This window comes from Daphnia pulicaria, chromosome 1, assembly GCF_021234035.1.
Source record: "Daphnia pulicaria isolate SC F1-1A chromosome 1, SC_F0-13Bv2, whole genome shotgun sequence".
NCBI classification, from domain to species: Eukaryota; Metazoa; Arthropoda; class Branchiopoda; order Diplostraca; family Daphniidae; genus Daphnia; species Daphnia pulicaria.
Window position 1 is genome coordinate 16,773,676 of NC_060913.1, and position 66,803 is coordinate 16,840,478.

At 39.6% G+C, this 66,803-nt stretch overlaps 11 protein-coding genes and 3 long non-coding RNA genes across 20 annotated transcripts; 8 read left to right on the forward strand and 6 right to left on the reverse strand.

Annotated features, from left to right (window-relative positions):
• Positions 1-3,148: 3,148 nt before the first annotated feature.
• On the reverse strand, positions 3,149-3,908 carry LOC124344385 (cytochrome c oxidase assembly factor 7 homolog). Its single transcript, XM_046797956.1, has 2 exons — positions 3,806-3,908; positions 3,149-3,738 (listed from the first exon to the last, which is right to left on the reverse strand). The coding sequence occupies exons 1-2, from the start codon at positions 3,906-3,908 to the stop codon at positions 3,149-3,151; spliced, it is 693 nt and encodes a 230-aa protein (XP_046653912.1).
• Positions 3,909-4,012: 104 nt separating this feature from the next.
• Positions 4,013-7,466, forward strand: LOC124320700 (pre-mRNA-splicing factor ATP-dependent RNA helicase DHX16-like). Its single transcript, XM_046783565.1, has 6 exons — positions 4,013-4,429; positions 4,489-5,019; positions 5,101-5,369; positions 5,433-5,642; positions 5,712-6,068; positions 6,125-7,466. The coding sequence occupies exons 1-6, from the start codon at positions 4,255-4,257 to the stop codon at positions 7,295-7,297; spliced, it is 2,715 nt and encodes a 904-aa protein (XP_046639521.1). The 5' UTR covers positions 4,013-4,254; the 3' UTR covers positions 7,298-7,466.
• A 686-nt stretch (positions 7,467-8,152) lies between these two features.
• On the forward strand, positions 8,153-8,497 carry LOC124320720. Its single transcript, XR_006914025.1, has 3 exons — positions 8,153-8,185; positions 8,258-8,364; positions 8,440-8,497. It is a non-coding gene; the product is annotated as an uncharacterized LOC124320720 (long non-coding RNA).
• Positions 8,498-9,452: 955 nt separating this feature from the next.
• On the forward strand, positions 9,453-10,839 carry LOC124320710 (GATOR complex protein WDR24-like). The gene is made up of 3 exons (XM_046783581.1): positions 9,453-9,912; positions 9,974-10,498; positions 10,582-10,839. The coding sequence occupies exons 2-3, from the start codon at positions 9,977-9,979 to the stop codon at positions 10,720-10,722; spliced, it is 663 nt and encodes a 220-aa protein (XP_046639537.1). The 5' UTR covers positions 9,453-9,912; positions 9,974-9,976; the 3' UTR covers positions 10,723-10,839.
• Positions 10,840-18,919: 8,080 nt separating this feature from the next.
• Positions 18,920-22,351, reverse strand: LOC124320699 (pre-mRNA-splicing factor ATP-dependent RNA helicase DHX16-like). The gene is made up of 6 exons (XM_046783564.1): positions 21,933-22,351; positions 21,343-21,873; positions 20,993-21,261; positions 20,720-20,929; positions 20,294-20,650; positions 18,920-20,237 (listed from the first exon to the last, which is right to left on the reverse strand). Exons 1-6 carry the CDS (start codon positions 22,105-22,107, stop codon positions 18,933-18,935), a joined length of 2,847 nt encoding a protein of 948 aa, XP_046639520.1. The 5' UTR covers positions 22,108-22,351; the 3' UTR covers positions 18,920-18,932.
• A 2,692-nt stretch (positions 22,352-25,043) lies between these two features.
• On the forward strand, positions 25,044-26,919 carry LOC124320715. 2 transcript variants are annotated; one of them, XR_006914018.1, is made up of 7 exons: positions 25,044-25,202; positions 25,266-25,307; positions 25,383-25,587; positions 25,646-25,732; positions 25,801-26,026; positions 26,098-26,246; positions 26,315-26,919. It is a non-coding gene; the product is annotated as an uncharacterized LOC124320715 (long non-coding RNA). The 2 variants fall into 2 exon arrangements; XR_006914017.1 differs by having other exon boundaries at positions 25,045-25,202; positions 26,093-26,246.
• A 233-nt stretch (positions 26,920-27,152) lies between these two features.
• On the reverse strand, positions 27,153-28,434 carry LOC124320708 (cytochrome c oxidase assembly factor 7 homolog). The gene is made up of 3 exons (XM_046783578.1): positions 28,358-28,434; positions 28,174-28,296; positions 27,153-28,106 (listed from the first exon to the last, which is right to left on the reverse strand). Exons 2-3 carry the CDS (start codon positions 28,271-28,273, stop codon positions 27,517-27,519), a joined length of 690 nt encoding a protein of 229 aa, XP_046639534.1. The 5' UTR covers positions 28,274-28,296; positions 28,358-28,434; the 3' UTR covers positions 27,153-27,516.
• A 75-nt stretch (positions 28,435-28,509) lies between these two features.
• LOC124320709 (cytochrome c oxidase assembly factor 7 homolog) lies at positions 28,510-30,534 on the reverse strand. 2 transcript variants are annotated; one of them, XM_046783579.1, is made up of 4 exons: positions 30,430-30,534; positions 30,351-30,364; positions 29,268-30,257; positions 28,510-29,196 (listed from the first exon to the last, which is right to left on the reverse strand). In XM_046783579.1, exons 3-4 carry the CDS (start codon positions 29,365-29,367, stop codon positions 28,607-28,609), a joined length of 690 nt encoding a protein of 229 aa, XP_046639535.1. In that variant the 5' UTR covers positions 29,368-30,257; positions 30,351-30,364; positions 30,430-30,534; the 3' UTR covers positions 28,510-28,606. The 2 variants fall into 2 exon arrangements, with proteins under 2 accessions (XP_046639535.1, XP_046639536.1); XM_046783580.1 differs by lacking the exon at positions 30,351-30,364 and having other exon boundaries at positions 29,268-29,485; positions 30,430-30,516.
• Positions 30,535-30,620: 86 nt separating this feature from the next.
• Positions 30,621-34,907, forward strand: LOC124320701. Of its 4 annotated transcripts, none has more exons than XM_046783566.1 (11): positions 30,621-30,762; positions 31,143-31,567; positions 31,636-31,805; positions 31,956-32,033; positions 32,109-32,420; positions 32,482-32,921; positions 32,990-33,289; positions 33,359-33,641; positions 33,704-33,973; positions 34,040-34,303; positions 34,475-34,907. In XM_046783566.1, the coding sequence occupies exons 2-11, from the start codon at positions 31,276-31,278 to the stop codon at positions 34,658-34,660; spliced, it is 2,595 nt and encodes an 864-aa protein (XP_046639522.1). In that variant the 5' UTR covers positions 30,621-30,762; positions 31,143-31,275; the 3' UTR covers positions 34,661-34,907. The 4 variants fall into 4 exon arrangements, with proteins under 4 accessions (XP_046639522.1, XP_046639523.1, XP_046639524.1 ...); XM_046783567.1 differs by having other exon boundaries at positions 30,624-30,762; positions 31,109-31,567; XM_046783568.1 differs by lacking the exon at positions 30,621-30,762 and adding an exon at positions 30,879-31,008 and having other exon boundaries at positions 31,109-31,567.
• A 476-nt stretch (positions 34,908-35,383) lies between these two features.
• On the reverse strand, positions 35,384-35,744 carry LOC124320719. The gene is made up of 3 exons (XR_006914024.1): positions 35,679-35,744; positions 35,473-35,558; positions 35,384-35,395 (listed from the first exon to the last, which is right to left on the reverse strand). It is a non-coding gene; the product is annotated as an uncharacterized LOC124320719 (long non-coding RNA).
• A 24-nt stretch (positions 35,745-35,768) lies between these two features.
• On the forward strand, positions 35,769-36,973 carry LOC124320711 (nuclear transcription factor Y subunit beta-like). The gene is made up of 4 exons (XM_046783582.1): positions 35,769-35,997; positions 36,068-36,219; positions 36,322-36,580; positions 36,647-36,973. Exons 1-4 carry the CDS (start codon positions 35,910-35,912, stop codon positions 36,772-36,774), a joined length of 627 nt encoding a protein of 208 aa, XP_046639538.1. The 5' UTR covers positions 35,769-35,909; the 3' UTR covers positions 36,775-36,973.
• Positions 36,974-37,048: 75 nt separating this feature from the next.
• LOC124320703 (hepatocyte nuclear factor 3-gamma-like) lies at positions 37,049-40,058 on the reverse strand. 2 transcript variants are annotated; one of them, XM_046783572.1, is made up of 6 exons: positions 39,878-40,058; positions 38,856-39,252; positions 38,358-38,782; positions 38,123-38,286; positions 37,956-38,063; positions 37,049-37,887 (listed from the first exon to the last, which is right to left on the reverse strand). In XM_046783572.1, exons 2-6 carry the CDS (start codon positions 39,210-39,212, stop codon positions 37,514-37,516), a joined length of 1,428 nt encoding a protein of 475 aa, XP_046639528.1. In that variant the 5' UTR covers positions 39,213-39,252; positions 39,878-40,058; the 3' UTR covers positions 37,049-37,513. The 2 variants fall into 2 exon arrangements, with proteins under 2 accessions (XP_046639528.1, XP_046639529.1); XM_046783573.1 differs by lacking the exon at positions 39,878-40,058 and adding an exon at positions 39,591-39,686.
• A 2,566-nt stretch (positions 40,059-42,624) lies between these two features.
• LOC124320712 lies at positions 42,625-43,413 on the forward strand. Its single transcript, XM_046783583.1, has 3 exons — positions 42,625-42,840; positions 42,917-43,054; positions 43,120-43,413. The coding sequence occupies exons 1-3, from the start codon at positions 42,682-42,684 to the stop codon at positions 43,195-43,197; spliced, it is 375 nt and encodes a 124-aa protein (XP_046639539.1). The 5' UTR covers positions 42,625-42,681; the 3' UTR covers positions 43,198-43,413.
• Positions 43,414-43,941: 528 nt separating this feature from the next.
• LOC124320714 (transmembrane protein 115-like) lies at positions 43,942-47,236 on the forward strand. Its single transcript, XM_046783585.1, has 8 exons — positions 43,942-44,048; positions 44,136-44,367; positions 44,425-44,641; positions 44,714-44,945; positions 45,801-46,278; positions 46,338-46,567; positions 46,636-46,809; positions 46,876-47,236. The coding sequence occupies exons 2-8, from the start codon at positions 44,140-44,142 to the stop codon at positions 47,075-47,077; spliced, it is 1,761 nt and encodes a 586-aa protein (XP_046639541.1). The 5' UTR covers positions 43,942-44,048; positions 44,136-44,139; the 3' UTR covers positions 47,078-47,236.
• Positions 47,237-66,803: the final 19,567 nt, after the last annotated feature.

Here is a 66,803-nt window from a genome sequence, read left to right on the forward strand (position 1 = left end):
TGCTGATTAGTTCAGAAATTATTAATCTAGTGGTTTTTATCAACATTGTTCAATAATTTCTCAGCAATTACTACTTGAGCACATAATTAGAAAAAGAAAAATTTAAAATTGGATAATAGTCCCGTATGTAGGATGAGTAGCCATAACGGTAAGATAGGATTATTAACATGTATAATCAAGCAACTTGGCAACTGAACGTCTTGACCTTACTTATTTTGTAAGTTTTATTGTGAATTTATCTATGCAACGAGCAACCTGAGCCCCGTTCAAATCCGGGGAACTTTGGTCTAGCGTAAATTCGAACTCTTTTGGTATTCGCATTTCTGTATCTTAATCATCTGCCCGTATTAGATTTTATCGTGGGAAATCTGCCCAGTACCTTACTTAAAGATTTCGTCATCACGGCGATGCTATAGACATCTGGTGGTGATGCTGGTTGTTGCGTCATCAAAGATTGCGTCATCACGGCGACGACATCTGGTGGTGATTTGTTTGTGCATGTTCCATTTTGGGGGAGGAGCCTGTGTTGACACATTATCCGTGACAGACACAGGCTCCTCCCACAAAAGCTTGTTCTTTTATTATATATGGATTATTCTGTTTGAATTAGCCAACCTCCTCGAGTTCTTTAATTAAAAAACAAAACAAAACATGATCTACGTGTTATCTGGTGAAATCATCGCGTTTGGTTGCCATCGTTACGACTGTCATCTTCAAGTGCTTAACCGCCGCTTTAGCAGACGACAGCTGTAAACAAAAGCAAGGCCAAGATCAAAGACACTTTTTTTTTCCTTTTTTTTTGAGCAGCCTTTCCTCTTTTTAGGGTAGAAGAATATATAATTATGTATTGATATACTAAATCTCAAATTGCATTCAAAACCTTATAGATTGGAACAAAGATTGGAAGCCTGGTCCATATCGCAAGACAGGTGCTTAAGCTTAAATAAGTGCTGCAGATGGACTTGGATATGGTGTGACTTAATTTCGATGTGTATTTTAAACAGGCAAGAAAAAAGTGATCCCAATTTCATTGTAGATGATAAAACAAGCTGTAAAAAATGATAATGAGCCTCCTGCAATCTTTGAGGTGAGAGAAACTTTTGATGACATTAAAAGGGAGAGTGAGGAAGCAGCAGAAGATAACCCTGAAGGAAGCTCCAACGGAGATGAGAATGGAGATGATGATGTTGACTTGGAAGCATTCAATAAGGTTAGAATTTTGATAAAATGTCATAATTATTATAATGCTAAACCCATATTTTCTTTATACAGGAATATCCTGAGCTTAGTGACACAACACACCAAAGGAAATATGGATGTAAAGATGCTTGAAAGTCTTTTCATCACAAGAATGTTTTGGTATGACATATGAATATATACTATGGGACCAAGCCATGCACCTGTGAATTGTGATGCATTTGTGAAATTATTTTTAGGCAGTGATTATTTGCGACTTCACGTCATCCAACATCGCTCAGGGAGTGAAGCCCTTTAATTGTGACGTTTTTACGACCGATCCAACTTACGTCAACATACGAGATCACTGATGAAAAACTGGCCCGTCCGTACTGTCCGCACAAATACTTAACTGTCTGATGACATGAGAAAACATTTGACCATTCACATGAAAGAAAAAGCACTTTAGTGTGATACCAGTGGTGTGTAACCTCAAAATATTTTTCTTCATAACTTTCTCAAGATTTTTAACTGTTAATATAGTCAAGTTTAGGTAAAATTTTCTCGCTTAAAACTGCGCTGAAAACTGGATTAGTTGCCCACCAGCGGTTACACACAGGAGAACGTCGTTTTGCTTGTGAATATTGACCAATGTGTTTCCGATATCACACGTCTATGACACGATTTGGCTAATTCATACAGGTTAATACTTTAAATCAAAATCTAAAATCTAACTTTGTTTGACTATTGAATCCTTCCGTGATTAACAGATTTTGTGCCCTCAGTGTGGTAAGAGATTTACGCAAGTTGAAAATATGAAGCGTGATATGCTGACGCACACATCAGAAAGCAAAGAACAACTTTATCCCGGTCCTTTTTGTGGTGTTGAGTTGGCATCGAAGAGCGACGTCCGAATCCATGTGGCCAAAGAACACGAGCAAAAGAATAAGAGTCAGCAGCCCAATACCACCGGATCTTCAGTAGCAGAAGAAAATCCTGATTGAGAAGCTAACAATGAGTTCATAACTATTTACGCGGAGCAGGACAAATCTATCAAGACTAACGTTGAATGCGAAGAAACAAGAAGACATTTGGACATGCTGATTCATGCGGATTGATTCATATCTGTCGAACTTTTCCGCCAGAAGCCACCCATTAGCGTGCTTTAGCGATCGGTGTGTGTTTAGTATCTGTGTGTTCTTACAATTCCCGTTCCTTCTACTATTCTTTCACTTTTTTTGTTAAATTTCACACTTGGACTTGACGGCTCAGTTTTCATGCAATTAGCTTGTGTTATTTAAATTTTAAATGTAATGGCGCCTATCATTGCTGCAGTAACATCACAAATTACGAGTAAACGCGATTAAAGTTTAAATGATTCACGGTATAAGATATATGTAAGACCGCTAAGAATTGAGATTCCTTCCAGCAACTGGTAAAGTATATAGCTAGCTCACTAAGATGCTATCTTTAATAAATCAACTAGTATGGAATAAGTTATTATCGCGTCAGGCAATAGAAATTTGACATTTAATTTCTTGTGCCTGACCTTGGCGATGTGCCACAATACAAACAATACACAACCAACGCAATAAAAAAGGTAGCAGGTAGGCCATACACAGTGTTTGTATTTGTCAACTACTGGTGGTATCGAGAACAGGAGTACTCTGCGGAAGTCTGAACAACAGAGGAGCTTGACATTTCTCGAGACGTATATAAAATGATAATGTGTTTCTGTTTTCGTGTAAACAAGGTATTTGCATAATACCATGGCCATCGCAATCGATCGCAATTTACCAAAAAGATCGGAGACTTCATAAAAAAATTGTTTTATTTCTTTTTTCTACTTACGTTATTGATTATTTCCTAGGGGTTTTAAAAGTAATTTAATAGTAATGTTCAGGACGAGTACGAATACATTTTCGTTAACTATATTATTATTTTTTTTTACAATCAACACAAATTGTACATCTTAGGCTCCTCTTTCCATTTCAATAGGTTTAAACTGACCTCTCAGCTCTTTTTCCATTTCAAAAACCTTTTTCTTAAATTGTAATGCAATTTCGGCATTCGGCTCTACTCCATCACCTTTAGTGTACATTCTGCTAACATTGGCACAAGCATATATATTACCAAGATCACAAGCCTTTATGCTGTAATTGAAGGCAGAGGTCATGTTTTTTTCTAAAACTTCAGGTACACCAGTCAAATACATGCCACTAAGATAGTAGCAGCCATTGTGGTTCCCCTTCTCACACGACTGGTTCAGAAATCCCATTCCTTGTGGGTAATCTAGTTTAACTTTAATTTTTTCATTGTTGGCTGTACACATAAGGCCAGCATACAGACAAGAATCTGCATCTCCAAAATTGCACCCTTTCTTAAAGTAATCAAATGCTTTTGATGGGTCTGCAGGACCACCTTTACCAGTTAAAGCATAAGAAGCAAATTTATGGCAGCTGCGGCTGAATTGGTAGTCATCACATGTAGATCTGTACAATGAAGCTGCTTTGTTGAAATCTTTTTTTATGCTTTTCATGAAATCTCCCAGAAGGTGACATACTGCAACATAGAAATCATTACGTCATTACTTTTAACGTGATTTTGGTCACGAATACCGGCATCTTACCTTCCGGTTTCTTTTCGCTCAAACATCCAAACCTGTACTCAGTTCCTAAATTGTCCAAGTACTGTTTCACCTCTTCATCAGTTTCACCTTTCATCAGAAACATCGCAAAGGAATATCTGGCAATGTTGCTATGCAGACGACTATAGCAGACAAGGGTAGTAAAACAGTGACGCTAGTATTTCGCTGCTATAAACGGCGCACCATAAACCAGTTAAACCACATATCAATCAATCACTCTTGCGTTTGCAAAGCTTCATGTTCAAGTTGTAACGTGTATTTTTTCTTGTCAGTGTTTTCGTGGAGTGAATACAGCAGTTCATTTCACAGGTGGGAATTACACTTGCAGAACAGTAATAGAAGGACCAAAGTTAGCAAAGTGAACACCATGTTAGCAATGATTGAAAAAAAACAAGAAGTATAAGCTGATAGAAGACAGCGACGAAGAAGTAATGGCACCACCAGTAAATAAAAAGATCAAGAAGGAAAAGATGAAGTCTGATTCAAGCAGTGACGATGAAGATGAGAAACAACGGGTCAGGGATTTGAAGGAAAGAGATGAGTTCTCTGAACGTCTTAAACTCAAAGATAAAGATAAACAGAGGAATGTGGTTACTGTGGGAAAAGGTATATTTTCTATTCAATATTTGTAATAACTATTACATTAAAATGTTTAAATTATCTAGGGTTTGCTGAAGCTGCAAAGAGGCTTCAAATGGAGGCTGAAGACAAAGCCAGCGTTATTCCCAAACTCAGAGTGGAATCACGTCGAAAATATTTGGAGAAGCGAAAAAGAGACAAGATTACTGAATTGGAAGCAGATATTTTCGACGATGAGTACTTGTTCGATGAGCAACAACTCACGGAGCGTGAACGAAAGGATCGCGAGTACAAGAAAAAAATTCTTAGTCTTGCGAAAGAACATGACAAAGCACGAGAATTGGAATTGGTTCAACGATACCATATGCCCGATGATAAGCGGGAAAAAGCAATGCCTGATAGGTACGTCGAGATAGATGACCGTGAAAAGCAACCTCATTCCGAACAAAAAGTTTGGGAAGATGCTCGCATGGCCACTGCTCAGTGGAATTTCGGTGCCAGAGATTCAAAACAACGTCTTCAGAAGAGAGGGAAAATTCATGATTATGACCTCTTATTGGATGACACTATTGACTTTATCCAAACAAATCAACTTGCAGGAACCAAGGGTATTGAAGGTAAAGTAACACACCTAAAACTTTCTGAGTAAATGTTTAATAATCTTATCCGTCCACCTTTTTTCGTTTTAACTATATTAGAACAACCTGAGGAAAGCGACATCCAGAAAAAGAAAATGTCTCTTCAGGATACGAGAAAATCGCTTCCAATATTTCCGTTTCGCGAAGACTTACTCCAAGCCGTTGAAGACCATCAGATTCTGATCGTGGAAGGAGAGACTGGATCAGGAAAAACGACACAAATTCCCCAGTATCTGTACGAAGCGGGATACTGTAAAGATGACAAGAAAGTCGGTTGTACACAACCACGTCGAGTTGCAGCCATGAGTGTTGCTGCTCGTGTCGCCCAGGTAGAATTCAATCAAGAATTGTAATCTTGACAAGGATCTTATTTTGTGCGATTCCGTTTACAGGAAATGGGCAAGAAACTTGGTAACGAAGTAGGCTACAGCATTCGATTTGAAGATTGCACGTCAGAGAGGACTGTTATCAAGTACATGACTGACGGTATGTTGCTGCGTGAGTTTCTCTCTGAGCCCGATTTGCAGAGCTATAGTGTCATGATTATTGACGAAGCCCACGAGCGAACACTCCATACCGATATCCTTTTTGGGCTAATCAAGGTGAGCCGTCTTTATACACCAACTCTTGAAAGGTTGAAATGTTGAATTATTTCCTATAAATTCTTTCAGGATATTGCACGGTTTCGACCTGATTTGAAGCTGCTAATTTCCAGTGCTACATTGGACGCTGAAAAGTTTTCCGATTTCTTCGACGAAGCTCCTATATTTAGAATCCCCGGTCGAAGATTCCCAGTCGAAATTTTTTACACCATAGCTCCTGAGGCTGATTATATCGATGCTTGCGTTGTCACTATTCTACAGATTCACGTCACACAAGACTCGGGTGACATTCTTGTCTTTCTTACTGGTCAAGAAGAAATTGAAACGGCACTGGAGAGTCTGACGGAACGTACTCGAAGATTAGGCACCAGGATCAAAGAGTTGCTCATTCTTCCTATCTACGCCAATTTGCCGTCAGATATGCAGGTTCGTTCTTTCTTATTCAAAGTTTATCCTTTTCATATCTTTTCATCTCTTTCCAGGCAAAAATTTTCGAGCCAACGCCTCCCGGAGCGCGGAAATGCATTCTGGCTACGAATATCGCAGAAACGTCTTTGACTATTGACAACATTATCTTCGTCATTGACCCAGGCTTTTGCAAGCAAAATTCCTATAATGCCCGAACTGGCATGGAATCCCTTGTTGTCGTTCCTATTTCGAAAGCGTCGGCGAATCAACGAGCTGGACGTGCTGGACGTGTAGCAGCTGGCAAATGTTTCCGCCTATACACAGCATGGGCCTACAAGCACGAGCTCGAAGAGAACACTGTGCCAGAAATTCAGCGAGTTAATTTAGGCAACGTCGTTCTGCTTCTCAAATCCCTTGGAATCAACGATTTGATTCACTTTGACTTTTTGGATCCGCCTCCGCACGAGACTTTGGCTTTGGCACTGGAACAACTCTACGCTCTAGGAGCCCTGAACCACATGGGCGAATTGACCAAGCTGGGCAGGCGGATGGCTGAATTCCCCGTTGATCCTATGATGGCGAAAATGCTCCTGGCATCCGAAAAATACAAATGTTCGGAAGAAATCGTCACCATTGCAGCCATGCTCTCAGTCAACAGTGCAGTCTTCTATCGACCCAAAGATAAAGCAATCCATGCCGACACGGCTCGAAAGAATTTCTTTTCGCCGGGTGGCGACCATTTTACCTTACTCAACGTTTACAACCAGTGGGTTGACACGGATTTCTCGACGCAATGGTGCTTTGAAAACTTCATCCAGCATCGATCAATGAGACGCGCAAGGGACGTCAGAGAACAGCTTGTCGGCCTTATGGAACGAGTTGAAATTGATATGGTTTCTAATAAAGAAGATTTAGTGGCTATCGGCAAGGCGGTTACGGCTGGATTCTTCTACAACACGTCGCGCCTATCCAAGACGGGCGGATACAAGACAGTCAAACACAATCAAACTGTGCTCATTCACCCAAACAGCTCAATGTTTGAGGAACTTCCTCGTTGGCTCATCTATCACGAACTTGTATTTACTACTAAAGAGTACGTGAGGCAAGTTATTCAGATTGAGAACAGTTGGCTTCTGGAAGTGGCTCCGCACTACTACAAAGCCAAGGACCTGGAAGACACAATTACTCGTAAGATGCCTAAAAATAAGGGCAAATCACGGGCGGAGTTGGGTGACCATCGAAATTGACCACAACCACTGAACTGAATCTTGAAGAAAAAAAATTCCGTGATGCATCATTGTTTAGTGATAACATGCATATTGAAAAGGTGCGTGTCCATCACCTTCAGGTTTTATCAGTGTTATTTGCCATCTTGTGATCGTTTGGGGCCGATCAATATACAGTCTTTTTTTTCTATTTCTTTTCCAAAATGTTTACGGATTGTTTTTTTTCCGCATCCGGTTATGGATAAAATGTTGAAACTGTGTGAATCAGCAGACGACTGTGAAAATATTGTCTTTGTTGATGTTTTAGGTTAATCATTTCCTTTGAATTCTATACCCTTTGTCCTATCGAGTTTTGTCCCCAACTTTATCATATCCTTTAGTTTCAAAATCCGTTGATGCTTATTTAAGCTGCCCACGGAAAACCTAGTGCCGTTGTGATCATTGCGATGCATCACATGACATTGATGCAAGAGGGCCCGATTAATACTCTTGCCCTCAATCGAGACTGCAATAAAGTTGTCGTTACCGGCAGAAATGGTAATGCTAATAATATTTAAAACATCGAAAATTTAGTTCTGCTCACATTTTCATATTTTAAATTTTAGTTTAAGGTTTATGAAATCAAAGACACAGGTTAATTTGTTGAAAAAGAGACAATATCCGAACAGGACAGAATTCCAATCTAAATTTTTCTTGCAATGATGCCTCTTAGAATCCAGTTGATGGTAAACTTCTTCATTGATTTTTAAGTTACATGATTTAATGTGTCCTTTGAACTAAATGTGTGTAGAGCAATGGCTGGCCACTGCTGTCACTAATGAGCTGCATGTTGTCTTATGGAACATTCAGAAATCTATTAAGCTCAAACAGGAAACAGTTTATAATGATCATAAAAGGACAGCTAACAAGGTATTATCTATCATTTTAAATTGCCTAATTTAGTTTGAAAATGCTTTTTTTTGGGGGGGGGGAAGAATGTAGGTGACTTTTCGTGGCTCAGAACAGAACATGTTACTTTCAGGAAGTCAGGATGGGACTATGAAGTATTTTGATATCAGAATGAAAGTTGCAGTCATGACATTCGCCAGGTATAAAACAAACTGAAATGTTATTAAATCTTGGATCTGTTTAACTAACATGGTATGCATTTGTCGAAATTTTAGCAACGCAGAGAGTGTACGAGATGTGCAGTTTAATCCATACCAGTGTTTTAGTTTCGCCGCTGTTTCAGAGAACGGTAGTTACAAGTTAGTTCAGTTCAACGTTTTGAAAAAGAATGTTTAAACCGTTAGTTCAACAGGTACAGTTCAGTTGTGGGATCTCCGGCGTCAAGACCGATCTGAGAAACAGTTTACAGCACACAGTGGACCGGTGGACCCGTTTTTGCTTGCGATTGGCGTCCTGAAAACAAATCATGGCTCGCCACAGCCGGTAGAGACAAAGCCGTCAAGGTCTGTTTTCGGAAAATTTTACGCGTTTATATTTTAATTTTTTTCCTCAAACAGATGACGAATGAAGCATTTATACCATTAATAGGTTTGGGATTTGGGTTACCGACCAGTGTTGGAAACTTGGAATACACACGGTAACAACAATGGCTTCAGTGGGCCGTATTAAATGGAGCCCTCAAAGGATGCATCATATCGCCAGCTGTGCACTTGTTATCGACAGTGTGATCCACGTCTGGGACGTTCGTCGGCCTTATATCCCGCACGCTTCTTTTAACGATCATAAAGACATCACAACTGGTATTGCTTGAAGAGGTTCTCCGGACGTTCTACTTTCAACTAGCAAAGTTTTTTAGATATATATATGAAAATGTTGCATTAATTATTTAAATCTTATCTGATTTGTTTAATCAAAATTTACCTACCGGACTCTTATCTCATCCAACACGTTATCGCTGATGCTGAAAGGCCAATGGAAAAGGTCAATCCCATTTGTGTCACTTATAAAATTCTAAAGGAACTTTGACACTGGCAGCAGCTGATAAGAACTCTAAAAAGAGTAAAATTCTGACACTGTGAGTTTTTTTTTAAATTATATTTTTCATTAAAATAGACTATTTGATTTGTTAAACTGTTTTGTTAGACCCAGAAAATCTAAGTTTGAGTCTGAAGACTATCCGGCCGTCCGGTGTTCTATTTACGTTTTTGAGAACCTGCGCAATTGTTTCGGGATTGCGCACGACATTACTGGCTGCAGACAACGACGGGAAAATCTTTGGGTGAAATTTGTGATCATAATGCAGTCGTGGCATCAAACGCTGGTCGGAATCTAATCGCCACGATATGGCGAGTTGTCAAACTTCTGTTTGGCTTTTCCGGTTTGGAATTGACTTCAACTTCCGCGGTGGGGTCAGTCGGTTCCAATCGACCGACAACCTTCAGCAGAGAAGAATCAGAGACAGGTGATTCCGGTATCAAAGACGCTTCAACTCGACTCAGCACGAGACACCAGTCCGGAAATGTCCATTTCCCAATTAGCAGGCAACACAACAGTCTGAGACTTTGGTAAATTGAAGTGGATCTAAGTAATAGCGCACCAACGTCCAAGATTAACGAACGCGGCGTATCGGACACTTCCGGAGGTGTCAGCGAAGAGGCCGAATCCGAGGTGGAAGACTTGATTCTCAGGTAAAAGGAAATATGGGTGACAGTCGTTGCATTAAAAAAATAAATTCTAACATTTGATTAGGTCATGCTGTCTCATATTGCGAGCGGTTCCCACTTTAACACGAGCGATTTTTTCTTCGAGGATGCCGAAGCCGATGTGTTAAATGACTTTAATGGAACTTCAGACTCTGTGCAAGGCAGGAAAACTAGTGGAGATACTGACCAGCAACAGCAGCAACAACAGCAACAGTCAAATCAGATGGATTGGATTTTACCTAGTGAAGCCTTTCAGCTTCGTCACGAAATCAAAGATCGGTCTCCACCTCCGGAACACTTTCCCAGTCGCTGCTTTGCTGGAACTCGTATTGAAGCTCAGATGGTAGAGGTAGAAGACACGACGTCGGCTCTTTTATGTTTACCGGGATCGTCCAGTAGTCTCGGCACGACCTGCTGGAGTGGCGTCTCTAACGCTGTAGAGATGGTATATCACATGGCCGAAGACGATGATGTCCAAACAGCCGTTTCGCTAATTTTAGTTTTAGGAGATCGGATTCGTCACATGTTAAATGAGTCAGCCGTAGAGCATTGGATTCTCGCTTACATTGACGTAAGCGTATACGAATTAATTATTTTTTTGTTTGTTTACTTCTTTTTAATTCCTGTTACTTATTATTCGTTTATTATTGACAGTCCCTTAGCAGATGTCGTTTATGCAATACTGCGGCCCTGGTAGTCAAATTGTCGCAGTGCGAAAGTGTCCAGTTGAGATTCGACGTATACCCGACCCCGGCCTGTCCCACTGGTTGTGGTTATGTTTTTGAGTTTGACTGAAATTTTTACAACGACCATATTCATACATAACAATATAGCATTTGATAATAATGTCCAGATTCCGGTGTCGGTAAATAAATATATGTACCTTTGTACTGTTGAACCTTACTAATGTCACTCAATCTTTAATTTAAAAGAGTAGGCGAACCAATCGATATTGTTTTTTGTTTTGGTGTAAACAGGCACAGTGAATCTGAGGTAGTACTTCTTATAGGCTAAATTGCCTGGTGCCAAAATGTTTTTCTCATAGTTGGATATTGCGTAGAACATAATCAAGTTTAGTATAATGTGTGTTTAACAGTTTTTATGGCTAGCTAGCTAGTTGTTGTGTTGCGACAACTTTAATAACGGCAGAAACACCAAGATTGAAACAGCGTGCGTAATAACTAGTTCATCCGACACGTGTGCCTGTCGTATGTACACAGTTTGTTTGGTTACACAGAGGAGCAAATGCCATTCTTCTATAATACTTTCTTCTAGCGCACTTGTTTCCTGCCTAATACGTTACCACATTGTAATTCAGGAAAGAATAATTTGTGTTTGTTAGATGACTGAAGACACTGAAGATTAAGAAGATCTTCTGGCAATCTTCATCATAATCATCATTTTTCTGTACTATATATGGATGCAAATAACATAATGAAGAGATAATTTCACATTTAAAGTTGAAGTAATACCTTTGAGATTTCCAAGTTTTGCTTCAATAAAATCTATTGATGTTGAGGTTAGTTTGTTCTCAGTGGTTGTTCCAGAAACAGCATTAGGTTTTTTTTCTTTTATAGTAATTGCAACCAATGCGTGTAAAAGAGGAACATCAGGATTCACATATTCCAATCCTAGCTCTGAGGCCAAATTGGACCAAGACATGTTTTTATGAAACACCTTCACATGTTTCAGGATCAAACACTGCTAGTGTAAACTGCATGTTGAATGATGTTAGTGGAGTCAAGATATGAAAAAGAGGGGGGGGGGGGTTACCGGGAACAAATTGCAACACGAAATTTTTTACATGAGCTTTGTTTTTACTATAATTTTATATTTTTTGTAAAAACCCTTTAATCATTTTTACTGTAAAAAAAAATTTTTTTCCGCTCTGGTTCATAAAAATGCCGCCTCATACAGATGGCGTTTTTACGAAACGTGAAACGAGACGAAACGCCACCTGTATGCGGCGGCTCTTTTATGAACCATAGCGGCAAATAATTTTTTTCTGCGAACTTTCTCATTAAATAACTAAAAAGCTATTAAATATTTTTAAAAACGACTTTTACACTTAGGAAAATTGATATCTTAACTAATTTTGCACAAAAGATCAAAATTTTAGGACCACTACATGAATAGATATAATGAGTTTACGGAGGGACTATCCGCCATAAGGTCCCTTGTAAACACCTTTTTGTGATGTTATAAAATTTGAGGCATAGTCCCTCATAGTATATTTAATTACTAAACAATCGTTAAAGCTAGAACATTCAAAATTTGAACCCTGATCAATAAAAAGACATGGAACATTTATTAGCTGTAAAAAAAAATTTATTTCTATTTCTTATCACAATTATAATACATTTTCAAATTTTTACATTTTGTTTTCTATTTTTTTTACAGTAAAAATAATTATTTCTCAGAAGGGTTTTCACAAAGAATATATTATATAATATAAAATTATAGTAAAAACAAAGCTAATGAAAAAATTTCGTGTTGCAATTTGTTCCCGGTCACGTTTTTCCAAGATGGACCTTGCCTGGTGGATGGAGAGATTGGTCTATGTACCAGGAAGGAACATGTTTGAAACCGATCCAGCCTTAACTATTTGCGCCGATGCATCATTAACGGGTTGGGGCGCAGTTTGCGGCGAGACAAGTACCGGGATGACCTGGACATCCGAGGAGAGTTCCCTCCACATCAACGTACTTGAGCTACAGGCGGCATTCAATGCCCTACAATCGTTTGTAGGTTTCGAAAGTAATTGTACAATCAGGCTGCGTTCGGAAAATTCTACGGCAGTTTCGTATATTAATAGGGGGCACACGGTCCCATGCATTGAACGAACTCGCCATCAAAATAGCTCGTTGGTGCAAGACCAAGAATATTTCGTTGCAGGCAGAACATTTACCGGGAGTATTGAATGTCCTTGCAGACAGGGAATCCCACAGGAGAATCGATTGAAGCGATTGGCGACTGCACCCGGAGGCTTTCAGGAGTCTGATGGAGATATGGCAAATAAGGGTCGACCTATTTTCGAACCCTTGTAACACGCAGCTCGAAACATTTGTCAGCTGAAATGCACAGCCGGGAGCGTGGGCAACGAATGCGTTTTCATTGAACTGGAGATCAATGAAGGGTTACGCTCCCCCCCTTTTCGGTGATTCGGGATTGTTTATCCAAAATCCGGAGAGAGAGAGCGTCAATAGTGGTGGTCACCCAGCTTTGGACGAGCCAGTCATGGTTCATGGTTCCCGTCGCTGCTGGGCGTCTCTTGAGATGTCCCGCGAATTGTCCGCCCGTCCGAGAATCTCCTAGTATCAGCACAGGGAGAGCGGAATCCGTTATGCGAGGTGGCCAGCTTCCGCCTCGTCGCATGGATGTTATCCGGGGAAGATTCGAAGGGGAGGGATTTTCGAGCGAGGTGGTCGACTGATTCATGGCGGCCACACGAGACAACACAAACTCCGCTTACGATTCAGCCTGGCGAATTTGGTCAGATTGGTGTGTGGGAAGGGGTGCCGATCCCCTTTGTAATGAATGATGTAACTGTGATAACATCCTTCCTAGCCGACCAGGCCAAGTCTTAAGCGTATAGCACGATTGGTGCATATCACTCCGCTCTGTCCCAAACGTTACCCCCCCCCCCCCTGAAGGGCTTCCCTATAGGTGAACACCCCATGGTCGTTTTGCTAATGAAAGTTATTCGAAATCAGAATCCCTCTAGACCTAAATATCAGTCTACTTGGGACGTTGATATGGTTCTTAACTATCTCAGAGGACAGGAGAACGCTTCACTTTCGGTGGGAGCGTTGGCCTCAAAACTAGCCACTCTCCTGTCCCTAGCAACTCTCTACAGAGCCAGCCAATTGGCCGGAATTGAAAAAAAAAATCAATCAGCTTCACCGCGGAAGCAGTCTCCTTTTCGCTTTCCAAGTTCAGGAAGGCCCAAAGAGGAGGGGCCTTTCAATCAATTTTCCTTAAAAAACTCGCCGACGAGCAACTTGAACCGGGAAGGTGTCTCAGTCGGTATTGTGAGGTGACGGGGAAATATCGCACCGACAAAAACAGCGAGCGTTTGTTCATCGGTTCAGTCGGCCAGCATCCCCATGTGCAAAGTTCAACGATATCAGCCTGCCCTACTAAGACGCGCCAACCAAGCGATATCCCAGGTATGTACAACGGGATGTTGGCGTCCCTCATCCCATGTGGATGTTCAGGGTACGCTACCAGTATGTACATAAATGGATAAAAAATTAAGAAATTCTTTGATCCCAACAGTATATGAAAAACATATACAATGGACATACCATCAAGTACATTCACTGAATGTACTGGAAGTATGTTTGGTGTACGTACAGTTCTCATCCAAAAAAGATGAAAGCTTGTGTATTAATATCTATCTAATTCTGCGTCTACACTAGCCGTTTTTACAGACAAGTTACGGTCGTAATTCGGTGTCTGTATGTCTGTAAAAACTGCTAGTGTAGACGCACCTTAACGTATCTTCGATTAAATATAAATTTTTTTACTTTTCTTCTTTTACAAGCAGCATTATTTATCCGTTAAGAACTTAACTTTCTAAATAAACATGATAAATGAAAAAATAAACTTATTTTTATTATTATAATTTACTTATTCCTAAGTTTATTTATTAGTAAACACGCTACGGACTTCTGTACGTAAATAAAAAAAAATGTGCTACAACTGTTAATGTGTATGACAGTTATTAGTTTAAATAAATATATATTTTAAAATGGTCCCCTAATATCTTATATAAAAATCCAACTGTAAAGGCGTAAATCACCCCATAAAAGTAGAAGAAGAACTTTTATATGTACGTTAAGATAAAACCTTACTAATGTGTGTTATGCTATGCCCTTTCTAAACAGTCGATTAAGTAACAAACTACGTTAATAAAACTATGCTAGATTTCATATAACTATTGTGGCGTAGCTGTACAGCACAAGCCTTCCACTCCGACGTTCCGGGTTCGATTCCCGAAATAGTCAAAGCTTGTTTCCTAGTAAAATGAATTCAGAATGGTAAATCGGAGAGAAAAGTATGGAAAAAATAACAGCTGGAATAACCCTAATTTATTTATTTCAATTGGAATGAATTGGAATGATCATCCCAACTGCAGACAATTTTGGACGTACTTCGGATATACCCCACAGTACGTCGAGGGGAAGGTAATTAGGATATTCCCCGTACATCCATTGTATGTAAAATGGGATGTACCAGATCCCAAAATTTACATCCCATGGATATACCATGGACGTCCATGTCTTAGTAGGGTGGATTAAGAAGGAACTGAAAGCAGCCGGGGTTGATACTGAACTTTTTTTTTGGCCACTCCACCAGTGGAGCTGCAGCGCTTAAAGCGGCGGCGGCATCGGGAGTGTCAGTAGAATCGATCCTGAGTGCTGGGCATTGGTCAGCAGAATCCACGTTCACTAGATTATACAGGAGAGACGCGCGGCCATTAACCCGAACACATCGGTGGCAGGAGCGGTCCTTTCACTAGGAAATATCGCCTAGTGGGTACGGTTTTACTTTCATTGCTCACTATCAGCTTCAGAGTGCTAATTGATCTTTGGTTGTCTCAGTTTCATAAGTTCTGTTGTGTACGCAGCCCCTCGTTAAATTAATGCCCAAAACCCCCCGCTTTTCCTTTTTGTTTTGTCTAATGTTGTCAGACAGCCAGCAGTGTAAGTTAGAAATGGGGACCTTCGTTTTTTCAAACGTTTATTGTCTCTTTTATACACAGGCTTATAGACGGTCTTTACTAAACCCAGGTCTGGCCGAAGGTTCAGATAGTTTAAGGGCACGTAATGGGTGGAAACTTAAGTGTATGTAGGGGACTTAAGTTAACGGCTTTAAATTCACTAGTTCAAATCGATTTGAACAATCGATACACAATTGGGAATTGTCTCAGGTACTCCGCCAAGACAATTTAGATTGTATAAGATAGAGAGAATCGATTTGAACTGTAATTTCCTCTCGCCCTCCCATTACAGTCAATCGATCCAGTTGGCGTTTATAATTTTTAGTGTTTTTTGCATCCAGTCAAATTCCACCAACGGCTCTTTCCTATGTCAAGTTCTAATGCTATGTCCTTGTTTCAATTTACCCTTTCTGCAGGTACGCTAATGGCTATTCGCGCGGTAGAGGAGGCAGAGGAAGCCATGGTCGTGGAAACTATTGAAGTTGCAAGATAAACCAACCACCCACCCATTGTATTATTTTTTTAAATGGTCTGAAGAGGGGCGTGATGATGTAGTACCGATGGGGAGTTATTTTCTTATCCTACCCCCTATAAAATGCTAGAATAAAATTGGTCAACACTAGTTCAAATGGATTCTCTCTATCTTATACAATCCTAATTGTCTTGGCGGAGTACCTGAGACAATTCCCAATCAACTTGGTTATAACTAAACAACTTCAAGAGTAACTACTCTGGAATACATTAGGATATCTTCTTGTTGATCCAAGGCCAGAAATGTGCTTGCCCGTAACTGAGCCTAAATAAAAAAAGGAAAAATCTATTGCACCGTGGAGTTCACGGCGCTCTACTGTCACTTGGTGCTATTGCACCGTGGATCAACGGCGCTCCGAACCATAACTCTTTTCCCTCCAAATGAAGATTATTTAGGAGAACAAAATTATCTACAAAAAGAAAAAAAATTGCCTCTTTTTCTGGAGTTTCCGCCTTTTTCGCCCGAAATTTATTTCTACGTTGATTCTTTATTGGTTAGGATCGTAAAAACACACCCCAAAAAACAAAACAAAGTTGGGTGCTTTTTTAGCGCAGTCTTGACGTTAAGATCCCTCAATTATGGTGAGATAGCGAGGGGAGCTATATAGCGCAGTATATTTATATATATCGATGCGGGTTATTATTATTTTGTCCTTGCGTCTCTCACCAGTAACATCTCATCCAAATGACGACGAATTTCCTTTTTAATGTGAACTGTGAAGAGATCGAGAAAAAAGAGATAAGAGAACTTAACCTGTATAGACATCGGCTGCAGAACGATTCATCGCCTTATTAGTGCAGGCAAATAATAATCGTCTTATTCAACCATTGATGGGATGTTTTTGGAGCGCATATAATAAATAATGAGATAGTGCATGTAAAGGACGAGTTTTCGATAATGGTAAATTAAATCCTTTTCCTTATATGGACATGTGCGTAACATCCACAGAAAAACTTTAAAATTCACACAAACAGTCGTAATTAAGTTTTTATGAAATACCCTGGCGTAGTTGGAATGTTTCATTTTTTTTCAAGGGCAAAATGTTGATCACGACGCTGTGTTGTATTATTTTTTTTTTTCACGAAAGGAATAAGCCAGGACAGTGGCCTGTTGTATAACACTCGTCATTTATGGTTGTATTCCCGACCATCCACCATCTTTATTCATTCTTTCACAATACCATCAGACTTTTTGGCCTCGTGATAAAAATAATGCAACCAGTCGGAAACATTGCAGCAAAACCCCTACACACACATATTATTCATCTTTATTTCTCGAGGGGGAGCGGAAGGATGCTACGAGGGATTCATTTTCAGACAAATTCGATTTCCTAGTCCAAATCCAACAGACACAATAATCCTAAATATTTATTGGAGCAGTTAAACACTCTTCTGATTCAACCTTGTCATTGACTCGAGAAGCAAAAGACCTTATGTTTAATTCTATGCAAGAAATGTCTTTATATAGTATAATAATTCGCCTCCTGGTAATAACACCTTTGTTTCCAAATATCTTGCCGGGTTGTTCATCAGAATTGGTTGTCGACCGCGACTATTACTCGTGAGAAAAGCCCACCCAAATCTCTGTCCTTTTCCGCTAATCTCATCCTTTTAACGCTAAAATGGGTGCCCTACTTTCCGATTGAAAAAGAAATTTTTTTTTTTATTTTTCGGTCGGCTCCAATAGATTATGCCAAGAATCCAATAAAGACATGGATGAAGGAATTTCCTTTGCTGCTGACCGTCTGTATCTGAAATAGACCATCACCTCATGAGTTGGAAAGCGTGTTCAGTGCTTCACTCAATCACTGCTGAATAATAAGACTCTCGAAAATGGATTCCTATAACCAATCGGCTCGTCAATTGGGAAGCTACGGTACTATAATCTATAGAGTCTGCGACTTGGTGTTGAGACTCGAGCATATGAACGTATAATGTATTCAATCTTGAACGTCCTTCATGGTACTGCCTAAAAATCTTTACCTCATGAATGTGCCCTTGTCACTATAAGTTGTTTGCTCTGCGCGTATCTTGCGCACTTAATATAATACGTCAGTTTTAGGTCAGCTCCCCCCAAAAAAACTTCTAATGTAATTTAAGGGTAGATTTTACAAAAGTAATTACGGTTTCGTCTCGCTCTAAAACACCCGGATCACTCATTTTTAATAATACTACTAACTACACTTAATTTACGCTCAGCTTAGTTGGCTTCGGGTTTTGGGAACTTTTAAAAGTTAATACGTCAGTTTTAGGTCAGCTCCCCCCCAAAAAACTTCTAATGTAATTTAAGGGTAGATTACTTACAAAAGTAATTACGGTTTCGTCTCGCTCTAAAACACCCGGATCACTAATTTTTAATAATACTACTAACTACACTTAATTTACGCTCAGCTTAGTTGGCTTCGGGTTTTGGGAACTTTAAAAAGTTACCCCTAGCTTTGACATGAATTGAGCTGTTGCTTGTTATCTTAATCACTTGTCAGGTCGCTCTACCAAGAAGCTAGATGCGTCAGGAAGGGAAAACTTTAGTAAATTGTGTTTTGTACGTGGGATATTTTACAGGCTTTGCCAAAATTAGTCTTAAAAAATATTGTTCATACTCGTCATGATAGACGAGATGAGATTTCAAAAATCAGGTTTAGCTTAGATCACAAAAATTTAATATTGATTAGAGATGCGGAAAAAATTAATCCGTAAACATTTTGGAAAAGAAATAGAGAAAAAGACTATATTTATCGGCCCCAAACGATCACAAGATGGCAAATAACACTGATAAAACCTGAAGGTGATGGACACGCACCTTTTCAATATGCATGTTATCACTAAACAATGATGCATCACGGAATTTTTTTTCTTCAAGATTCAGTTCAGTGGTGTGGTCAATTTCAATGTCGTCACCCAACTCCGCCCGTGATTTGCCCTTATTTTTAGGCATCTTGCGAGTAGTTGTGTCTTCCAGGTCCTTGTCTTTGTAGTAGTGCGGAGCCACTTCCAGAAGCCAACTGTTCTCAATCTGAATAGCTTGCCTCACGTACTCTTTAGTAGTAAATACAAGTTCGTGATAGATGAGCCAACGAGGAAGTTCCTCAAACATTGAGCTGTTTGGGTGAATGAGCACAGTTTGATTGTGTTTGACTGTCTTGTATCCGCCCGTCTTGGATAGGCGCGACGTGTTGTAGAAGAATCCAGCCGTAACCGCCTTGCCGATAGCCACTAAATCTTCTTTATTAGAAACCATATCAATTTCAACTCGTTCCATAAGGCCGACAAGCTGTTCTCTGACGTCCCTTGCGCGTCTCATTGATCGATGCTGGATGAAGTTTTCAAAGCACCATTGCGTCGAGAAATCCGTGTCAACCCACTGGTTGTAAACGTTGAGTAAGGTAAAATGGTCGCCACCCGGCGAAAAGAAATTCTTTCGAGCCGTGTCGGCATGGATTGCTTTATCTTTGGGTCGATAGAAGACTGCACTGTTGACTGAGAGCATGGCTGCAATGGTGACGATTTCTTCCGAACATTTGTATTTTTCGGATGCCAGGAGCATTTTCGCCATCATAGGATCAACGGGGAATTCAGCCATCCGCCTGCCCAGCTTGGTCAATTCGCCCATGTGGTTCAGGGCTCCTAGAGCGTAGAGTTGTTCCAGTGCCAAAGCCAAAGTCTCGTGCGGAGGCGGATCCAAAAAGTCAAAGTGAATCAAATCGTTGATTCCAAGGGATTTGAGAAGCAGAACGACGTTGCCTAAATTAACTCGCTGAATTTCTGGCACAGTGTTCTCTTCGAGCTCGTGCTTGTAGGCCCATGCTGTGTATAGGCGGAAACATTTGCCAGCTGCTACACGTCCAGCACGTCCAGCTCGTTGATTCGCCGACGCTTTCGAAATAGGAACGACAACAAGGGATTCCATGCCAGTTCGGGCATTATAGGAATTTTGCTTGCAAAAGCCTGGGTCAATGACGAAGATAATGTTGTCAATAGTCAAAGACGTTTCTGCGATATTCGTAGCCAGAATGCATTTCCGCGCTCCGGGAGGCGTTGGCTCGAAAATTTTTGCCTGGAAAGAGATGAAAAGATATGAAAAGGATAAACTTTGAATAAGAAAGAACGAACCTGCATATCTGACGGCAAATTGGCGTAGATAGGAAGAATGAGCAACTCTTTGATCCTGGTGCCTAATCTTCGAGTACGTTCCGTCAGACTCTCCAGTGCCGTTTCAATTTCTTCTTGACCAGTAAGAAAGACAAGAATGTCACCCGAGTCTTGTGTGACGTGAATCTGTAGAATAGTGACAACGCAAGCATCGATATAATCAGCCTCAGGAGCTATGGTGTAAAAAATTTCGACTGGGAATCTTCGACCGGGGATTCTAAATATAGGAGCTTCGTCGAAGAAATCGGAAAACTTTTCAGCGTCCAATGTAGCACTGGAAATTAGCAGCTTCAAATCAGGTCGAAACCGTGCAATATCCTGAAAGAATTTATAGGAAATAATTCAACATTTCAACCTTTCAAGAGTTGGTGTATAAAGACGGCTCACCTTGATTAGCCCAAAAAGGATATCGGTATGGAGTGTTCGCTCGTGGGCTTCGTCAATAATCATGACACTATAGCTCTGCAAATCGGGCTCAGAGAGAAACTCACGCAGCAACATACCGTCAGTCATGTACTTGATAACAGTCCTCTCTGACGTGCAATCTTCAAATCGAATGCTGTAGCCTACTTCGTTACCAAGTTTCTTGCCCATTTCCTGTAAACGGAATCGCACAAAATAAGATCCTTGTCAAGATTACAATTCTTGATTGAATTCTACCTGGGCGACACGAGCAGCAACACTCATGGCTGCAACTCGACGTGGTTGTGTACAACCGACTTTCTTGTCATCTTTACAGTATCCCGCTTCGTACAGATACTGGGGAATTTGTGTCGTTTTTCCTGATCCAGTCTCTCCTTCCACGATCAGAATCTGATGGTCTTCAACGGCTTGGAGTAAGTCTTCGCGAAACGGAAATATTGGAAGCGATTTTCTCGTATCCTGAAGAGACATTTTCTTTTTCTGGATGTCGCTTTCCTCAGGTTGTTCTAATATAGTTAAAACGAAAAAAGGTGGACGGATAAGATTATTAAACATTTACTCAGAAAGTTTTAGGTGTGTTACTTTACCTTCAATACCCTTGGTTCCTGCAAGTTGATTTGTTTGGATAAAGTCAATAGTGTCATCCAATAAGAGGTCATAATCATGAATTTTCCCTCTCTTCTGAAGACGTTGTTTTGAATCTCTGGCACCGAAATTCCACTGAGCAGTGGCCATGCGAGCATCTTCCCAAACTTTTTGTTCGGAATGAGGTTGCTTTTCACGGTCATCTATCTCGACGTACCTATCAGGCATTGCTTTTTCCCGCTTATCATCGGGCATATGGTATCGTTGAACCAATTCCAATTCTCGTGCTTTGTCATGTTCTTTCGCAAGACTAAGAATTTTTTTCTTGTACTCGCGATCCTTTCGTTCACGCTCCGTGAGTTGTTGCTCATCGAACAAGTACTCATCGTCGAAAATATCTGCTTCCAATTCAGTAATCTTGTCTCTTTTTCGCTTCTCCAAATATTTTCGACGTGATTCCACTCTGAGTTTGGGAATAACGCTGGCTTTGTCTTCAGCCTCCATTTGAAGCCTCTTTGCAGCTTCAGCAAACCCTAGATAATTTAAACATTTTAATGTAATAGTTATTACAAATATTGAATAGAAAATATACCTTTTCCCACAGTAACCACATTCCTCTGTTTATCTTTATCTTTGAGTTTAAGACGTTCAGAGAACTCATCTCTTTCCTTCAAATCCCTGACCCGTTGTTTTTCATCTTCATCGTCACTGCTTGAATCAGACTTCATCTTTTCCTTCTTGATCTTTTTATTTACTGGTGGTGCCATTACTTCTTCGTCGCTGTCTTCTATCAGCTTATACTTCTTGTTTTTTTTTCAATCATTGCTAACATGGTGTTCACTTTGCTAACTTTGGTCCTTCTATTACTGTTCTGCAAGTGTAATTCCCACCTGTGAAATGAACTGCTGTATTCACTCCACGAAAACACTGACAAGAAAAAATACACGTTACAACTTGAACATGAAGCTTTGCAAACGCAAGAGTGATTGATTGATATGTGGTTTAACTGGTTTATGGTGCGCCGTTTATAGCAGCGAAATACTAGCGTCACTGTTTTACTATCCCTTGTCTGCTATAGTCGTCTGCATAGCAACATTGCCAGATATTCCTTTGCGATGTTTCTGATGAAAGGTGAAACTGATGAAGAGGTGAAACAGTACTTGGACAATTTAGGAACTGAGTACAGGTTTGGATGTTTGAGCGAAAAGAAACCGGAAGGTAAGATGCCGGTATTCGTGACCAAAATCACGTTTAAAGTAATGACGTAATGATTTCTATGTTGCAGTATGTCACCTTCTGGGAGATTTCATGGAAAGCATAAAAAAAGATTTCAACAAAGCAGCTTCATTGTACAGATCATACTATATGTATGTATATGCGTAGAGCTCAAAGTTTTAAAATCAGTAATGAGCACTGAACAGCAATTTTGGTGAGTTCATTCCCTTAATTGTTTGTTTGTTTGTTTCAGTAAGTATATTTTTTAAGTTGTTTTTTTTTTTTGTTATCGAGTAAAGAAAATTCATAGTTAAAAAATTTTACATCAGAAAAAACTGGTTGCGTTGAGCGGGCAAAACCCGTTTATTTAGAAATATCACATAATAAAGAAAAACAATTTTCAATCAATATTCTTCCAGGGTAGAACCTCGAGCTCCCTGGCACCTACAGCTGCAAGTAATAAATTGGTTTAGCGTCTGAGGCTAGATCGCTTGGTAAAACAATGTCCCCTGGATGCAGCTGCAATCCATTGGAAAACAGCTTCATTCTTATTCTTCGTCCTTGAATTGATATACCGTAACGGCAAAAGATCTTTTGCCGGCATCGATGCCTTACCCGTGTAGAGACCGTTTTCATCCAAAAACATGCTCAAGGAATATACAGGCCCAACTAGATTTTCGAAGAATGAAACGATTTGTTCGCCTGTCGCTAAGTAAGGCAAATTAGACAGATGAATGTACTCGAAGTTGTGCTCGTACATTTGGCGGGAGTGTGACGAGCTTTCTTGTGCAATTTCAGGTGGTGAGCTGTCGTGTCGTGAATAAACCTCTGTTGATTCAGAAGCTGCTGCATTACTCGACGTTACTTTTCCATAGACGTCCATATCAGCAGGCTCGATGGATGATGGAAGTGCTGCTGGAGTTAATACACTATAATCATCAGGTATACTGCTAACCATGTCCGAGTCTGCAACAATCTCCGGCAATGCGGGAACAGACGACGGAACAGAAGGATACTCCTCAATCGTCAAAATGACATCGATCTCGCCCGGGTTGGCGGTTGGCAATTCGGACAGTAAAGACTTTTTTAGTTTCTCTAGTCGCCTCTTTTCCCGTCTCCTGGCAGCCAAATCGAAGTTCTTTTTGGCCTTTTTGGCCTTTTTCTTTGCTGCCCTGATTTCATCTTCTGTTGGTGATGCTACAGTATTTTCGATACCGCTAGATAAAACCGGGAGAACGGATTCCATGTGCTCAAATCCATCCGGAATAGAAGGAAGAGTCTTCCCTTCACAATAGATGTTCTCAAATCTATCCGGAAGAATCTTCTCTTCACGTTCCATGTGTTCAAATCCATCCGTAAGGGAAGGAAATGTCTTCTCTTCAAGTTCCAGGTGCTCAAATCCATCCGGAAGAGAAGGAAGAGTTTTGTCTTCACGTCCCTGCTGCACAAATCCATCCGGAGGGGAAGGAAGAGTCTTCTCTTCAAGTTCCAGTTGTTCAAATCCATCCGTGAGTGATGTAAGAATGATCTCTTCACATTCAGCTGCTCAAATCCATCCGGAAGAGTGTTCTCTTCACGTTCCAACTGCTCAAATCCATCCGGAAGAATCTTCTTACCTTCTAGGTGCTCAAATCCATCCGTGAGCGATGTAAGAGTGATCTCTTCACGTTCAAGCTGCTCAAATCCATCCGGAAGAGAAGGAAGAGTCTTCTCTTCAAGTTCCAGTTGTTCAAATCCATCCGTGAGTGATGTAAGAGTGATATCTTCACATTCAGCTGCTCAAATCCATTCGGAAGAGTGTTCTCTTCACGTTCCAACTGCTCAAATCCATCCAGAGAACAATCTTTTGTATTTACAAAAGATAGTAAAACGCATGTTGATGTCATTTTTTTCTTCTTGAGGAAATCATACCGACTCCCAAGACGCAAAAGACTCTTAATAGACGAGAGAAAACCCATCTCGACGCCGAAAGTTGCCAATTAGCACAGAATTCGTCAATAATATGCGATTATCAGAAAACTTTGAAGCTTACCATCAAACACTATGACTATCACATTATCCGTACTGCTACAGATGTGTTGTACTTATGACCTTGCAATGAACCCTTTTGTTCTACAGTCGCCCGTGCTCACAGTTTTTTTTCAAATTCGTACTTATCTTTTATCGCGCAATGCTGATTAGTTCAGAAATTATTAATCTAGTGGTTTTTATCAACATTGTTCAATAATTTCTCAGCAATTACTACTTGAGAACATAATTAGAAAAAGAAAAATTTAAAATTGGATAATAGTCCCGTATGTAGGATGAGTAGTCATAACGGTAAGATAGGATTAACATGTATAATCAAGCAACTTGGCAACTGAACGTCTTGACCTTACATATTTTGTAAGTTTTATTGTGAATTTATCTATGCAATTATTCTGTTTGAATTAGCCAAACTTCCCCGAGTTCTTTAATTAAAAAACAAAACAAAGCATGATCTACGTGTTATCTGGTGTAATCATCGCGTTTGGTTGCCATCGTTACGACTGTCATCTTCAAGTGCTTAACCGCCGCTTTAGCAGACGACAGCTGTAAACAAAAGCAAGGCCAAGATCAAAGACACTTTTTTTTCATTTTTTTTTGAGCAGCCTTTCCTCTTTTTAGGGTAGAAGGATATATAATTTTGTATTGATATACTAAATCTCAAATTGCATTCAAAACCTTATAGATTGGAACAAAGATTGGAAGCCTGGTCCATATCGCAAGACAGGTGCTTAAAGAAGTGACACTGCATCAGATGGACTTGGATATGTTGTGACTTAATTTTGATGTGTATTTTAAACAGGCAAGAAAAAGTGATCCCAATTTCATTGTAGATGATAAAACAAGCTGTAAAAAATGATAATGAGCCTCCTGCAATCTTTGAGGTGAGAGAAAATTTTGATGACATTAAAAGGGAGAGTGAGGAAGCAGCAGAAGATAACCCTGAAATGAGCTCCAACGGAGATGAGAATGGAGATGATGATTTTAACTTGGAAGCATTCAATAAGGTTAGAATTTTGATAAAATGTCACAATTATTAATGCTAAACCCATATTTTCTTTACAGGAATATCCTGAGCTTAGTGACACAACACACCAAAGAAAATATGGATGTAAAGATGCTTGAAAGTCTTTTCATCACAAGAATGTTTTGGTATGACATATGAATATATACTATGGGACCAAGCTATGCACCTGTGAATTGTGTGAAAACATTTTTAGACAGTGATTATTTGCGACTTCACGTCATCCAACATCGCTCAGGGAGGGAAGCCCCTTAAATGTGACGTTTTTACGACCGATCCAACTTGCGTCAACATACGAGATCAAGGGTGAAAAACTGGCCATTTGTCCGTACTGTCCGCACAAATACTTAAACTGTCTAATGACATGAGAAAACATTTGACTATTCACATGAATGAAAAAGCACTTTAGTATGATACCAGTGGTGGGTAACCTCACAATATTTTTCTTCATAACTTTCTCAAGATTTTTAACTGTTAATATATTCAAGTTTAGGTAAAATTTTCTCGCTTTAAACTGCGCTGAAAACTGGATTAGTTGCCCACCAGCGGTTACACACAGGAGAACGTCGTTTTGCTTGTGAATATTGACCAATGTGTTTCCAATATCACACGTCAATGACACGATTTGGCTAATTCATACAGGTTAATACTTTAAATCAAAATCTAAAATCTAACTTTGTTTGACTATTGAATCCTTCCGTGATTAACAGATTTTGTGCCCTCAGTGTGGTAAGAGATTTACGCAAGTTGAAAATATGAAGCGTGATATGCTGACGCACACATCAGAAAGCAAAGAACAACTTTATCCCGGTCCTTTTTGTGGTGTTGAGTTGGCATCGAAGAGCGACGTCCGAATCCATGTGGCCAAAGAACACGAGCAAAAGAATAAGAGTCAGCAGCCCAATACCACCGGATCTTCAGTAGCAGAAGAAAATCCTGATTGAGAAGCTAACAATGAGTTCATAACTATTTACTCGGAGCAGGACAAATCTATCAAGACTAACGTTGAATGCGAAGAAACAAGAAGACATTTGGACATGCTGATTCATGCGGATTGATTCATATCTGTCGAACTTTTCCGCCAGAAGCCACCCATTAGCGTGCTTTAGCGATCGGTGTGTGTTTAGTATCTGTGTGTTCTTACAATTCCCGTTCCTTCTACTATTCTTTCACTTTTTTTGTTAAATTTCACACTTGGACTTGACGGCTCAGTTTTCATGCAATTAGCTTGTGTTATTTAAATTTTAAATGTAATGGCGCCTATCATTGCTGCAGTAACATCACAAATTACGAGTAAACGCGATTAAAGTTTAAATGATTCACGGTATAAGATATATGTAAGACCGCTAAGAATTGAGATTCCTTCCAGCAACTGGTAAAGTATATAGCTAGCTCACTAAGATGCTATCTTTAATAAATCAACTAGTATGGAATAAGTTATTATCGCGTCAGGCAATAGAAATTTGACATTTAATTTCTTGTGCCTGACCTTGGCGATGTGCCACAATACAAACAATACACAACCAACACAATAAAAAAGGTAGCAGGTAGGCCATACACAGTGTTTGTATTTGTCAACTACTGGTGGTATCGAGAACAGGAGTACTCTGCGGAAGTCTGAACAACAGAGGAGCTTGACATTTCTCGAGACGTATATAAAATGATAATGTGTTTCTGTTTTCGTGTAAACAAGGTATTTGCATAATACCATGGCCATCGCAATCGATCGCAATTTACCAAAAAGATCGGAGACTTCATAAAAAAATTGTTTTATTTCTTTTTTCTACTTACGTTATTGATTATTTCCTAGGGGTTTTAAAAGTAATTTAATAGTAATGTTCAGGACGAGTACGAATACATTTTCGTTAACTATATTATTATTTTTTTTTACAATCAACACAAATTGTACATCTTAGGCTCCTCTTTCCATTTCAATAGGTTTAAACTGACCTCTCAGCTCTTTTTCCATTTCAAAAACCTTTTTCTTAAATTGTAATGCAATTTCGGCATTCGGCTCTACTCCATCACCTTTAGTGTACATTCTGCTAACATTGGCACAAGCATATATATTACCAAGATCACAAGCCTTTATGCTGTAATTGAAGGCAGAGGTCATGTTTTTTTCTAAAACTTCAGGTACACCAGTCAAATACATGCCACTAAGATAGTAGCAGCCATTGTGGTTCCCCTTCTCACACGACTGGTTCAGAAATCCCATTCCTTGTGGGTAATCTAGTTTAACTTTAATTTTTTCATTGTTGGCTGTACACATAAGGCCAGCATACAGACAAGAATCTGCATCTCCAAAATTGCACCCTTTCTTAAAGTAATCAAATGCTTTTGATGGGTCTGCAGGACCACCTTTACCAGTTAAAGCATAAGAAGCAAATTTATGGCAGCTGCGGCTGAATTGGTAGTCATCACATGTAGATCTGTACAATGAAGCTGCTTTGTTGAAATCTTTTTTTATGCTTTCCATGAAATCTCCCAGAAGGTGACATACTGCAACATAGAAATCATTACGTCATTACTTTTAACGTGATTTTGGTCACGAATACCGGCATCTTACCTTCCGGTTTCTTTTCGCTCAAACATCCAAACCTGTACTCAGTTCCTAAATTGTCCAAGTACTGTTTCACCTCTTCATCAGTTTTTAGATCCCACGCCATGACGGAAATGTAAATATTTTCTTCTGAATTAATACAAATGGAATTAAGATTTTAACTTTGTTAGAATGTTACATCATTGGTTACTTTGAAAGTTGATTTTTCGTTTTCGTCTGCAAGGCTCACAGACTCCATGTATGAAGAGATTTCCATGTTTCGTTGTAATTTGGAAGGAGATCCAAACAAAAAATAATAATTTAATCTAAGAAGGCATAATTAAGAAGAAGTAGAAACAAAAGTATTTAATTAAATTTTTATTCAAAAATCACATTTCTTTTTCAAAATATTAAAAAACACAATTCAAACTAAACTCTCGAGTCTCGACGTCTCAGACTCTCAGGCTTCCCTTTCCAGTTCAACGGGTTTAAATTGATCTTTCAGTTCCTTTCCCATAACAATGACTTTTTTCTTATATACATTTGCTAATTCAGGATTCTTCTCAACTCCATCACCTTTTTTGTACATTCTGCTTATATTTGCACAAGCATATATATTTCCAAGTTCACAAGCCTTGTTGCTGTAGTCATATGCTGTGGCCATATTTTTCTTCAAAACATCAGGAACCCCGAAAAAATATATCCCACTGATATAGTGACAGCTGTTATGGTTTCCTTTGTCACAGGACTGATTCAGAAATCCCATTCCTTGAAGATAATCTTGTTTAATTTTAGTGTTTTCATTGTCATACATACACATAAGGCCAGCAAAAAAGCAGGAGCCTGAATCTTCCAAATGACAGCCTTTCTTAAAGTATTCAAATGCTTTCAGGTAGTCGGGTGGACTACCTTTACCAGTCAATGAATAGGTAGCATATTTATGACAGCTGTGGCTGAAACTGTAGTCATCACAAGTGGATCGATATATAATAGCGGCTTTTTTCAAATCCCTTTTGAAGCCTTCCATGAAATCTCCTAGAAGATGGCATACTGCATCAAACAAAGAAACAAACCATTAAGTGTGTGAACGTGGTAACATTGGTCACAAATACCGATCTCACCTTCAGGTTTCTTTTCGTTGAAACATCCAAACCTATAGTCGTTTCCCAACTTATCAGAGAATTGTTTCACCTCTTCCTCATTTTTGAAATTCCATGCCATAACAGAACTTGACGAATTTGTTTTTATTTTGGTACATGTATAATAACACAAACGTTTGCGGGCTTGCGGCTAGGGACTACTTTATTTTTCGTCTGCACTGCCAGACTGCGCGCTCCATCTGTTAAAGGACTAGCATTATTGTTAAAACGCCATCTGTGAAAGGGAAATGTCAAGTCGTGACATTTTAAAAGATTAAAAAAATCAAAAAATGAAATTATTCTTGGACATGTGCACTCTAGTGCTGAATTATTTATAGATCATGGAAAAATATATTAATTTTCTTTTTAAAATTCTGCTGAGAAAAGAAAATACTGCAAAGCCCACGCGTGTCTTAATTACTAATTGAAATTTCTTCCTTCGCGAACGCACGATCCGCGTCGTCACTTTTCCGCGGTAACTAGTCGGACGTGATTTTGCATCTTATCTGTCTTCCATTTTTACCCACAGGTTACGTGCTTTGTCACGCTTACAATAGTGGCGTCACAAATATTTTTAAAATGAAAAAAAAGGGAAAATGTCTTGTTGAAATGAAGCCAATCCAGTAAATACCGGCGTGCTCACGCAAACGTTGAAACTTTTTTGTAATGGACGACCAACTTGGCAACTAGAGTATGTTTATTAGGGTGTTAAGTTAAGGGTGAATAATTTTTTAAGCCGAAAAAGTGAAATCTGTAAAGTTATTTCGGGATAATAGATTTTCACGGAGATCGCTTCAATCAGAAAGCGTTATAAGACAACGAGTCGGAAAAACAAAACGGAAGTTATCCATTATACACAACTGCCAACCGTGGTAAAAGAATCAAATGCATTGAGGACTTGGGAAAACCGCAAAACGGATGTTGTTGAACGGTCAGCGGCCTAGCGATTCTGCGATCTGCTCCATTGTCGTGCTACATCATAAATTCGTTTAGTGCCTCGGTTTTCCCTCTAGTGCCCCTTACCGTTCAAAACGGCAGCAATTTCTGTACGTGGCGCTGAATTACCTTTCTAAAGTACGCTAATAATATATTTTTTTTTCATGTTTCACATTATACTGCGTATTGTAGGCGGAAATAATATTACCGTAAGCAGCTCTCTTTTGGCTTGACGATGAGTATCTCCCTCTAGACGCTGGAGGGCTCAGCTGTCTACTAGTAATATTGTGGTCGTAGACATCAACAGTGATGGATTCTGAAGAGTAGTTGTGCCCAGTTTCTGGGTGAATCAAAGTGTGTTTACTTAAGTATTTGGATGATAGGATTTACGTCAACCACCACAATAGATTGGACTGCGTTTAAAGTTAATCGAAAGGAAGCCGTGGCCGATTTGCGGCCCGGCAACCTTTGGTCTTCCAACCGAGGCTAGAACATTATCACACCACCTAAAGGGAAAGCCAAAATCTGATTATTTCACAAGGTAAACAATTTCTTACGTTATAAGAATCACGTAGACTGCGTAGATTATAGCTCTTGGCCCTTAGATAAAAACCCAACGCGGTGGTACGTTTCGGTCATTGTCAATTCAACTCAAGCAAAAAAAATTATTGATTCACAAGCTTAGCTAGACCTTTTTCTCCATTTTTGTGGTATTAACTGCTTTCTCTTTCACACCCCCCAACACTTTTCATTTACTATTGTTTGCCATATCTCCAAAATGTTTAAGGTGAGTATTTTCTATGAATCATATTTGAGCTAAACAAAGATGTAAATTACATAAGAGATATATTGATTGATCATTGCTAAATATTGAATTTTGTCCAAAGATTCCTATAGGGGTATCTGTTGTGCATATTTCAGATCTGAAACGGTATCTGTTGAAGACACACAGCATCCAACCACTTGCTGTGACAGTAGCAAAAGTCAGTTAAAGAAAATCCAAGCTTGATGCTGGTTTGCAACTCATCTCTCCATTGGAGCCTTTCTACTTGGAATGAAGAAAAGATTCATATTGTTGGAGGACGAATTCGAAGCGTCTCCAGTCAATAGTCGCTCGCCCAGGTCCAGCATGTTTGATTACTCCGGTTCAGTACCCGGTGGCCTTCTTTTTGCTGTCTACTTCAGCCCAGGTGGAAATTCAGGACTTTTTTCCCCATGTTCCACCCTGGGTTTAGTAGCCACTCCAGGCGCTATCGCCTTAGAGAGCAATGTGTGTTCCTTTTCCGGAAATATAGGCATAGAAATTTGTTGGCTCGAACAGGCATGGGCTGTCGCCAAACATTCGGGTATATATCCATCACAGTTCATCCATATGGTCATCTTTCATAAATTTAATTGTCTTGTACATTTATAGCCAAGGCAGCAGGAATCGTAGTGCTTCTCGGAGTAGGCGGAGTACTCTGTTACCACTGGCTATACTCGATGCATAGGAGGTTCATAGACGGAGGAATACCACCTTCTTTGTTTCCCATGTCCTTTGAAATGGAACACGACGGCGGCGAGGATTGTGAAGAAATGGAGGAGGTACGTACTGTCGAATGACGTCAATCCGAATGTTGCCTGTTGGACCCCTTCCACCTATTGATCCATAAATAGCGTGGTCGTCTCCAGAACGGCCTGGCCAGCATGGTCACTTCTCCATTACTAACTACGATGTATCGTGATTGAATTCAGGATTTGTTTGACTTGTTCGAGATCGATATCTCCGTGGGACTCAACTGCCTTGCGGCCGATCACCGACCGAAACGCAAGGTAAATACTTTATGTGGCAAACTCACTCACTCGATCAAAATCTATCGTTTTATTTTTAACCCATTCCAAATTTAGATTGGTAAAGGAGTGTACATAGCTGATCAAATTCGCACTCGCTGGCGTCACGTGGCATGCCGCCGTAAACAAACACAGAAACAGGAACTCGGATTCCATCCACTGCCACTTCGCCCGAGCTATTCCACTCCAGACGGATTGGTCAAGCTTAAAGAATTGACGTACCCAATGCACAAACCTGCACAAGATGAACGAACTTTCGTCCATCAGTCTAGTGAATCCTTCTCCGGATTTTCTTCACAAGAAGTTTCACCAATACGTTCACATCGTTTACGTTCCTACAGCTTGTCCGTTAAAGATCCGCATTCTCAGGTATATTTCACACACGTTTATTTATTCTTGAAATGTTGAGTCATTCTTCTCTTTTCTACAGTCTGATGGAGTCTCCTGGAGCCTGTGGGACGGTTCTGTAGAATCTTTCGTATCCGGAGCTAGTGAAGTGAGTCGACTAATCCGGGAGTGTTCAGTCGATAGTGACTGCTCGGATTTCTCCCTAGACTTGCCTTTTAGTGCAGGTTGCAGCTCAAACACCTTGGAAGTCATTGAACGAATCGAGCAAGAAATAAACAGCGTCAAGAATAATTGTTTGGCCATGAACCACGAACTGTACACTCTTCACGATCACCCGACAAGCGGTGGGTCTGAGATTGATCTGTCAGGTATGAACATGGAATTGGCTCCCCTCCATTTGTCGCAATCCTCGTTCAAAGGCATGCTCAACCTGACCTCTATCTCCGACGAAATCAGCGACGTGGCATCCAACGCTTCCGACTTTTCTCCTAGTCACGTACAGCTACCCCTTATCTCTGGCAGGTAACATCCATCAATGCCAATATTTTTTTGCATGGAATAATATTAATCTGGTTTTTTACAATTTTTAGTGATGAAGATGGAATATCCATGGAATGGGATAATCTTGATTTGCAACCGCCCAACCACTACACACAGAAAAAGCCCGATGATGATGAGAAATCGGCGTTACTTGCGGATCCAGTACTTTCAGCCTCTTGCACAGCGCTTCCCATGTACAAAAGTGGCAAGTTGTTGGAAGTTCAAAACATTGATCCTGTTTGGTGCTCGCAAGAATCTGGCTACTTGGAGTGGGAGGGAACAACACCTGGCAGTGATGCATCGGCCTCTTTTACATCGGCTTCGATCCTCTCACCTCTTCAAGAGAAGAGGTATGAAAAATAAAGAATCTTCAACGTCTGGAATGATATGGAAAACATTCTCTCATTTCTCTTGAAAAGGGAGAGTGATTCCATGAGCTGCACCACGACGTCATCCTACAGTAGTTGCATGACTAGTCCTGACGATTCGTCCCATGAAGATAGCGTCTCTGGAAGTGGAGTGGTCAAACGTCGACAATGGGCAAAGTCCAGTCAACATAATCGGGATTCAGCCTTCTCTGATCTTGGACTCGATCTGGAAGCATCCTGGAGGGAAGAAGCGGTTGGATCTACCGTCCTATTGCATCATTACGCCCAGGATACATGGCAAGCCCCAACGCCGCGTGCTCAGACTATTAAACAAGTATGCCTTAGTTTGCGTCACAATCGTGTCAGCTTGACTCATATCTTAATTCATTTGCAAAGGCCTACATCGAATTGGAACGCTTAACCGAATGTCGGAGAATGAGGAAAATGCGTGGAGACAACTACGGCATCCTCAGAGCAACATTATGCCAGATGGTGATGAAGAAGATTCCTTGGCCACGAGCTAGTGAAGCTATCGACTCTATTGATCGTGAACTGGCTCAAGGAGGGGAATGGATACGTCAATGGACGTTTGGTCATCGATTGCCTTATGGACGCAACAATGTCATCCAGGGCATTCATTTGTGTCTAGAAACGCTGGATCGTTTGGTATTTCCCACAAAATCCTTTGAAACGTGATACGATTTGCTAAAACTGTTTCCTATTTTTTTGCAGATGGAAGACTTGGCCAGCGAAAATGATCCATTGGAAGCTCTTGTGTCTCGCTTGAATGCAGACTTGGTGTTGGACACGCAACTGATGGAAGCTCTAAAGTTGCACATGTTGAGCGCCGCATTGAATTTAAATTTGGCCGATTCACTTGGAGACTCTTTTCCACTGTTTGCCCTGGGCCTCTTTTCGCGCCCCGATTCCAAAAATGTCAAGGGATTGGCAATGAATTATCTAAATCCGATTGGAGATTCGACTACTTTACAACGGGTATGTTAGCTTTTGTTTCACGAATTCTTAAATGATAAAAATATTACTCAGTCTTTACGCTTTATTTAACTGCTGCTCATATCAGAGGAACGTAAGAATGGTAGAATTGATCTAGTGAATAAAGAGAATCATACAGTTTTTTCATTGCATTTTTTTTTTTTTTAATTTTAGGCAGAGTATTACTTACTGGGATTTGCACTTCATGCCCGAATAGACGTATATCGCCCAACGACCATGAACCTTGATGGGCAGGACAATGTGGATCTACGTACTTCTTACCCAGATTTTGAATCCTCCAACAATTTAATATCCATAATTGAGGAGGACGAAAGACACTATTCAGTCCCAGTGCCTTAACTTTTCTAGCGTTTAAACAAATCGGTTTCTACCTAGTCTTTTTCTATGTTACTCATTTCCATAAACGACTGGAGATCGTGTGAGACTATCGTATTATTTTCATGTTCCTATGCAAATTCACCCTCTCTTTTCTGCTTGCAGTATTTTATAGGTATACATGTTTCTATGGCAATAGTGTTGTAATATACCTCAAGTTGTTAGAGCTGTTTTAGATGTTTAATGAAATAAAACAGACATTTAATTATAATGATTAAGACAATTGTGTTTTACTAAGATAATAAACAAACTTTTAGCATCCAGGGAATGGATCCACTCTGTTTGCTCTCAATACAAATTGAATTTTTCTATTCATATCTTCATTGTAGATGGCTTTACACTTTTCAAAATTGATCCTTCTTCGTGCCTAAATTTAAAGATTGAAAATAAGTCTTGCATTAATCCCTTAGTTTCATACTCAATCAAGAACAGAACAATACTCAGTGCCATACCATGTAAGGCTTCTCATAACGTCTGGTCCTGCGAAACTGATCAAACCATCCTTCAGAACCCATTATCCTGTTTAAAGAAAGTTAGTTCCATTTGACGTTATAGCCCAGTATTGATCTTTAAATTTTGTATTTTCCAACACAATATAATACACAAACCTGTTAATTACACGGCAGGCTTGTTCAATGTCGTTGTTTTGGACGAACACCGTCCTAGCAATGAACTTTGCGTGTTGGCCCATCATCTTGCCTATTGTGAATTCCAATTAATTTTGTGAAATTGTTCTTAGAAATTAGAATTTCCTATGCATAAATGTAAATACTCACTAGTTTAATTATGATTTCGGACTCTAAACAGTCAGGAAATATAAACATACACCGGTTACACACAAGTCAGTAGTAACGACGATCGTCTGCTAGAACGATAGAATAATCGAAAACTGATTTAGATTCTTAAAGAAATATTTTTTTTTTAAAGCAAAATGGCATAGATTTATACAATTATATAATTATTGCTTTTTAAATTTTATTACTAGATTATTTACAGCAAATATTCGTCGATAAAATCAACCCATAAATAATCGAACATTAAACTATTTAGCCACCAATGCCCAACAGCGTTGCCCACTGCCATTGTCGACGCTCACAGCCAATCGCATTTCCTTCACTCACTGATTGGACGTGTTGTTTTCTGGACAATTCAACTCAAAGTCGAGATAGTTTTCGCAGATAAAACTCTTTTGCAGTTTTATAAATATTTAGAAATGATGGACGGGAATGACGCCAGTCAAGAATTGGGTGCGACGTTCCTCTCTTCAGACTCCCAGTTATTTGTGCAATCGGACGGCGATGGTAAAACAAGAAAACCATTTCTGTATGTTATTCAATGTGATGACATATTATTGTAATTATTAATGAACAGGAGAAAACAGTATGGGAGGAGACAATGCAGATGATTCTGGTGATGGAGATGGAAGTGATCATTCAAATCCCATGTTGAGGGAGCAGGATAGATTCCTCCCAATTGCCAATGTAGCTCGTATTATGAAGAAAACAATCCCACGCACAGGAAAGGTAAATTTAAGAGGAATAAAATTATGTGGTGATTAAGAGTCAGTAGCATGGTGATATTTATAAATAATCTACATCATGATCACAAAAATTATGTTATCACAGATTGCCAAGGATGCCAGGGAATGTGTTCAAGAGTGTGTTTCTGAATTCATCAGTTTCATCACAAGTGAAGCAAGTGAACGTTGCCACCAAGAGAAAAGAAAGACCATCAATGGAGAGGATATTCTTTTTGCCATGTCTACCTTGGGTTTTGATAACTATGCAGAGCCACTCAAGAATTACCTCCAAAAGTATCGCGAGTCAATTAAAGGGGATAGGACTCCTGGAGCTGATGGTTTTGATGAAGGAGCTGAAGAATATGGTAGCAGAAGCCTCTTTGTTTTTGTTTTGATTAGAGATGTCACATAGTTTGTTTGTTGACTTTTAGGTGATGCAGGTTCGTCAAGCCACACAGTGAACGTCTTGACTGCGGACGGGCAACTGAGCAATCAGCAGGCCAACGTCATTTACACTACTTATCCTGGCACCCAAATAACTCAATTCCAACTCGGATAATAACTCAAATGTGAAACGAATACACAAGTTTTTTTCTGGAAAAATTATTCATTATGTATTTATATACACACGACATTGACAAATACACGAGTGTCCAATGAAATCGATCGCAATTACTTAAGTGAAGAGGACAAAATGAAACAACAAAAAAAACCTTACAGAATAGTTATAAAAGGAAAACACGTCGGAAATAAGGAGATCACCGCCACGTTTAGACAACTGTAGGGGATAGGGGTCCAGTAAGGGACGAGTAATTGGAAAAAAGGCACGAACATAAAAAGAAAAACTTATCTTCATATTGGCCAATAATGTGGTGGGGGCGCGAGATATTAACTCGTCAAGTACAGCAAGAAATATCTAAATGGGAGCGTTTAAACACAGCACATGCACACATCATCATCGACTCTGGTCCCTGGTTGGTTTGAATCCGCCGTTTGTCAGGTACGTGCAGAACACCAAAAAACTTTTCCTTCCTCACCTCAACACAGAAAAGATAAACAAATGTGATTGGAAGAGAACGGAGCAAACAATCTTGAAACACCTAAACAGAAATAGCTGCAAAATCAGTGAGGTTCTCGTACAAAAAAAAAAGGAGAAGAAGAAATTTGAAGAGGTAGGCATAATTGATTTTTTTGTTTGTTTGTTTCGGATAATCCCGGCGGATTGAGATAAGATGAGGATGAAGAAGTAAAGACGGGACGTGATGGAACACGGAAGAAAACTAAATACGAAACAAGTTTCACATAGTATCCATTCGTGGATCGCCAATGATGATGAGCTCATTGCCCGACGTCTGAAACTTGGGCAAGCTGTAATACACTTTCTGTGGCTGGGATTTGGCAGCACCAGACTGTGGGACGGACGGCCTTCGGCCCGTAATAGGTGGGGCCAATCGAGACACAATGCTGACACCAATATTGAGCTGCTCCTTATTGTTGCCATTGGACTTGTTGTCATCCAAAGGCGGACTGGGCTCGGGCGGTGTGACTCGAGCAAGCGGAGACGGGCATTCGACTTCTTCCTCGGGACCCTCACCTTCGTCTTCAGATTCTGTGCTGGCCCCACCAGCTGATTCCATCTTCATCTCACCACGTTCCAACATTTCGAGGGCATCTAATTAGATACAAAGAGTACATTAATAAATTATCGAGTGGAAAAAGGAAATTATAAAAATTCCATACCTGGATAGGCCATGGCACGTTTAATGGCAGATGGGTCTTTACGTGACCACTTGAGCACTTCTTCGTCCATTTTGGTAGCCTTAGCAGGACTCAATGTCCACAAACATCCTAAAGAAATCAAGAAATTTTAATTCGTGTTCGCAAAATACTAAGAAAAAAACCCTTACCCTTGCGGGTGGAAGAACTGTTGGTCGTGGTTGATCCCACAGTGCCATTAGGATTAGTAGCGCCAATCTTTTCCACCTTTTCAAAGCACTTGTTCAAGCTTAAATTGTGGCGGACAGAATTTTTCCAGCCAGCTGGAGCTGTCCGAAAATATGGGAAGTGCTCACTAGAGATAATATTTAAAAACATTAAAACTAACTGAATAATTTTCCTTGAAATGAATTTAAAAAAACATACCACATAAAACGATAAATTTCAGATACAGGTAAGCAGCCAGTCCGGCTATTTTTGAGCGCAAGAGCGATAAGACAAGAATACGAATAGGCAGGCTTAGGGAATCCGCCGCCGTTGTTTGCGCCAATACTTCCGGAATCGTTCATCACAGATGAGCCATGGTTGTTCGCTATGGACTTGGCGATTCTAGTCGGCAAGCTGATAGGTGAACCCTGTGGAGCCGGACTAGCCGGCATCGGAGAAGGAACATTGACAGTCGAAGGTGCCGTGGATACAATCGGCCTATGGAGCAAGGATGACCAGCCACTGCTAAGACTGCTTGCAGAACTACTGACAGGCAAGACTGATAAGGGGTTGACTACCACATCTGTTGAATCAGAGTCCATGGCTGCTGTCACACTGCACCCATGATTGAGACTTGAGTCAATCTAATAAAAAGGCAATGATAGCAAATTAATACATGCAATAGTAAATGCTAAATAGTGAGTTTGTATAACTTACGCTCATATCTGATGGTGCCCAACCACTGAGGCCCAAGGAAGGTCCAATGAGTGTTGGCGGGAAAGAAATTGCTGACTCTCCATCTGAATCAAGAGAACCCACTTCCACTTCTAGCCTTTCCAGCCGTTCAATCCTTTCAAGATCAGCTTCCATCCTCACAAGTTGGTCAAGCTTGTCCAGATCTAAACCACCAAAGGAGTTGAGCTCTGGGAAACTAAATCCCAAACTGCAGTCCATCAAGTCATTTTTGCCATCAAAATCACAGAAGTCTGGCAGAGCCAATGGATCGTGCATGGCTGAGTAGGTAAAAGATGTTGAAGTCAGGCTAGGGAGTCCACTGTTGGAATACATGTCCATATCAAGGTAGTCTCTTTATTTCTTCTAGTAGATATATCACCTTTAATAAATTAAAACAACACCATTAGACACAGTTGACTTTCACAGTTTAAAAAAAACAAAAAAAGTTCCAAAAGTAATAGACGCAGATTCAAACATCGAAGGCCGTCATGTCCTTGGATAGCGCGCAAATCAAGGGCACGTTTACGCTGTGTTACTACTATACTACTACAAGCGAGAGCCCAATCTCTTTGACAAGAAAAAAAGTACGTAGTCAGGGAGAGCCGGGGCGGGAACAGACGAAAAACGAGGGACCCTCGAGTCTTTTAAGCCATCGACAAGATGATTTCAGCGAAAATATTTGAAATCAATGAGACAAGTCTAGTAAAACAAGATTACCGGAATGCAAAAATATCTATGAAATTAACGAAATTGTCATATTTCAGTGACCAAATTGAAGGTAAACATGAGGTAGCGCGCGAAAGGTGGTGCCCAAAGGAAATGAGGAGGAGAAAAGAAAGATGGAGGGTCGATCGCTACTTAGTGCGCGCGACGGAGAATCAAAAAACCGAGCCCGCCCCGTCCGGCATTTTCCCGCGCCACTTTAATTCGATGAAAAACACATGAAATTTACTCTAACAGTGACTAAATCTGGTACCATTCGATGCAAAATTTCATTAACTTACTGTTTGTCACGTTGTTGTCTTGAATCGGAGGGCGGATGGCCGAAATCCAAACGAAAAACTGTAGTTACAAGTTTGAGTTTCGGTTTGGCCCACACCGTACACACTTCTACTACATACACACACACACAGAAACTTCACCAACGGTCGTCCTTATGGGGCGCTCGCTAGAGGGCGCATGTGCAATAGGGGTAGGGGAAAAACGACGGTTGAGAGGGGGGAAATCCTAGCGGCAACAACGTACAACGAACAAAGACTTTCCCATCCCCCTTTCAAAATGTTTGAAGTCTGTGAAAGCTTCATTCTGATTGGCCGATCGCAGCGCCCGCCAGCCATCGCGTCACGTTTCTCTTTTATTTTATTTTTTCCTTCCTTCATCATCCGCCATCTTTTTCTCTCTCCCCCTCCGTTTTTTCTTACTTCTCCTTGAAAAAACATCTTTGTGTGTGTGTCGCTTTCGAATTATTTATCATGTCCTTTTCGACCCTTTTTCTTCTTTCTTTAACCCTATTTTCCCCTTCCTGAACCATCACCATCAGAGACAGAATTAACTTTAGAAATCCTCCTTCCCCTTTTAAACGCCAAGCGCGCCATGACTTCTGCTTTTTCAAAGTCACATCCTCTGTGGCTGTGTGATTGCAATCTTTTCGATTTTTTAAGCAGCAGACGGATAAATATCAAACCTCTCTCAAATCAGACTTAACAAAAAGACAATGGAAAATATAAAGAATGTTGTTCTTCTCGCTCAAACCTACTCGAGACAAGAAGAGGAACCCATGAATATGTTTGAAACAAAGGAATGTTTTTCTCCCACTTTTTGTGGCTTTGAATTTCAAGGCCAAACCGTTTGTCATAAAAAATAAACTTAATGGCTGCCAGATTTTATTGAAGAATATATACTAAAGCCGTGTTCTTCTCCATGCTGAATTTTTTATTATTTGAGACGAATCAATCTCGATATTACTGCTCAAACAAACACAACTTTTCTTTCCATTTATTCTTCCTTTCTGGTTGAATTCTTGTTGGCGCGCAGATACCAAGTTTGTTCTCAATCCATGCTTAGCCCCATTTCTTCCCCCCTCTCCCCAGTCTGCTGCTTATTTTACACACAACTAGTGTAGATTCTTTTTTTAAATTTAATCTTATTCTTACGACTCAAGGAAGAATATAAAATGCAATTAAAAATTGACAGGTAACACTATTGAGTTAAGTGTTTTCACCGTGAAGGTCCACATTTCTTTTTTTAGCAGCGAGACATTTATATTATTTTATAATTCATGTAGCAGCTAGAGCTAGCAGAGGGGCTCCACTCAGGCACTCTAAAATCAATAACATTCCTTACCCCGAGGGCATAGCCAGAGGGATTTAAGAAAATAAAGGGGGGGAACAACGACACGGAGCACCCCTGGCGGGTACAAACGGAAAATAAAATGTTGGGAAGAAGAAGCAAACCGCACAAAAACATGTTGGGGAAAGAAAAATGTATAAATTTAACATACAAAATATTCTACTGTAACAACGAATCGAAACTTGAACGGAAAAATTCGCCTAAAAAAGAATGATAAATATTCGTCCCTTCAGGCTTCAGCTATGCTGACTCATCTATAAAAATGTATAAATTAGATTTTAAGATCAACAACTTTCAAAGAATTTGGTTAAAATATCTTGCCAAAAATCTCAAACTTGTCTAACAAGTTTTGGGGAGCATTCTAGGTTCTAGCAATGTAATCAGGTCTTAATATTAGCCTGATTAAAGATACTATTTACAGCTTAGACAGGGGTACAGGAAATTTTGTGAAAGATTACTATGCTCATCTTGACCATAACTGGGAATTTACATCTGTAACATAATAGAAAACCCAAATCAAGAAAAATAATGCCACAAATCAATGTGATTTTCTTATGGCTCCAACTCAGTAAAACTTTCAGGGCTACATAGGAATTTCAAAACCAAATTTATATAAGTTGGTGATGAATGATATTGGTGATATATGAATGATATTGGTGATATAAGTTTTGCAATAGATATTTAAAAAATTACTCTTGAAATTAATATAAAACTTTCTGATTGATGAATGCAAGTATTCTGAAGGCAAAACCTTACCATCACCTTACTTTGTAACACATAAATTTTAATTAAGAAGTTACTTCAATTAAAAATTTACCAAGGTCAGCAGAAACTGGAGAAGCCAATACAAAGTCCTGAAAAAAAAATATTACACAATACCATGTACATGCCTTAATAACACGTTAAAGTTATTCTGGAGATGATCCCCAATTCGAACAAGTAACACGAGGCTTTAATTGCGATAGACAGCAGTCACCCTATGCAACAAGAAAAATGATTAGCACATAAGACTTTACACTTCAGAAATATCTCAGCTATCCAATCTCTTGTTATGAAACGTAAAATGCTGTTCTATGGCTGGGCTGTTCTAAGAGCTTTCATTTCTGTTGTTTACTTGTCGTTAAGCTCCACTCCCTCCAGCTAATAAAATAAAACAGTATTCACGGCGTTACGAACGCCATCTATCAGACAAGAATAACGTTGGTTACTCAAACTGCAACAAACGAGGCAAAAATGTTTTTTTCAAATTACCAAGCAAGAATGGGTATTGAAATTAATTTATATTCAATTTTAAACTAACCATTCTATAAATAATAGATTTAATAGCCATCTTTAACTAAAAAACTTGATCCGAAACTGTTTTTGGTCAGTTGTTTTCGATAACATTCGACAATGCCGTGAAAGTATTGATCGGTTGATGTTTATTTGCACTCGGTAGAAGTCGGAATATTTTCTGGTGATGGAATTCCGTTATCTTCATGTGTCGACTCAGTTCAAATTAATCGTTTATACCCTATTTCTGCTGATTCATTCAAGCATTCAAGAGTCGGCCCAATCTGCAACTAACATCCCGCGATACTCGTTCAAAGAGTACTCTTACGTTGCTTTACCGAAATATGTGAGTTTTATTCTTACATAATGCTGGTTCACATCAGCATATTTCTTAACCAAACCGACCATTTTTTTTTCAAAAGGAAACTTACTTTCAAGAATTCCAGTCTGCGTGTAAACAGAACCCGTCGTGCCAGCTATTAGAGGGTGTTGATCGGCTTAACTGCATTCGTGAATGCATCTCTCCTTCGTGCTACATTGAACTCTACCAAGGCGACAAGGTAGACAGTTATATTACAGTTTGTTAACTTTGGGTTCGATCTAACGACTCGATAACTTGTTTTAGTTGGAAGTTGGTGAGATTGACGTTCGTTTCGAGTCATTCAAGGGTTGCTTCATCCAGCGCGGAATCCGACGTGGCTGAAAACCAAAAAAAAAACATATCCATCGTTTGACTAGTTTATCAAGTTATACCAATTTATATGAAATAAATCGTCCAAAAGACAACTCCGCTTTGGCGCGTCTTTTTTATTATTTGCGATTGTTGCAATCCGATGGCGGACGTGCGAACGCCCTCACACGTGTCGCTCACGCATAAAAACGAGGCCATTACTTCATAGAAAGAAGAAATTCTAGTATCAAAACCCAAACAAACAGGACCTATGTGAACGTGGAAGGTCGCACGTAGACCACTAAACCATAACTACTAGTGTCTCTTTTTTATAAAAGAATCGAAAAATTGCAAATACATTTTTGGAATATTACGAAAATCATTTGCTTGAATGAGTTTTTCAAGTGTTGACTTAATATATGTGTGCAAGAAAAAGTAAGTCGAAGATTACAGTCGACTTTGCTCATAATTACTCCGAAAACAACATAAAAACAAATAAGCTTTATTTCTCGTAATCTTCCTATCAACACATTTATTTGATTAACGTTTCTATGAAATAGTTATCTAAGGCGAGGGAAGGGTTCAAATAATCGAATGTCCCCTATGCCCCTTTCTTATTATCCTATTTTTGACACTTTTGACCTCCAATATTTTTTTATATATTTAGTAACATGACTGCGCACTTTTTGTTTTATATGAGAAAGTCGACCCGAACCCAGACCCCTTTTCGTCCGTATAAGGATGGGCAGATTCGGAAATGTTATAAAAGCCAAGGAATATCCCCCTCTGCTTTCTCAGTCTCTATTCGCTCAACTCCGGACAGTGTTTTGCTAGCATTAATTTTTATTGTATTAATTATTATCGTAGTTAAATTAAACCAGCCAGTAAGTTTAGACGAATAATATTCACAAGTTTTTTTTTTTTTTTTTTTAATTTGAATGTTTTGGTTCAACGTATAATTTTATCTAAAGAAAAATGCCAATCGAAACTTTACCCGTCGCCGATCATCCCGATACTCCTAACCGAATGTACATGGAAGATCCCGAAATTGAATGGCGTACCGTTAAACCTAATTATAGTGTAGTCAATGCAAAATATTTGGCAGAACGAACCAAATTTCACAAGGCAGATTCGCTAGAAAAACTAGTCGAAAATCTAGTCAAGACTTGGGAAATGGAGAGTACACACAAAATTAAAGTGAAAGTAGGTTGAATTTTACACCGTTTAATTCTACACAGCCTTATTAATTGTAATTTTAAGGATTGGGGTACGGTAGATCCCGAACGTTACATTTTCCGGACGAACGGCGGAGCTCCCAAGGACCTGGAAAACAATATTCAGAACGGAAACTACAATATGATGATGGACAATTCTCCTTTGTTTGATGTTTCCAAAGAAACCAATGCCTCCTCTCATGCCCTTTTCAAAGAGTGCTTCCCCGATGGATTCGCTTGGGAACTACTGGATCTTTTGTCAGGTAAACCTCACTCTTAGTTCCGCCCGATTGGAGCCGCAAAAGTCTAAAATGCAAAGTTTTAAAACGTCGCAGGCCCCCCGAAGGTGTCGTTTACCTGGCGACACTGGGCTCACTGGACTGGCCCTTATAGAAACAACCCACCCACTGGGGAGCTTATGGAGTTGGTCGGAACGTCGGTGGTGGAAGTCGATGAAAATCTAAAAATTATTGATCTGCAAGTCTTTTTTGATCCCCATCCAATGCTGGGTCGCTTGATGAAAAGAAAAGATGTCGAGGTCGATCCAGCAGGTGACGGACCGACAAGGTGCCCCTTTCAACATTAAAATCCCCAAAATGCTCAAGAGGATAAGGCTTAGGTTTGGTATTACTACCAGGTCTTATAAATTATAAATGCATTTTACATGTGACTACACATGATTGTTTTAACTGACAAATTCATGCTCTGGTTATTTCGCTTTATAAATTCATATCCATATTCTAATGTTATAGTTGGCATATAAGAAACCAAACTGACTAATTTATAAATCAGTGTTGGAAATCTTGTGCTATGTGGCCTAAAATATCTGATTTACTTTGTTTGAAGAGTAATCTTGAAAATGTTGCATTGAGACCAGTTAAATACACAACCCAAAAACCATAACATATCTCGAGCCACTCTGAAAGGGAGAAATGCAGAAACTGGTTTAAACTTCTCTTCGAAAAAAAAAACTTGCGTTGTTACTTGAATTATTGAAGAGATGCCTATTGTGGTACGTTATATCTATCTAACTACGCATTATTAATTTATTATATAAATTATTTAAGCGGAAAGCATGTGGTTTATTTCTACGCAGTCGTCAATATTGGCAGACTCTAGTCGCAGTAATATCTTATCATTATTATAATAATAACCGATGATAACGAAAAACGAAGAAACCTCTGATGAGACGATTTTTGCGTGGAAGGTGGAAATAAACAAATCCCAACTGAAAATAACAACGAGAATTGGCAATGCTGCATTGGAAATAGTCTACGTCAAAATATTGAGACGGTCCCGAGTTCCGTTCTTCCTGTTCTTTCGCGCAACTTGTGGATTGAGTTGTAAAATTCGTTATATGTGAAAGAGTTGTATTCCTGATGGAAATCTTTGATTAATTGAAAGTTTGTTACAGTTTAACAGTATGGCGGCCCTGAAAACGCTGCACCGTAATGTTCCCTATTTGAAGCAGCAACTCTACGCCCTACTGGGAAACACGAGTTCGTCTGTCAAAATTGTCTGCCTGATGGTCTTCATAGGTTATTTCGTTTCATACTATGATCCGGCCGTTCTTTTCCTTACTGTCACACCAGGCTATGTCTTTCCTCCTGGTTTCCGAATCTGGACCATCTTTACGCATTGCTTTGTAGAGTTTCACTTCTGGGAGGTCTGTGTTGATGTTGTCACGATTGGGTTGTGCGGCAAGTTGATTGAGCCTCTCTGGGGCAAGATGGAAATGCTGACCTTCTTCACATTGATCAACACCTCTGTGGCCTTCTTTGGGGTCTTCTTCTACCTTGCCATTTACATGGCAACCTTCAACACAGATGTCCTTTTCGAAGTTCACATTCACGGTCTTTCTGGATACATAGCTGCAGTTTCTGTTGCTGTGAAACAGATGGTAAAGGACATAAACCATGTCAAAGATTATGAAATTCTAAACCTTTTTTTTTGTTATAGATGCCTGATCATGTTGTAATCAGAACCCCATTGGGAAAGATGACCAATCGAAATGTTCCACTCTGTGTTTCCCTCTTGTCCATCATCCTTTACTTAGTTGGCTTGCTAGAAGGAGCATATCCCACTATGTACACTACTGGAGTGGTCATTGGGTGGTTGTATCTCAGATTTTATCAAAGACATAGCAATGGCACAAGAGGTGATATGGCAGATAATTTCACTTTTGCAAGGTAATATGACACCTAAATACCTAATGCATGAAATTACAGCTTTAACAGCTCATGTTTGGTTTTTACAGCTTTTTCCCAACAGTCATGCAACCCCCAATTGAAATTTGCTCCAAATTTGTGTACAACCTGCTAGTCGGGATAAAAGTTTGCCGGAAGCCTGTAAGGAAATACGATGTGGGTGCACCCACAGCGATAACGATTAGTCTTCCGGGAACTGATACGCACGACGCTGAACGTCGGAGGTATACATATTTCTTTTACCAACCTTTTGCTAGAATTTTATTGATTTATTGTTGTGTATTGTTTAGGCAAATCGCTCTCAAAGCTTTGAGTGAACGTCTGAGTCAGCAGGCAGATTCAGGATCGTCCTGGCCTAGTTTGGACGACGATTCCCGGCCAAAGACCGAAGTGCAGGCTGGAGATCAATCATCTCCAGCATCCAATCCGGTCGAACCTCTCACTGTTGCTGTTGAAATAGATCCATCCACTTCTAAGCCGAGCATAGCTTAGTGCATTGAATTTCGTCCAATATTTCTTGTAAATACTGTCCGTTTTTTTCTCCTCTATCCCTTCAGTCCATCTCTGGATTGTCTTTTAATTATGACAAAAAGAAACTGCAACAGATATAGTTATGTCAGTGTCATTGTATTACAATTTTTTTTACATTGACAGTGTAAAGAAGGTTTACGATTCATTTTAACAGGGTTTGGCTAAGGATTGATGTTGCTGTCCGTTGCTTTCTCGTTGGTTGTGGACATTTTTTTCTTTTCACTTTTTTTCATTTCACCGATAGAAGGATTGATTGGTGGATGTGGACCACTGATTGCTTGCGTACGATTGATTGCCAACATCGTACTGATGTTGTTGCTGTTGAGGCGGAGGCGGCGGTGGAGGAGGTGGTGGTGCGGGTTGCTGATAGTTTGCGTAGTAACTAGGCGTCGTGCTGTAATGGCCAGTTTGTGAACTATAAGAGTAACTGTATCCGGCACTCGTGGGTGGGGCTATACTGTTGTAGTAACTTCCCGCATTCCCGCTGTTGTTGCTCGAGAGACCCGTCGTGGGATCTTGAATGTGCACAGACACCAAGTTGGAGCGGCTGTGCAGGAGAGGCATGTGCTGGGAACCACGAGAGCTGGACAGGGGGACGGTGCTGATTTTCTGCGGCTCCTTCTCCATCGGTAGGCGAAGATGTCGGTGATTTATGTGGGCTTGTAAATCACATAAATAAACACGGCGCTAGTATTTATTCTATTTTTTTTTCTAGTTTGGCGACATTCCAATGATTATTGTGTATCCCATAAAGGTGCACCCGGGAACCCGTGTTGCTTTGATTACATCATGAATATACAATTATATACATAACGTGTAGCGCTGGTTGGGGTCTATAACCTTGACAGTCCTTGATATGAATTTTTGTTATTATTTGCTTGGCTGTTCATCATAATCACATTCCCCTTGAATTTGTTTGCATGTAGATTTTTTTTAACGAGCTATTCCATTTCGCACATCTCACCTTCAATCTTTTATGACTTTGCAAGGTCTTTTCGTGGTTTTTTTCAAGTAGGTGAAAGACAACCAAAGTGAGAGGAGGAAGCGCAAATATTCAAATACGCCGCCGGCTTTACTTGGATTTTCTTTTAAATTTCGTAATTGATTTTGTACATGTCTGGATAATGATTACAGAGTGTTGGGATGAATTTCCTGGAATCCGGGTTCTATAGATAAAGACCTCCCGGACGTGTCTAATTGCGAAATTTGAATGTTTAATTTGTCTTTCGACTCGTCCGACGAGGGTGAAAGATGATTTGACGGTTAGGGTTTTTTAAATAAAAACCAACAATCATTCCCTCTCTATTTATTGATTCAATAGCCTTCCGTACCGCTGTCTTCACGAACGCATCGTAAAATTAAAAACAAAAATGGACATTCCGTCTGAACTTGGATTTTTAAGTTCAACCACGAAATAACAGGAAAGGTACACTCTCGCGCTCTCCCAGTCTCTTGGAAGAAACGGCGGGTTTTCAGTAAAGGGTCCTAAGATTTCCCGCCAGGTTGGCTAGTATAGGTGGCCCCTTGTCTCTCGGGGGTATAGTAAAAATTGGGGTTTTTCGTACGTTATCTACGAAATTACTGATCAACGTGTCCAGAAATTGATATAGTTTAAGTTCAATGTGATTCCCTATCCTTAAATACCTAATTCATCTAGATTAGGCAATTTTTTATATGTTCAATTCGCGATTGAAATTTGCATTTTTTTTAAATTGCGCCAAAAAAACGAATCAATTTTTTTAAATTACTTATTTTTTTAGTTCTATTTGAAAGAATTTTAAAATTCATCTATAATATTTTAAAATTCTTTTTTAATATTTTAAAATAGAATAAACAAAAATAAATAATTACAAAAAATATTTGATTTGTTTTTTTTTGGCGCAATTTAAAAAAAATTGTGAATTTCAATCACGAATTAAACATATAAAAAATTGCCTAATCTAGATGAATTAGGTATTTAGATAGAGAATTAAATTCCTATCTATTGGTTGTGGTCTCGATCTCAGAAAAAAAAAACAAGGACGCGAAAAATAAAAAAAACTGTTTTTTTAATGAGCGGCGCCGTAGGGCAAAATGAAAAAACGCAATTTTAAAACGGCTATAACTAAAGAACCGTTCAAGATAATTTTTTTTTACTTGGCAGTTATTTTTTTCGTGTTTTTAATGTATATGGTCCAAATGTGAACCAAATCGGAATTTTCCACGCGTCAACAATTTGTTGGATTGGCGTGGAATGACCCCAAAGAATGAGACTTCAACTACAAAGATTTGACTTTCGCTTTGTGTATATGCCCGGCAAGGAACTTTTTATCGCCGACACCATGGTCTAACAGGAGAGGTAGACAAACGCCATAAGAGCCTTTGTCTCAGTAGGGTGGGAGGGTTCCATGGCATTCCGTAAGGACCGCCACGAGCTGCGAAGGCTAATGCGAAAAGACAAGAAAATATATCGTGCACCTCAGCATCGCTTGACGGTTGACAACTTGAGCGACCAAGTTGCTGACTGCTGAGGTGCACGATATATTTTCTTGTCTTTTCGCATTAGCCCTTCGCTGCGCGTGGCGCTCCTAGCGGAATGCCATGGAACCCTCCCACCCCAGTGAGCTATTCCAGCTTATGCCAGGGATAGCACGTTTGTCTACCTCTCCTGTTAGACTGTGGTCGACACCCTCAGCAGAGCACCGTTGCCGCGTTTATTCACGGATGACGTCACCCAGGATAGTGAAGACCAAATGCATCATGTGCTTCATAGTCTCGTCACGTCCGTGTCCACATGGTGGCGTTATGCCGAAGCCACGGCCTTGGACCCAACCCTTCAACTTTTGAAAACGGTGATTCAAACAGAGTGGCCTGAGAAGCGTGCTCAGTGTCCGGCTGCAGTCAAACCGTATTGGTCAGTTCGGAGCGAATTGTCAATTGCGGAAAGCATTTTATTGTGCGGTAGTCGTTAAGTGGTTCCAATGTCACTTCGTCGCAAGACCACGGAGGGTATACACGACGGTCATTTCGGTGAGACGAAGTCTGTTTTACGTGCGAAATCCGCTGTGTACTGGCCCGGTTGAGAAGACCAAGTGAAAAATATGGTAGCCAGTTGTTCGGTTTGTTAAGAAAACCGTGGTCGAAACCCTAAGCTGCCGTTACATCCCGTCTGACTTCCGGATTACGCTTTTCAGCTGGTTTCTGCTGATTTGTTTGAGTTCAAGCGCGTGAACTATATTTTGCTGGTGGACTCGTACAGCAAATGGCCGTGTGTCGTTCCCCTGAAGTCAACAACGTCGTCAGCAATTATCGAGGCAATGTCAAGAATTTTCTGTGATTTTGGACGGCCGGAGGAGTTGGAGTGTGACAACGGGGAGCAGTTTTCCAGTGCGGAGTTCTGTGAATATTATGCATCATTTAACATCAAGCAAGTTACGTCGAGTCCCGAGTTCGTTCAATCTAACGGACTGGTTGAGCGACACATTCAAACGGTTAAACGCACTTTACTTAAGATGTTTGCTGAAGGAAAATCCCTGTGGGAGGCACTGGCAGCCATCCGTTCAACTCCGGTGTCCAGCTCCGTCCGTTCTACTTCAAGGATGTAATCTTCGTGGTGTGCTGCCTTTTATCGACGCGTTGTTGGCTCCAAAGCTGGTGCCGGCGTCGTTTGTACTTCAAGAACTGTCTCGTCGACAACAAACGGTGGCGTTTGTTCAAGCCCGCCCAGTGAATGTTCGGTCATCTGCGTTGACTGTAGGAAAACGTGTTCGTGCCTTAATCAAAAGAAAATGGCAACTTGGTTTTGTGAATGTGGTGTGCCCAGAGCCACACTCTTATATCGTCCGCTTGAGTGATGGACGTATGTTTCGTCGTACACGCTGGGCAATTAACGTCGATAACGCGAACAGACCGGCAGCTGTTCAAAGACCCTTGCAGCCTTCTCGTCCGCAATTTCACCGTGGTCCGGTTTTCGTTCCCCCCCCCCCACTCATCCGCCGGATGTGGTTCAGCCGCGTGAAAATTCTTCAGTAGCGGTCCAGTCCGCCGTCACCGGGACGTCCCGTCCAGTCACAGGAGTCAATACTCCGTTCAGACAGTCTTCCGTGTTCCAGTCGTCTGTTCAGCAAGAGTCTACGCCGGTCCGTTCTATAGAAGCGCCCGGTCGCCCTGCTCGAGAGATTCCGGCCTCACGTCTCACTTGTTTATTTGTTTCAAGTATTCCCGTTCGTAACACGGTGGTTTGAGTGCCCCCTTCGGCCAATAATAGTCAACATGTTCCTGTGTCGGCCCTTGGTGTTACCCGCTCGGGCCGAAGCTACATCAAACCCCCACCACCCCCTCGGTAAATGACGCAAGTCGACATTTCATCCGCTCGTCCGATTTATCGTCATGCTAGTTCAATTCATTTTCTTTTCATTATTCATTGTTTCACCACTAATCGTTCGTGCTATTTTTTATCTCACGTCCTCATTGTTCATTCATCTTGATTCACATTCTCATTGTTCATTCATATTGATTTATTATTCGCATTCTCGTCATACATTTTGTTTGGATTTATTTGTGTTCGGTATGGTAGTATGGATCGTATATGGTTAAGGGGGGGGGGGAGATGTTGTAATGTACTACCAATAGATGGCCTCAAATCTATCACTCCCTTGTCAAGACCACCCTCACTGCACTTGGCAATACACAGAGAGACTCAGACTATCAAGACTACAACAATCGGCGAGGCGTTGATTCCCTAAAACTGCTTGTAAAGCAATTTTAGCGGCTCGTACCATCAGCTCCCACCTACCACCGGAATATAGAGTGGCTGTAGGGTTGAAAACCCATTTGGACGGTTGACGATTCAGATTTCGCTGGATGGCGTGATGGCTCAAGTTCTGGAGGCATTCGGCCATAGTTCTCGTTGCGCTCCGACGAAGTTAGCACCGTTGTCGTATCGAGTTTTGCTAATAGCTAATCACAAGCTTAGTTTCAGCTAGAGATATTCAATTTACAATTTCTAGTCAGTTTTTACCTAGAGTTAAGCTAAGATATTGTAATTAAGCCTTCCAGGTTCGTAACTAGCTTGTCGTTGTAGCTACTAGCTGAATATAAACGATTTAGGTGAATTTGGCTAACAAGAATGTGGAAAAAGAACCTACATTTCAGCTAGTTATTTTTAGCTAGTAGGTCCAAGTTATAACTTGGACGTACTAGGACGGACGAAGCTAGTTATAACTAGCTGGCTTCTAGCTATTGACTACCCAATATTTTTTACAGGACGACGATTTTAGAAACGGTCGAGCGCAGAGATGAAACAACTTGTATCCAGCGAATAGGCCATTTCGAGTTGGATACATGTTGATGTCAGGCACGTGAAGGCAGCCCCAACGTTTGATGGTGCGACGGAAGATTGTCACCTCGATGGGGCCGAAATAATCTACCCCAGGTTGGTAAACGCAGGGTAGCCTATTTTCAATCGGGAGGCTGTTGGAGAGGCCATGAAAGAATGGAGTTCTTCCTTTTGCGCTTAGCCTTCTGCAACGGCAACAGAGATGGTAGACACGTTGGGTGGCGGTACGGCCCTATGGAATCCAATGATGTTGACGTGCCTCGTGATGGAGCTGGTTGGTCGAGAGATGGCCGCGATCACGGTGTAGCTTGAAGAGGATGATTTCAGTCACCCACTCTGAACGAGGAAGAATGATCGGATACCGAATGTCGATCGACAAAGGCGCATTTTTTAGTCGTCCGCCGACACACATAAGACCGTGACGGGGAAGATATGGAGTCAACTTAATTATTTTTGAGCTCTCGTCGATTTGTCAGCTGGCCTGTAGATCGTTCACCTCCTGTCGATACGCATTAGATTACTTGTGGCGAAGAATGAATGTTGTTCCGACCTCGATCTCATTGACTGAAAGTTCGCCTGTTAAACGTCGATCACGATCCTTTTGACGGGCGTTTCGGATGAAACGGAAAAAATATGCGACGGTGTTGAAGTGATTAGCGGTATGGATTTTCTTTCGATAAGAAGGTCAATCCCGTCGCTCTCTCGCTACACAAGTCCGAACCAGGCTGTTTCTCGGATCTCTGGATCGCTTTCGTCTACTACTGGAAGAGTTTTGAGTGAAGGCCATTCGTCGAAACCTTGAAGAAATGGTGAACCAGAGAACCAACGGTGGTTAACGGTGAAGTCGGAAGGGTCCAAATCGCGGCTAGCTTTATCTGCAGGATTACTGGCACAAGGGACGTAATTCCATTGATCGGGCCTTCGAACTTTCAAATATCTCGTCCACACCATTTCCGACGTAATTGTTAAAACGACAATTACGGATTTTATTTAGCCGAGGACGGTCGTAGTATCGGTCCAGTAGAGAGTTCGGTTGAAGACGAAGTCCAGCTCAAAATTCACTTGCGCGCCGAGACAAGAGGCTAGAAAGACAGCATTTAGTTCAAAACGTGGGATCGTCAGGAATTTAAGCGGAGCGACACTGACCTTCGAGATTACGAAAGGAACGCTCGCTGATCCATCGCTGAATAAAAATCGGATGTAGGAGACGGCGCCAAAGCCCATTTCTGAAGCGTCTACAAATACGTGCAGTTGTGTCGCAGTGAGATTGTCTTGGCCGGGAGAGAAAAATCGTTCTAAGTCGAGTCCAGAAAGCGAGGGCAAAGTTTCTTCCCAGTGGAACCCAGTGGTCGATCAGATCCTGGCTCAGCTCGTCGTCCCAGTCAAATTTATGGCGCCATACATCGCATAAGTACCTTTACTTGGAAGGCTATCGGCGCTTGAAAGCCGAGGGGGTCGAAGATGCTGAAGATATATTTCAGCAAATCCCTATTTGTCCCTCCACCTGACTCCGCCTTTGCACCTAAGACGAAGACGTCACGACGGAAATCCCAGACTAATCCGAAAGTTCGTTCAATCGCATCGGCGCCTTAATCAATGTTGATAGAACCTCCTTCCTGTTGTAATCCTAGAAGTGATTTCCTTACGGTTTCGTTGGAAGTGGCCCACTGCGTCAATTGGAAACCTCCAATCTTCAGAGCTTCAGTCAGTTGATGGGCAGTAGAAATAGCTTCGGTAGTGGAAAAGAAAGATGCTAGCCAATTATTCACGTTTATTTAACAAACTTGCAATTGATTATAAATCATCTCATGCTACAGGAACATCTACACAGAATCAGGATCTTAGTTTAACGTGGAAATAATAGGCTTCAACAACAATGTGTGGTAAGCCTTTTACTGTTATTATGTTTCAATCATAGTTTTTTTCTAATTTTTCTGTATTTCAGGATAACCATAGTTGTAATCCAATAGCTTATGGTTGTAATAATTGTTACTTTCTGAAATTGCAATTCATTTTTCGTCGACAGATCTTTGCTTGGAGTAACTCGAGTCTGAAACAAGTCTCGGCAGAATACCTGCCCTACATTTTGGAACCAGTTAGCGGACACTTGAAATGTTGGAACAATTATTGGAACGCGTTTGCTTTCATTTGGATCCTCTATCTGATTGTCTGCTTCCACAGAACGTTGAGTGCATAGCTGTTGCCTCATTGAATTGACTCAGGCTTCAGGTATGAACACTTACTGTTGAGTGATGATCCTATTTTCTTTTTTCTAACGATGAATTTCATTTTTTAATTCGTTAGTTTCAAAGGATTTTGAGTCACGGAGATCAAGCGGGCATTGAAGTTGGGCATCACGGCTGCTCCTTGCCTGTGTTGCAGAGTAAAAAATTTTTGCACAATTACGTGCACAAAAATATGCTGTGTTTTCCATCGGCACTACATCGTACTTCTTCACACTGGGCCAAGCGAGGTACAATGAATTCTAGCAAGTCATCCCCGATTTTGGTTGTAGTCCTTAATTGAGGGAAAACTTTTCTGAAGAAAAGGAAAAACGTCCACATTCTAGTTGCCAGTCTTTCACTAGGATATTTTAGACCACCTCTGTCTAAGGGAAAAAGTAACTTTTAAAAGATCAAGGATGATTTTATATGGATAGGGAATATAATTACCAAGATATTTGATCAATTTGAGATAATTCGTGTTTGAAGATGGAACAATTAATTTTGCATAGCAATCTATACAGAAATTGTCAAGTTGACCATGCTTAAAAATGGCATAACCCGTAGTGTGAACGCAGGATAGTGCATCCCTAGTAAAGGGAATATGATCTAATGGAAAATAAGGTCAGTCAAATTGTGATAAATGATTAAAATTCAAGTAATAACCAACCTGTAGAAGAATTTAAGCTTTTCAATAGATTAATATTAGCTGTTTCCGTGCTCTTTAAGACATCTCTAGCCCTTAACTTGATACATTTCGCCTTTCTTTCAGAATTATTGCATCTCCTTTCTTTAGAACGGCCTCGGTTACCAAAGACGTATTACAACTCATGGAAGTTATGGCCAATTGAGTTCTATTTATTCGTTTAATGGTGCTCAAGCACTGACCAACAGAGAGGTAATCATTGTTGCCACAGTAATTCCGTATTGCACCATGGAAGCGTTCGATGTTATCGGTGGTGAAACGTCTGGTGACAACGAACTGAAATCCTCCATTCAGGAGGTACTTAACACAGTTAGCTGTAGAACGGGAAGTAAAAATAATGGCTTCAAGCGTTTCTTTAGTAAAGCATTCCAATGCACTTTTCTTGTCTTTATTCAAATTCTTTAGGAGTTCCGGTATTTCTTCGTCTAGTTCCTGCATTCTTTCGTCATAATTATCCGAAAATGTTTTTTTGGAAGCTTCCCTCTGCCTATAATGTTGACTAAGATTGCAGATATCATGGTAGTTGTACCACTTCCAAAAATATTCAAGAAACTTAACGAGTGGTTCTACTTTTTGAAACCGATTTCCCCCAGGTCATGCATATTCGTAGTGCTGCCACCGTCTCGGGTTTGAAAATATCCCTTGCATACGCCACCTTCATTCGCTCAAAATTGGTAGGATCGACATCTCTTCTTGTGAGGTATCAACATAACGCTAACCGATCATACATTGTTTTCGTGAACAGTAACTGAATGAGTGAAAAATTAATCAATTCCCCATCCCATTTTAGGGGACGGTCAATCATCTGGTTTCGGATATTTTTTAGAAGGTGAGTGGGATCAAAGGAGAGAAATAAATGTCGAGATGGATCCACTAGGTGGGTAACCTGGAACTCCTCCGCAGCTGTTGCTCTTCTCAGTAACTGAAATAGCTTAATATTTACTTTAGCATTGTCTCCGACTACTCTGACAAATTTAAAACCAATTTCTTCATGTTTTCTTATTACGTGAATCGTCAGACAAAACAGCTGTCTGCCTGTCAATCTCGCAACTGGCCAACAGCCAACTAGAGCAGAGTTTTTCTTTTCGTCAATCCAGTAACTAGAAAGTTCAGGATACTGTTTGCTAAGACAGGAGGTCCATCATGATTCACAGAAACGTCGTCATGGCAGAAAGCTGCACTTTCAGAAATTTTCCCTCCATCAACATCTCTCCCGTGGCCAATTGTTTCTTCTAGTTCATCTTCAACATCATAGATTTCTTCTTCACATTCGTCTTCACATTCTTCGTTGCTAAGGTGATAATAATCTTCGTTCATAGGTACATTACCGAAGTCGACCTCGCAACAAACTGTTGCCTCGGTTGTATCCAGAGCATTAGGGACTTGCATGCCATCTCGTCGATCTACTTTCTTTTCTTGATCTTTGAGGTCATTTACAATCATTTTTAATCTTGCTAGATTTACGTTTGTTATTCCGACTAATCCTTTACTTGTTCCTGTGTAGCTTATGATTGTGTTTCTGCAGGGAAGAGTCAGTAGGTTATGCTTTCTTATGAACCTATATAGAGTAGGACTCCTTCCTTGGATCGCTATCGCATATTTTAATGTCCATTGACAATACCTTGCTTGTTTCGGGGATTTAGTGAAGTTCAACAGCTAAATAAAGAAATTGATGAATAATTCAATTTTGTAGAATGTTATTGTTTACCTGTGCACAGTAGAAATGAAGCTTTCGAATGTTCCTCACATGAATGCCGCTTGAAAAACTGCTATTAATGATTGCATAGCCAATTTCATCCGATTTTCAGATTTGTATACATTAATTGCTTGTGATCCAACTAGTTTTTTTTCAGTTTCTCCAATTCTTTTTCCAGACTATTCACTCTACGACGAAGTTTTTTCACAATCATTCTGTTTTTAACGTGTGTACTCTTTTGAATGTCAGATTTGGTAGACTTCAAGTTGGTGTTCGTGGATGTAGGAGTTAGGATCTCTTTATTCTGATCGAGTCTTTCATAATGCAAGAAATCACAATTTTTCAAAAATTCTTCCTTAAAAAAACCCGCAATTCTACATTTCATCTTGAATTTCTGTATTTTGAATTTCGCATCAGGTACCAATGAAGTATTATGATCGAAATCCTCTCTTATCCATGAAACACCCTAATAATAAAATTTGCTTCAAGATAGAAGCCATATACAATTGAAACTAATTATTTACCTTTAAATATTGTTCTACACAAACCACTTTCCCTTCCACAAGCGCATGCAGCAGCATTACTAGACTGTTTTCCACATTTTCTCGAGGGGTTCGAAACTAAAAAAAAGGACTAGAAAATGGGAAAATTTGATGCGCGAGAATCAGTTCTACAAATAAAAGAGAAGAAAAAGATGCTTGAAACGCCCCAATATGATAAAAAAGGGGAAGTGGCGACCAAAAATTTATTTTTCGTCGCTTTGGGAATTAAGAGGTAAAGAAGTGAAAAAAAGGGAAAAAAGTGAAAAAAAGTGAAAAAAGTTAATCTTTACGGAAAAAAGTAGAATTTTCGCTGATTTGATTTGTTTCAGTTGAAGGTACTTTGTCATGCGGTTCTGAATACCTGCATCCTCGATCTAGTGCCAAGAGTGACGAAAATGGAGGAAAATTTTTTTTCTATTCTGCATACAAAATTTGACATAAATGTTATCCCCAAAATTAAGTGCTTATTATTAAAGCTCGGTTATAGTTCTTTTCGTACTTTGCCTTGAATAAATCCCGATTGTGCTGAATTAGAACATTTTTTAAGATCTGCTGTTATAGATTACGTTGCTGACTTATCCGAAGCTGAGAGAATCAGCATTTTTCGAGATATTTGCAAAATTCCTTCAAAGTTTAGTTTTATGATGCCAGGAGAAAAAGCTTTAATTGCTGATGTTGTTGACACTGCTCAAAAAATAACAGCGCGAAGTCAAGAGAACTTTTCCTATGACATTTTACCGTTATCACTCATCAGGATGCAAAAGAAAGAGAGCGTCTACCTTCATTTCATCAGTGTCAGAGAGAAAAAAAAATAACAGTGCTGATGGCTTGACTGATATGCCTATGAATGGAGGATTACAAGAAGTTAGCCCTACTAATGTTCTTCCCATAGATTCTGTGATGCGATTCGTAAGTCGTGCAAATCTTTCAGAAGGCCAAATTGATATGACAAACGTTACGTTTTGAAGAAACAACAACTACTGCAAGCGTGATTAAATGAAAGGGAAAATCGTTACAAGAATACTTATTCAATTGGATTTCAAAATCCAAACTTCGTGATATGTGAGATTTACCGTCTATTAAATGGAAGATTGACGATCATGAAAGCGAATAGCCTAAAATTACTTGTTCTACGTGTAAAATAGCGCCGTTAAACGTAAATGGTGACAAACATTTCGGCTGGAAATTTTCTGCTTATTTGAATCACATCAATAATTTTCACAAAACGAACGGTCACGATGCTACAAGTCATGGGACATCCCCAGAAACCAGTGATCAAAGTAATCCAGCCAAAATTACACAATCACAACCTAATAGACTTTACTCTGGAGCATCGCCAGCAGAAACTGTCGGGTCAGAACCTTCTAAAGCTTGCCTTCTAATGAGAGCCAGGTTTTTAGTAACGGACAGCAGTAGTGAGTCGTACTCTGTCCAGAAAACCAAAAGACTCAAGCTCAAGAAGAACATTTCTTCAACGCTTGAACATTCAAGCTAGCGTTCAAATAAAAAAAAACATGGTGGATATCGCTACGACAAGGATATTGGACTATTACATTTTGCCATGTACAGTTTTCAGGGTGGTCGTAAATTTTATGAAGTGTTTATTTCCAATTTTGAAGGAGTATTTGGTTTCTCGCCAGCTTGAGTTGTGAGTTGAGAGCTTGGAATTGTCGTTAAAAAAGCGCGGTCGTGTGGTTTTGCTAAAATTCAGTTCGGCGATTGAGCAATGATCGCACTTTACGAGTCATGCAGTCGGCAATTTTTTCCGAAAAGTTCAACTCGAAAAGTTGTACAAATTGGGGACTGCAGTCCCCAATTTGTATCCTTCCCTCGAGCCATGCTGATTTTAGAATGAAGACACGATCTCTTGTAAATTTTCTTTCGTTGAGATAACTAAACACAAGTTACACGTAGACAGGATACTCACAATGAGTTGTTGCGAAACCACACAGAAAACAAATTCAAAAATTAGTAATGTAGGTCTTGAAGAATATACATTTTAGGAAAAATCTCTTTGTAACTTCTTCAACGAGGCGAACGATCTTCTTTTGTTCAACGGCGAAGTTCCGTCAAGATTGAACGTTGCCAGATTTCTGATATTTAGTTTTCAATGCGCATTAGCGGGAAAATAGCAAAGTCCTTTTTTGATGAATAAGGAATACAAACTGCTTTGCATTTAATTGATGAAAGTGGCCAAGAATTTTGAAATGACATTCTGGAGGTATTAACTGAAAAAATCCCGAGTCTTGAAGATGGTAGCGGCTTTTGAAATAAGTCAGTTTGCTGCAAATTGTTTAAATTTTGTCCAATGATGACCACTGAGTTGTTGCGCTCGATTATATTTAAAACTTTTACAACAGTTTCATCTTCAAGAATGACGCAACTGTTGGCGTCATCACATTTAATGACCATTGATTTGTAGTGAATTTCTTTGAACTGTTTACCAACTCCTGTACTTAAAAGCGGCCCACTTGTGTGTTTGCTTTTTAAAACAGTTTTTCCAGTTTTAATTTTCTTTGAATGAATCAAGTTGGTTTCTTGTTCTTACATACGTCTGACAATTTGAGCAAGAACACATTCGTGTTTGCGAACCATTGCCTTCACTGTTTTCATATTATTTTCGAAAATAAACGAACTGTAGCGGTCCAATGCTCCAAACCTCATTACGTCGTCCGGCAAGTGAATGAGACAATGGACGTTGTAGGAAACGAACCGATCTCCATAAAGGGTTTTAGATTGTTCCACGAATAGAATTAATAAATCTTTTGCGTATATATTAAATTCTGGATTTTGACACAAATGAGGCGACGATAGAATTTTTATTGCGGAATGCAATATCATGAAATTTTCATAGAAATCCTCTAGCTGCTTTCCTTTGAAAATATTCTTTAATATGGCTGGACCGGTATATAGAAGGAATTGGCTTTCTAGCAAAATCACATGGTATGAAATCAACTAGAGCCTCCAAAGCAGCAGATATAAGTTCAATGTTTTGACGACCGATTCTAGTAGCAAGAGGGCCGCGAATCCAAACCCACAAAAGTTTACGCATAACACCGAGGCACACGCAATGCATGTAATCAATTGCGAATACGCGAATCATATCAATGTCTAATTTTTCTAAAATAGATATGCCCGTGTGATGACCTTCATGACTTTGATTTCGAAAATTTTCGTCACTTCGAAGTGGAGAAGATGTTTGCAGGAGAACGACACGGCCCACCCACTTTCCGTGTACCTCACATTTAGGACAACTTTCGTATCCCGTATGAATTTTTATACTCTTCATTAGGGCATTGGCTGGTGCGTCACAATTAAATCCAAAAATGATTATTTTGATTAATTTACCACGATAAAGAAATCCGTTTTCTTGAAGGTGAAGGATCTCATTGACGAAATCTTCCATGTAGTCATTTACGTTTGCTGGTTTCGAATTTCCCTGAAAAACTCCTAGCACGAATGCGGGCCAATCCTCCATCAAGGAGTAAAAAAAGCGACATTGAATCGGCCAAACTTGACTACCTGACGCTTTGGCAACTGGAAGTCCATCCGTATTTATAAGGAACTTCAAAACGTCATGTATTTCTGGTGTCAAATGGCCTCCGTATCTGTCAAGCATGTACTTGACACGACGAGCGAGCCCAAAATGATAATATTGTCCAGGCTTAACTTCTTTAAGTGGCGTTTTCTTCATTGTTTGTAGTAGAGTTCTACATGTTTTTGGAATGTTAAGTGTATCATAATCGGGAAGAGTTGGTAGAACATCACTTAAAAGGCTGTCAACGGCATTTTGTTTTACACGAAATTCAACTGCCCACGAAGCAAGCTTTTTTTTAAAATCGGGTACTGGTACATCGTCGACTAAGTGTACGTTGGTTGGTACTTCATCATCACACATAGCGTCGAACGGAAATTGTACAGCGTCTTCATCAATTACATCATCATCAATCAATTCACATTCTTCATCAGAACTGTCTATCGGCTCGAGATCACTGTCATAACAAAATTCACTGATTGTTTCGTAATATTCAGTTTGGTCTTCTATGACTTGCAGTGAGTAGTCATCATACACAGGCTCTACAGTTGGATCCTCATAGATAGCGATCCCACTCGAATCAATTCGAGGTATTTCACGCAATCTGAGTTGAATAATTTTTTTCAAAATACAATTCGAGTTGAATTTGAATTGATTTGAATTGACAAAAACTCAATTCGAATCAATTCGAATGGAATTCGAATCGATTCGAATGAAATCAAGAAAAATAAAAAAAAATTGTTTTTGTTTACTAGGCAAGAAATATTACACTAAAACATCCATAATTTTAACTGTTTTAAATAATTGCAGTAGAATATCACTTAAATCGACTGGATTTAGTGATAATTCAATAATAATAGAATAGCTGTCCATAGTCGAAAGTACCCAAACAATATCCATCCCCTTCGTTTATCGAAACGAAGAGGTGGCACATCTAGCGGTCGAAATTGAAACTAAAAATATTCCAACTTTGCAAAAATTTTGTCAAATTTGAAACGAATTGACCCAAATATTCGTGAATATTCACAATGAATATTCATGAATCGGGAAATGAATATTCAGGTAAATTTTCATGAATATTTACCCAAAAATATCACAATTCAAATGAATATGAATTTTGATTTTTCCAATTCGAGTTGAACTGAATATTCGAAAAATCTCAAAAAACGCAATTCAAGTTGAATCGATTCGAATCAATTCGAATCGATTCGAATCAAATGCAATTCGGGTGGGATCGCTACTCATAGATGTAGTTCTCTTCTTTCTCATGTTCCACACTATCGCCATTAACACATTTGGCTACGGAGTAATTTGCTTCTTCAACTAACAAAATATTATTCATTACTTTTTGCAATTTTCTTCTTTTCTGTCGTGGCCCAAGACTTTCACTAGCCATTTGTATGTACTTGAACTAATATAATAAAAACTAATAAAACTACGGATAAAAACGATAATGGGATAAGTTTCTTTGTTTTCAGAATGACGACTGACGACAGAATCAATATAGCTGAGTTGCCAGAAAATTTAAAATTTGCATTATAAAAATTGCGGCATGTCCAAATTCGGAATATTCGAGACCAGTTATAAACTCGTTTCAACCAACGACAATCATATCTTTGGACCATTAAAAACCAAATCTGAGACTAGTTTAAGACTAATTTGAGACCTGTTTTTCTCACTGAGTGGGAAACCTTTTCTGCATTTTTCGTCCACTTTGAGACTGCCGAAAGCCGTCTTTTTTACAAACTATTTGGGCGGTCAGACAAAGACGTCTTTTTTCCCCCAAAAAACCCAGACGTGTTGTCTGGGCATGGTGTCTTTTTCGGAATTTGGAGGGAATGGTTTTCTTTTGGGGCGAGTTCTCTCTTTTACATACTTTAACAACACTAAAAAAATCTATTTCCATCTTATTTCAAATGGATAGTTGATCAAAAAGACCACGAGATTGGGGTACTCTGCGTATGGTATAAACTAGATATAAATCAATTTTTTTTTCGGAAAAATTAATCGAAGTACATGTCCATCATGGTTTTCACACTCGTGTTTTGTATATTTGTAGTTGTCCTTCTCCAACATTTAGGTGTGATACCCAAGGTTCAAAATAATTTTTTTACCAATTCAACAGTTAACCAACTGTCAAATTTTCTCAAGGACATGGCATAATCAAGGGACAAAAAAATTAGCCCGACTTACTACACTTCAGATGGTCTGTTATTTTAAAACAAAAAAAATTAGAAAAGTGAAAAATAGGGGAAAAAGCGAAATATAAGTAAAAATGGAGAATAAAAAGTTACTTTCCACTTTTTAAGGAAGAAGCTGGGAATTTGGAAATTTTTGGAGGCAAGAAAACCATAAGAAAATCTGGTAAAAGAGGGAGGAAAAAACCGTTTCGCGCGTTTTTATATTATTTTTAGGGACAGTCGTGTGGGTCTTTTTTGAGTGTCAAACCCCTCGCATTTTCTGTTGAATTGATGGCTCGAATTATTATTTCATAAATAAATATATGATGGAGTGTTGGTTGTTGAGTTGCGATCAAGTGTGCACATGCAGCTTCACTGTCAGTAGATGATAAAAAGTTTTTTAATATCTGGAAGATAAATTTGCTGAAAGGTGGAAGGAAATCACTCATCAGTCCTTCTGAAATTGTAGGTAAAATATTTCCCATTGTTCCATTTTCAGGATATGTCGATTGTACAGTGGAATCTGTGAACTCCATAAGTTGTTCAGTTTCAGAATTAAAGAACATCTGGTTAGATCCAATAGACGATGATTGAAGAGTGGATTCTGTGAAATCCGAACGTTTTTCATTTGCAGAATGAAAATATATCTCCTTAGCTGCAATGGTTGCCAGTCATTTCGGCACTGTAACCAATTCTTACCGTTTCGGCACCACATATAAAATCCCTATCTCTATGTTTGTTCTTGAATTAATGTAAAGTGTCCGTTTCGGTCCCATACCTTTTTTAAATCTATCCGCTTCGGCACTCAAACATTCCGTTTCGGCACGATCATAGACCGAAAATACTACACTCTAAGATTTGTCTTCCTACTTTTGTCTACTTTCGGCTACTTTTTCGGTAGAGAAATGGCCATAGTACTTTTTGGTACTGTTTGGTTTTTGGTTTTGGTTTTCAATAAAGTCGCGAAAAGGTAGTCAAAAGTAGATAGTATTTGAATAGTATAGAAATAGTAAATATTGTGTATAGAAATAGTATTTGTCTACCATTTAAAAAAATCCCCATGATGGCAAAGAAAAGTAGAGTATCTACAATTTGTCTACTTTATCTCTACCCGTGGAGGAAGAATCTGACCGACATCATACTCCGTTTCTGTTAACGGAATTGAAATCCATTTGAAAGGCGTTCCACGTACAGATTTATGGTATTTATAGGGAAGGGTAACGTAAAAGACAAAGTAGCTGGGCGCGCGCTCGGTGCAAGCTGCCGTGAAATTTTCTGTTTGAAAAACGAATGTCATATGTGTTATTAATGGTCGAAATAGTAACCAAATCCGTTATAAAAGCATTTCATGGTCAGATATCCGACATTCTTAGGGGTGGGTAACGAAAAATGGAAAAATAAGACGCGAATAAGGGTGAAGTAGCAGTAAATTTTTTTATTTACGGTTATATGGGCTACATATCCGGCGATCGTATTCTAAGCAGGAGTTGAACATAGGATCTATGGACTAATAGAAATGTGCTCTAACCACTACACTCTGTGAGATGTGCTCTATCATTCTTTATACATAACGAAACGCGCTATGAGAGGCAACTGTTCGGCGATTGGATTTACGAAAAAAAAAAAAGTTAACTTTAAGAATTAAACCTAGAGAGTTCAATGTGTAAGTTAGACACTCTAACCACAACACCATATGAGATAAAATTATTTAATAATTGTGTATGATTATATTGACATAAAACACCTTGGATTGTAACCATCTTGGGACTTTATCCGGAAAATCCTAAATGACTGTGACAATCGCCAATCGATTAGCATTACGAAAAAAATTTCAGACTATAGGCCTCTCAGATCACTTCAAGAGGTGAAACCGGGGCCTTTAACCTTTGTACTGCCAGAGAGGCGCTTTAACCACTACACTGTGGTTGACAAGAAATTTTTCGTTACATAATGTTTGTCATTCTATATTCTACTTATCTTTAACTTTTAAACTCCCTTATTACAGAGATACATCATACCTCATAAAAGAACTGTATTACATTTGATAATTGTTTATTCACCTTCATTTTTTATACGAGTGCAATAACGGGACTAAATTACCACTTTATTTTAGCTCTTCGTTATCAAATGAGATAGGGAGGGAAGGATTCAATGGAAGAGCCATAAATTTTGCCAAGATTTCAGACAGCCGTAATTCTGATGTCGCAACGCTTAGGCTCGGGACAGCAGCAGGTAATGTCTTTTTAAATGGCTCATTACTTTAATCGGGCCAATCATTTCCGTCAATTGTCATCAATTCTTTGCCCGTACTAGGTAGTAACGAATAGTTTGGGGTAGGTTCATAGAGCTTTAGCAACGTCAGCAGATACGTGAGATGATTTTGTTTTTGATTAGTATATGCTGCAAAATGACGTAGCAACTTAATTAAAGACACGGAATCACGCGTTTCATCTTCATCCTCTATAAAACAGAAATGTTAAAATATATTTTCTTTTTTATCATATCATAATTATTTTTCTATACCCATAAGATCATCCTGGATATTACATTCAATAATATCCGAGCTCTGAAAGTAAAATATTTTGTGAATTACTGTGAGATTATTCTAGCAGACACTTTCTAAACATTATGTACCTGATCATATTCTGCAATTTAGGATTGACTGATAATGGCAGGCTTTAAACTTAATTTCGATATCAAATCAGGTGCATTTCCTACATACGTCCAAATGTCATTGGGTACTCCATCCTTGCACCAAACCTTAACTATTTTTGCAGCTTTATATCGTAATTTGGATACGTGTCGTGTCTGTAATTCATGAAGACTGCGTTTTCTTGTTCGATGTCTAAAATAGCCAGTGCAAGTGAGAACATTTTCTACATCCAAATTTGTCAACACTTTCGTGTAAAAAGCTCTTTTGAGTGGCATAGCTATGACCCCCTAGAAATTGACTTTAGACTTAGTGAAACTGACGGCTAGTGGTGTCACTGGTGTGATAGGCCTACCTGGTGATACTGTGATTACAAAAAGTCAAAAATCCCCTTCTCAAAAAGTGGCAGCCCTGGCAAGCCTACTGCTTTTGTCGAAATATTATTTGTGTGTGACAACTGATAGGTTTTCTAGTGTCAACACGACTATTTTTTGTCTTTAACTTTGTAAAATAACTACTGAAAGGGAAACGTTTGATTTTGAGAAAACTCGGTGTTCGTTTCTGGTACAGTAAACTAATCTTTCAACGTGCCATATTTGAAATAAATTAAAAAATCTTATGTGTTATGTTTTCGGTTTCTGTAGGCTTTCCATTTCAGAAGCTCCACGGGTACCCGTGGAGGTAAAATCTGTTTGGGAATGCATTTTTATTCCATTTAAAACGCGTGCAATTTGGCGGGAACGCGTTTCAGAACTGAGAGTAGATGCTACAAACCATAGTTCAAGAACCCAGTATATGACCCAATTATCTATTTCTGAGCTAGATTTGGAGTCATTTTT

Bases quoted from the DNA above. Each gene is read 5' to 3' on its own strand.
- LOC124320699 (XM_046783564.1), bottom strand. From the start codon at position 22,107: ATGGCACCACCAGTAAATAAAAAGATCAAGAAGGAAAAGATGAAGTCT. The intron at 21,874-21,932 runs GTATATTTTCTA...TAAATTATCTAG, and splicing joins TGTGGTTACTGTGGGAAAAG to GGTTTGCTGAAGCTGCAAAG. The intron at 21,262-21,342 runs GTAAAGTAACAC...TAACTATATTAG, and splicing joins AGGAACCAAGGGTATTGAAG to AACAACCTGAGGAAAGCGAC.
- LOC124320708 (XM_046783578.1), bottom strand. From the start codon at position 28,273: ATGGCGTGGGATCTAAAAACTGATGAAGAGGTGAAACAGTACTTGGAC. The intron at 28,107-28,173 runs GTAAGATGCCGG...TCTATGTTGCAG, and splicing joins GAGCGAAAAGAAACCGGAAG to TATGTCACCTTCTGGGAGAT.
- LOC124320700 (XM_046783565.1), top strand. From the start codon at position 4,255: ATGGCACCACCAGTAAATAAAAAGATCAAGAAGGAAAAGATGAAGTCT. The intron at 5,020-5,100 runs GTAAAGTAACAC...TAACTATATTAG, and splicing joins AGGAACCAAGGGTATTGAAG to AACAACCTGAGGAAAGCGAC. The intron at 5,370-5,432 runs GTAGAATTCAAT...TTCCGTTTACAG, and splicing joins TTGCTGCTCGTGTCGCCCAG to GAAATGGGCAAGAAACTTGG.
- LOC124320712 (XM_046783583.1), top strand. From the start codon at position 42,682: ATGGAATTCCGTTATCTTCATGTGTCGACTCAGTTCAAATTAATCGTT. The intron at 42,841-42,916 runs GTGAGTTTTATT...TTTTTTCAAAAG, and splicing joins ACGTTGCTTTACCGAAATAT to GAAACTTACTTTCAAGAATT. The intron at 43,055-43,119 runs GTAGACAGTTAT...AACTTGTTTTAG, and splicing joins AACTCTACCAAGGCGACAAG to TTGGAAGTTGGTGAGATTGA.
- LOC124320709 (XM_046783579.1), bottom strand. From the start codon at position 29,367: ATGGCATGGAATTTCAAAAATGAGGAAGAGGTGAAACAATTCTCTGAT. The intron at 29,197-29,267 runs GTGAGATCGGTA...TGTTTGATGCAG, and splicing joins CAACGAAAAGAAACCTGAAG to TATGCCATCTTCTAGGAGAT.
- LOC124320701 (XM_046783566.1), top strand. From the start codon at position 31,276: ATGAAGAAAAGATTCATATTGTTGGAGGACGAATTCGAAGCGTCTCCA. The intron at 31,568-31,635 runs GTATATATCCAT...GTACATTTATAG, and splicing joins GGCTGTCGCCAAACATTCGG to CCAAGGCAGCAGGAATCGTA. The intron at 33,642-33,703 runs GTATGCCTTAGT...TCATTTGCAAAG, and splicing joins GTGCTCAGACTATTAAACAA to GCCTACATCGAATTGGAACG.
- LOC124320710 (XM_046783581.1), top strand. From the start codon at position 9,977: ATGCTGTCTCATATTGCGAGCGGTTCCCACTTTAACACGAGCGATTTT. The intron at 10,499-10,581 runs GTAAGCGTATAC...TATTATTGACAG, and splicing joins GGATTCTCGCTTACATTGAC to TCCCTTAGCAGATGTCGTTT.
- LOC124320714 (XM_046783585.1), top strand. From the start codon at position 44,140: ATGCCAATCGAAACTTTACCCGTCGCCGATCATCCCGATACTCCTAAC. The intron at 44,946-45,800 runs GTGCCCCTTTCA...ACAGTTTAACAG, and splicing joins GCAGGTGACGGACCGACAAG to TATGGCGGCCCTGAAAACGC. The intron at 46,279-46,337 runs GTAAAGGACATA...TTTTTGTTATAG, and splicing joins CTGTTGCTGTGAAACAGATG to ATGCCTGATCATGTTGTAAT.
- LOC124320711 (XM_046783582.1), top strand. From the start codon at position 35,910: ATGATGGACGGGAATGACGCCAGTCAAGAATTGGGTGCGACGTTCCTC. The intron at 35,998-36,067 runs GTAAAACAAGAA...ATTAATGAACAG, and splicing joins TGTGCAATCGGACGGCGATG to GAGAAAACAGTATGGGAGGA. The intron at 36,581-36,646 runs GTAGCAGAAGCC...GTTGACTTTTAG, and splicing joins TGAAGGAGCTGAAGAATATG to GTGATGCAGGTTCGTCAAGC.
- LOC124344385 (XM_046797956.1), bottom strand. From the start codon at position 3,908: ATGTTTCTGATGAAAGGTGAAACTGATGAAGAGGTGAAACAGTACTTG. The intron at 3,739-3,805 runs GTAAGATGCCGG...TCTATGTTGCAG, and splicing joins GAGCGAAAAGAAACCGGAAG to TATGTCACCTTCTGGGAGAT.
- LOC124320703 (XM_046783572.1), bottom strand. From the start codon at position 39,212: ATGGACATGTATTCCAACAGTGGACTCCCTAGCCTGACTTCAACATCT. The intron at 38,783-38,855 runs GTAAGTTATACA...CCTTTTTATTAG, and splicing joins GGGCACCATCAGATATGAGC to ATTGACTCAAGTCTCAATCA. The intron at 38,064-38,122 runs GTAAGGGTTTTT...TGATTTCTTTAG, and splicing joins CAGTTCTTCCACCCGCAAGG to GATGTTTGTGGACATTGAGT.